This window comes from Sminthopsis crassicaudata, chromosome 2 (assembly GCF_048593235.1).
Source record: "Sminthopsis crassicaudata isolate SCR6 chromosome 2, ASM4859323v1, whole genome shotgun sequence".
Lineage (NCBI taxonomy): Eukaryota > Metazoa > Chordata > Mammalia > Dasyuromorphia > Dasyuridae > Sminthopsis > Sminthopsis crassicaudata.
This window is the reverse complement of record NC_133618.1, coordinates 593,525,201-593,597,289: the sequence shown is the minus strand read 5'-3', so window position 1 is coordinate 593,597,289 and position 72,089 is coordinate 593,525,201. Positions and strand designations below refer to the sequence as shown.

The window sequence follows — 72,089 nt, the reverse complement described above, 5'->3', positions numbered from 1 at the left end:
ATTTAGAGAAATTTCATTTATTTTTGGAGTTTAGAGCTGGAGCTACTAACATGTTGTTAAGAAAGGAGAAGTGTTTCTCAGGTTATAGTCAATGGGAGGAGATTGAAATTTTGAAATATGAACCAGCCTCTCCCCCTTTGGCCATTTGTGTTGGCAATAGTATTTATTTTTCTTGGAGAATTTCAAACACGGTAAGAGTTTATACTTCATGCAATCTTCTCCTGACAAAATCTAGGGGTCCATAAGAGAGACCAGGATGTTTGGGCTGAGAGAAAATATGTTACATAATTCTTTAGAGATAGAATTTTCATGTATCCAGTTAGCATTGAGTGTTAGGAGAAAATTTAAAAATTTGGTACCTTTAGGGAAAAATAAATCGTTTTCAAATTGTTAAAGTGAAGGAAAAAAAAAAAAAAAACTTTGGAAATGGGCTATCTAGCATATATACTTCATGTCTAGTAATTTAAGTATCTCTGAGACCTTGAACTTAGAGAATCCATTATCAAATGCATTGATGTCCCAGTGGTTCCTGAGGTATAAATTAAGGCTTGAATAGTTCCACTTAAAAAGCTAAAAGAAAATAAGTCCATTTGAAAGCAAATCATGGATGACATTGACCTATGGGCAAGTAGGTATAGATTGATTATCCAATAACACTGCACTTAGAGTGAGGAAATCTTGAGTTTGAATCCTGACTCAGATATATAATTTACCCTTGTGAAAGGGTAAACCACTTCTTACTTTACTCCTCTGTAAATGAAGGGATTGGACTCAATGGCTTTTGAGGTTCCTTACAAGTTTGAAATTACTCATTGGCAACTTAAACCAGAAGTCCTATTACCTACCACAATGCTTTGTAAATGAGGCAGGAGATTACATCTCAAACAAGTTCATTTTGACTTACTATCTATTATAACTAGGGAAGAGTTTGAAGATAATAGCAAAAGATATTTTTGGATTAATTGTTCATTTCAGTCATCTATGTTTTCCATGATCTCCAAAGACGTGCTCTGAATACAAATCTATATATTACTTAGCTGGGGAATGCAGGAAAACATTCTTCTTTGGATTACTAGTAATTATAATAAACTCATATTAAATAAAAATATCTCTAATAGGTGAAATTGTTTCTGATAGTATAACTTCTAGCCTATAAATACTATAGAATTTATGACAAAATAGTTTATTTTCTTAATCTGCAAAGGAGATGAAATATGAAAAATTCAGTCAATAAATAATAAATTAAAGCATCCATATCCAGACACTATTTAGTTCTGGGAATCCAAAGAAAGGTAAGACAAAGTCCCTGCTCTCAAGAGGGTCACAATCTAATGGAATGGAGATATTCAAATAGCTATGTACTCGCAAGCTGTCTACAGGATTCATTGAAAATAATCAATCAGAGGGAAAGGATTGGGATTAAGAGAGATCAAGGAAAGGCTTCCTATAGGATTTTTGCTGGGACTTAAGGAAGTCAGGGAAGCCAGGAGGTGCAAATGGAGGCAGTCAGTGAAAAAGCCTGAAGTTGGGAGATGGACCTTCTTGTTCAAGGCACAGCACTGAGTCCAGTGTCCCTGGAAACCAGAGAGCACGGAGAGAGGTGGGACATGAGGTATAAGACTGGCAAGATGGGGGTGGGGAAGGTGAAACAAAACTAGGGCCAATAAAGGACAAATCAACTTGAAAAAACCCTAAACAAATTCTTTTGGGAAAAGAGACTCAGAATAACAGGTGTTTTGTTGGCTGGTAGGTGGGTACTAGAAGACACAAGAGTGAGATGATAAGCTATTGGCAATGTGTTCCCTGGGGACAAACAAAGCCAGTGCTCCTTATATTTGAAAATATCATGGGAGAATGTCCCAGTCACTGGGACTTATATAACTGATCAGATTTAAGAGTTGTTACCTAGGTATAAGAAACAACTGTGCAAGGTCTTTGGAAGAATCACCAGCATAACCCAGAGGGGATTCATTATGCATAAGGGAAGTGAAGGCTTGGTGGGGACAGCAGGTCCGATTTATGCTTCAGGGAGATCTCTTCAAAACTCCTGATAAAAAGTCCTTTCTTTGCACTGCTCCACTATGGACACAGAACCACCCTCTCCCCACCCTCCTGAGAGGGAATCTAGAGCTCCCATGCTTTCTGACTATCAGGTCCACTCTTTCCCAAAGGTCGTGGACTATTTTCCTGCCAATGGGAAGGCATGAGACCTCACCACTTGGATGTAAAGAGAATCAATTGCAATTCTTTGGATAATATGAAAGAACCATACACATTTTTCTAGTGATCTTTAGGACCATTAGACCTTTCTATTCACTCTGCAGCTGACCCCTCCTATGCCTTTATCTCAACCAACTAGGTGAGGTCCTTGAGACAGGGACCTTTGCCCTTTTGTTTGTATTCTCAGGTTTTTGCAAGTACTGGGTCCATAGAAAGCGCTTTATTCATTTCATTCATTCAAATGGGATATTCAAAGAGCAGCAGAATCCATACATATATAATTTCAGGAGGCAAAGCAAGGACACATGGTCATATTGCCACTGAAAGCCTAAACTAACGGATAGAGGGCCAGGAATTGTGATATTCTTTGCTATATTTAATCTGTGCTTGCACCTTTTTCTTGAATTAATTTTCCCACTGACTCAATGGGACAATTGCTACCTCCCTTCTCTTATTGCCACCCTTTACCCCATGCCAGAATATTTACAAAAATTTAGATCTAACATATTTAGAAAACTCAGCATCCTGTTCCCACATGCTATTGTTCTCTCTTGTCTTAATAGCTACATGGTACAGTGGATAGAGTGATGGGCCTGAAATCTAGGAGACTAAGTTCAAATTGAACCTCAGACACATACTAGCTTTATGACACTGGACAAATTGCTTAATCTCTGTTTGCTTTAGTTTCTCATCTGTAAAATGAGGATAATAATAATAATACCTACCTTATAAGGTTATTGTAAGGACCAAGTGAGACACTAAAAGTGCTATGTAAATGTTAGCTATGATAATAATATTCTCCACTTACCACCTCATTTGAACTGTCCTCATTTGAACTTTTTTCCATTATGTCCCCAGCAAACATATCATCAATAACCTCATCATCCTGCAAAATCAAATTAGCCTTGGTCCCTAAAAGAAAAAGCAGGATCAGCAATTCTGATCTCACACAAAGCAAAAATAGAACAAATTAAAAGAGATAAGGAAGGAAACTTTATGTTGTTAAAAGACCATAAACAATGAGGAAATATCAATACTAAACACATGCACCAAGTGGTATAGCATCCAAATTCTTAAAGAAGTCAAGTTAGTTCATGACCAAACAAAAGGTAGAGAGCATTACAAAATGTAAAATAGATAATTTTGATTATATTTTAAAAGTTTTTGCACCAACAAAACCAATGCAACCAAGTTTAGAAGGAAAGCAGAAAGCTAGGAAACAATTTTTATAGCAAGTATCTCTGATAAAGGTCCATTTCTCAACTGCATAGTGAGAGCTGAATTAAATTTATAAGAATATAAGCCATTTCCTAATTGAAAACAATGAAAGGATATGAACAGGCAGTTTTCAATTAAAGAAATCAAAACTATCTATAGACATATGAAGAAGTACTTCAAATCACTTTTGATTAAAGAAATACAAATTAAAGCAGCAATGAGGTACTTTGTCACAACTATTTGGCTAATATGAAAAAAAATGAAAATGATACATGTTGGAGAAGATGTGGATAAATTAGAATACTAATGTACTGTTAACATCCTGGAGAACAATTCGGAACTATGCCCAAAGGGCAACCAAACTGTTTATATCCTTTGATCCAGCAATACCACTACTAGCTGATATTTCCAAAGAGATCATAAAAAAGGGGAAAGGACTTACATATGCAAAAATATTTATAGCATCTCTTTAAGTGTTGGAAAAATATTGGCAGCTGAGGAATTAGCCATTAATTGGGGATTGGCTGAGCAAGCTGTACTAAATGAATATAATGGAATACTACTGTGCAAGAAGAAATAATGAAGAGGTAGAATTCAGAAATACTTGGACTTACATGAATTGATGCTGAGTGAAATGAGCAGAACTGGAACAACATTGTTAATATCAGCAATGTTGTATGATGTTTAACTCAGCTATTCTCAACAACACAATGATCCAAGACAAAACAAGGATTTATAAAGGAATATGCTATCCACAACAAACAAAGAACTGATGGGTTCTGAATGCAGATTGAAGCACATTCTTTTTTACATGCTTTGTTCTCTTTTTGCATTTTTTTCCTTTTAATCTGTTTGTTCTTTCACAATTGTGACTAATAGGGAAATATGTTTTATATGCTTGCACATATATTACCTATATCAAATTGCCTATAATTTTAGGAAGATAGCAGAGGAAGGAAAAAAAGTTTGGAACTTAAAATCTTGTAAAAAGTAGTGCTAAACATGTGAAGAAAATGAAACATTGAAAATTAAGATGAATTAAGTTATAAAAAAGGAAAAATACCAGGTCTTATTGCGGGGAAAAGGGTAGGGACAAAAAAGTAATGATATCATGTTAAGCTTTCTAAACCCCATGGAAAAGTGCTCCTATCCACAGAAATAAGAATCAAGGAACTATGAGACTTAAGTTAAAATATAAAAGGAAAAGCCAATCTTTGTCCTCTAATATGGAAGCTGATAAAAATTCCTTAACAGCTGTGTACAAAGATAGATAGCTATTGTAGTCAGATGGATGGATGAGAAGATAGATGGGCACTTCAATATTATGGAGAAATGTGTATCCATTGCATTCAGACTTCCTTATCTAACTACCAAACCTTTTTCTTATTGCATCCCTACTTTTGATGGAAAGGGTTCAGTTGATGCTATTAAACATGTGAGAATTTATACAATATTGTATGTACTATATTTTCTCCAAGTCTAAACTATTACTTCATATATCTCCAGTATGACTTTCAGAGATTCCATCCACATGAAATGTAAGCTCCTTGAAGGATTGTTTTTTCTATCACATAGAGGGAACTTAAGTTTTAAGTTGATTTAATCCTACATGCAAAAATTATACTTCACACAATAGCCTATATTAAAATGGATAAGCAAGAAACCTTTATTTATAGACTCCAAGTAGGGCTCCTTGAAATAGCAGCCCAAGGTCCCTGAATACTTATAAGGGTTCTTTAATAGAGCATTTACTAGTTAGAAAAAAGAGTTAGAAAGGACATCAGGACCATTTATTCCAATCTTCTAATTTTGCAAATGAGACTAAGGCCCAAAAAAGAAAATTACTTACCCAACATCACAAAGTATCAGAACCAGGATGAGATTCTATGTCTGCTGGTACCTTGCCCAGGGCTCTTTCCACAGCGCCATGATTACTATGATGATTTTTGCTATTATAATATCACTATCACTTTGACATCAAAGAGAAACAATCTGTTTATTTCTATAAATTAATCTTACTTGGAAGTTGTTTGGATTTTCATTGGTGTAGAGAAGGAAACGGATATTGATCTCCTCAGGAGACCAGGGAAGTACTTTAAAAGGTCTCTGGAGTGTTCCAGCCCATGGTTTGTCATTTGAAAAACAGCCAAGTCTTCCAAAACATATCTCTTTCCCTGTGGCATGGGGATGAAAAGCAAGACATTACTAACTGACATTTATATAATGTCTTAAAGTTTGCACTCTACACTCTTTATGGAGAGCATTGCATTGGAGCTTCACAATAATACGATGAGATAGGTACTATAGATTTAAGATTTTCATTTTATACATAAGGAAAGGAGACTCATAGAAGATTAGTGTTTGCCTATTGTTACATAGCTAGTGAGAGTTCAAAGCAGACTTTAGATCTTATTGATTCCAAGACCAGCATGCTATATACTATGTGCTTTTTAATTTCTGGTATTCAGAAGGAATACATAATGTCATTTTAGTCATCATTTAGTGTCATTTTAGTGATAAATGGAATTTTTGAAAATAACTAAGACAACTTGGAAATAATCCAGGATTATGGCCTTGAATTTTTACAAACTATTTTTGTTAGATTGTTTAAACAGACCTTTCATTTAATGAGGTTCATTGAGAATTAGTGAAATTTTCTGTTGCCAATTTAAGCAAAAATTATTTTACAATTATAATAACAGCTTCAATTAAATAGTCAAATTAACAAGCATTTATTAAGCACCTACTATGTGCCAATCATTATGTGATGTTAGATTGTTATTATTTATAGTTTTTTCTGCACAACATCTCTGTGATGTTGGATGTGATATATTACAATTCCAGTTTTATAGATGAGAAATCAGGCTCAGAAAGGTAAATAAATTTGTTCACAATCACAACCAAATGCAATTATTGAATTCCTAATGTATACCAGGCATTATCAACTAATGAGATTATCTTCTTCACGCTTATAACAATGATTTTATATATGTGTGTATATGTGTGTGTGTACACACACACACAGAGCAATCATTTTTGCTTTGGCCAGAAACTCTGGGGGTCTTCCTCTATGGATTTATTTATGTTTTTTATTTATTTAGATTTTTTGGGCTATGTGAAAAAGTAGATTCTTTGCTTCAACTGCTACCTAGTCTTAATCACTGAATGAGTGCAGCCACGGTCAAACTGAAACCTGATGAAAACCTTAGCTTAAAAAGTCCAAGGGTTCTCTGGAGGAGAAAGAGAAGCAGGTGACCTTGCTTTAAATCCACTTCACTTGCATGTCATGACATCATGTTCCTGATGATGTCTCTTTCAAGAACAAAGGACAAACAACAACAAAAAACAACTCTCTTTCTCTCTGTCTCTGTCTCTCTGTCTCTCTTTCTCTCTGTCTCTGTTTCTGTGTCTCTGTCTCTCTCTCTCTCAGAGAAAAAGCTATTATTAATATTACTGTTTTACAGATGAGAAAACTCAGGTCAAGAGAGGTTAACAATTTGTCCAGGATCACATGGTTCTTAACTATCTGACACAGAATTTAAATTCAGATTATCCTTAATCCAAGTCCAGCACTCTTTCTAATTTATCACTCTACCTTATAAAGAAAGACATTTTAATTTAAAAATAATAATATAAATTTAAAAAAAAAACTGGTTCATAGACTTAGAGCTGGAATAGACCACAAAACCCCTCCTCCTCCAGGTAGCTTTCCATAATTAATTCTTTTAAAGAATATATTTTAAGGGCCTGTCGTATGTAAAGCACTGTTCTAGGCATTGGAGATTCAATTTTTTAAGAATGAGGGCCATTTTTTATTGATAAATGATGAAAGGATATGAAATGGTAATTCTCAAGGGAAAACACTCAGGCTACCTATAGCCATATGAAAAAAAATAACTCAAATCACCATTAATAGCAAAAAATATATAATTTTTATATTTTGCCTCATACCTATAAGATTGGAAAAAATGACAAAAAAGGAAAAGGAAAATGTTAGAGGGGTTAAGTGAAAAAAAAAAAAAAAGCACATTCATGTATCGGTAAACACAATAATTCTAGCAAAATATTTGATCCAGCTGTCCCATCACTAGGCCAATGCCCAAAAGAAACCAAACAAAACCATTAAAAAATGTGTAAATGAACAAAAACATTCATAATATCTCTCTTTGGTAGCAAAAAAAAAAAAAATTAGTAAACTAAAGAGATGCTCATCATGTAAAGAATGGTTGAATAAATTGCAGTATATCAATGTAATGGGCTATTCATGTAATGTGGGACATGGGTTTAAAGTTACAAAGACTCATCTTCCTTGGTTCAAATCTGGCCTCAGATATCTACCAGCTGTGTGATCCAAGTCATTTAACCCTATTTGTCTAAGTTTTCTCATATGCAAAATGAGCTGAAGAAGGAAATGGAAAGCCATTCCAATACCTTTGCCAATAAAACTCCAAATTGGGTTATAAAGAGTTGGACAATACTAAAACAACTGAACAACAAATTTTACTGTAAGAGATGAGGAAATAGGTGATTTCAAAGAAATTTAGAAAGATTTATTTGAACTGATGCAGAATGAAGGAAACAACATCAGAACAATTTATACAATAATATAAAAATGAATGATTTTGAATAATATTATAAGCTGACTGAGAATGAAATTAGCAGAACAATTAGCAGTAGAACAATTTTTACAATAATAACTCCAAAGACAAACAATTTTGAAAGTCATAAGAAGTAGGGTCAATACAATGATCATCTATGGTTTCTGGAGATCAATGATGAAACATACTATCTAACAGAGAGGTGATAGATGTAGGATGCAGAATAATTATATAGTGTATATATATATATATATATATATATATATATATATATACACACATACACATCTCCAAAGCAAAACATATCCAGAAAAAATGCAAGGGGGGAGGGTGAAGACAGAATCTTTGAGCATATTAACATTTAGGAGTCAGGTTTACATTTTGGGAGGGAAAGGTAGAGAAAGGAGGAACAGTCAAATAGGTAAGTGAAGAACTAGGAAAATCAGATATTATCTAATACCCTGAAAGAAGGCTTTCAATGAGTAGTCAATGAGAAAGTTGATTGAGAAAATGACATTTTATTAATTAATTATGTGTTTATTATTCAATATTTAATTATTCATGCTATGCTACATTGATGTTCACCTTTTCAAACTATGCTTCAGATTGTTTTTTTTTTTTCCTTTATCAAATGAAACTCTGAGGAAATCCTAGTTCTTTTTTTTTTTTTTTTTTTAGGTAAACAAGACATTGATCCAATATCCTGAATTTTTGTCTTCTTATTTGCACCTCTTTTAGCAAAACCTCAAAATTTAAATTTATCTTTATATGTCTACTAGATGGCCAGGATGATAAATGCACAAAATTCTTGCTGTAGCTCCAAGTGAAGGGAGACCTTTGCACTTAAAAAACTGTGTTAAGAATAACATTTTCTACCACATACTATAGATGTTCTTTTCTTTTGTCTGAGTATCTGACATATAAACATAAGTAATAATTCTAGTGATAGCCATGAGATCTTTGACTGAAGGTATTTTTCTGAAATGTACTATAGATCATCATCCTAAATAACTCAAACATTATTAAATTCTACTAAAAGAGATATAAACATTATACTCACCTCTTACTGTGGCCAGGAAGAAAAGTGTAATGGTCCAAAATTGCAACATCTAAATGAATTTTAAAAATTTTACACATATATATGAGTCTTATAAAAAGCAAGATTGCTTTTAAAGATCTTATTTATTCCATGTATTCTGAAGTAATGTTTCTGACATTTCAAAATTGTTAGAAATAATTGTAAAAAAAAGGAAAAAAAGAAATAATTGTGTTATAATATCACAATATGTTTATGAAATAGTGTATCAGACAATCATAAAATGTTAGATCTTGAAGGATCGTAGAGTTAAAAAGGACATAAGAAATAATTCAATCCAATTTTCTTACTTTACAAATGAAGGAATTAGGAAACAAAATTGGACAATCAACTAATGGCAGAACTGGAAAAATAATCCAGATCATTAGACTTCCGGTTTCCTTCCACCATACATTTCTTCCCTTCTATACCCCTCAGTTTTCCCTAGAAAACAGAATTCTAGTCTCTAAGCTTAAGCAAGATTCCTGGACACACTGCAAACTTCAACTTACTGTGCAGTTCCAACTGGTCCCACCCACAACTGTGCAGGTGGCTATGTCTTTTATAACCAAGCTTTTCTCCTTTGGACTTTCCAGGGAAACAACATGGAAAGATAGAAGGGGACACGTGTACACTTTAACCTTCAATTATCATAAACACATAAAAGTTGATTGCCACAGTAAGCAGAGCTGTTTATAGAATGAGGTTCTAAGAAAGGAAATCTGGAGGCCTGGATGAAAAAAGCAACTTAGTTAATCTGAATTGATTATCTCATTTTCGGAGAGGTTTGATTATCAAGGTGATATTTGCTTTAGAATCTTCATGCAAAGCCCAGCATAACTCATGAGCTCCAGTTAGAAAATAGGAGCCCTCCTTGTTCTCTCATTGCTACAATACTTTCAGGAATGGGAAGATAACCATAGTTTCTAGTTGTGCATGTGCTTGGAGAGTCATAGGATTACAGATCTAGAATGATAGGGGACTTCAGAGATCATCTAGTCTAATCGCCTCATTTTATAAAAAAAATAACTGAGTGACTACATGGAGGGGACTCAAGGGGTTAAACATCTCAGCAAGGATTTGAATCCAGGAAATCACTGACTATTCATTTCTTTATTACTTCACACATGAGTCAAGGCACTATTCCATGATGTCATTGGTTCTCTGCAAAAACAAAGGAAAAATGACAAAACCCAATGTATCATACTGCCTCCTAATGGACAAAATTGCATCAGCTTAATAATTTTAGACTTATCTCCTTAAAGAAGACATGCACTAAGAATAGTTAGTAGTGTCCGAACATTTTTTTTTATTTAGAGAAATTTCATTTATTTTTGGAGTTTAGAGTTGGAGCTACTAACATGTTGTTAAGAAAGGAGAAGTGTTTCTCAGGTTATAGTCAATGGGAGGAGATTGGAATTTTGAAATATGAACCAGCCTCTCCCCCTTTGGCCATTTGTGTTGGCAATAGTATTTATTTTTCTTGGAGAATTTCAAACACGGTAAGAGTTTATACTTCATGCAATCCTCTCCTGACAAAATCTAGGGGTCCATAAGAGAGACCAGGATGTTTGGGCTGAGAGAAAATGTTACATAATTCTTTAGAGATAGAATTTTCATGTATCCAGTTAGCATTGAGTGTTGGGAGAAAATTTAAAAATTTGGTACCTTTAGGGAAAAATAAATCGTTTTCAAATTGTTAAAGTGAAGGAAAAAAAAAAACAACTTTGGAAATGGGCTATCTAGCATATATACTTCATGTCTAGTAATTTAAGTATCTCTGAGACCTTGAACTTAGAGAATCCATTATCAAATGCATTGATGTCCCAGTGGTTCCTGAGGTATAAATTAAGGCTTGAATAGTTCCACTTAAAAAGCTAAAAGAAAATAAGTCCATTTGAAAGCAAATCATGGATGACATTGACCTATGGGCAAGTAGGTATAGATTGATTATCCAATGGATATAACATTGCACTTAGAGTGAGGAAATCTTGAGTTTGAATCCTGACTCAGATATATAATTTACCCATGTGAAAGGGTAAACCACTTCTTACTTTACTCCTCTGTAAATGAAGGGATTGGACTCAATGGCTTTTGAGATTCCTTACAAGTTTATATCTATGATTCTATGAAATTACTCATTGGCAACTTAAACCAGAAGTCCTATTACCTACCACAATGCTTTGTAAATGAGGCAGGAGATTACATCTCAAACAAGTTCATTTTGACTTACTATCTATTATAACTAGGGAAGAGTTTGAAGATAATAGCAAAAGATATTTTTGGATTAATTGTTCATTTCAGTCATCTATGTTTTCCATGATCTCCAAAGACGTGCTCTGAATACAAATCTATATATTACTTAGCTGGGGAATGCAGGAAAACATTCTTCTTTGGATTACTAGTAATTATAATAAACTCATATTAAATAAAAATATCTCTAATAGGTGAAATTGTTTCTGATAGTATAACTTCTAGCCTATAAATACTATAGAATTTATGGCAAAATAGTTTATTTTCTTAATCTGCAAAGGAGATGAAATATGAAAAATTCAGTCAATAAATAATAAATTAAAGCATCCATATCCAGACACTATTTAGTTCTGGGAATCCAAAGAAAGGTAAGACAAAGCCCTGCTCTCAAGAGGGTCACAGTCTAATGGAATGGAGATATTCAAATAGCTATGTACTCGCAAGCTGTCTACAGGATTCATTGAAAATAATCAATCAGAGGGAAAGGATTGGGATTAAGAGAGATCAAGGAAAGGCTTCCTATAGGATTTTTGCTGGGACTTAAGGAAATCAGGGAAGCCAGGAGGTGCAAATGGAGGCAGTCAGTGAAAAAGCCTGAAGTTGGGAGATGGACCCTCTTGTTCAAGGCACAGCACTGAGTCCAGTGTCCCTGGAAACCAGAGAGCACGGAGAGAGGTGGGACATGAGGTATAAGACTGGCAAGATGGGGGTGGGGAAGGTGAAACAAAACTAGGGCCAATAAAGGACAAATCAACTTGAAAAAACCCTAAACAAATTCTTTTGGGAAAAGAGACTCAGAATAACAGGTGTTTTGTTGGATGGTAGGTGGGTACTAGAAGACACAAGAGTGAGATGATAAGCTATTGGCAATGTGTTCCCTGGGGACAAACAAAGCCAGTGCTCCTTATATTTGAAAATATCATGGGAGAATGTCCCAGTCACTGGGACTTATATAACTGATCAGATTTAAGAGTTGTTACCTAGGTATAAGAAACAACTGTGCAAGGTCTTTAGGGAAGAATCACCAGCATAACCCAGAGGGGATTCATTATGCAGAAGGGAAGTGAAGGCTTGGTGGGGACAGCAGGTCCGATTTATGCTTCAGGGAGATCTCTTCAAAACTCCTGATAAAAATTCCTTTCTTTGCACTGCTCCACTATGGACACAGAACCACCCTCTCCCCACCCTCCTGAGAGGGAATCTAGAGCTCCCATGCTTTCTGACTATCAGGTCCACTCTTTCCCAAAGGTCGTGGACTATTTTCCTGCCAATGGGAAGGCATGAGACCTCACCACTTGGATGTAAAGAGAATCAATTGCAATTCTTTGGATAATATGAAAGAACCATACACATTTTTCTAGTGATCTTTAGGACCATTAGACCTTTCTATTCACTCTGCAGCTGACCCCTCCGATGCCTTTATCTCAACCAACTAGGTGAGGTCCTTGAGACAGGGACCTTTGCCCTTTTGTTTGTATTCTCAGGTTTTTGCAAGTACTGGGTCCATAGAAAGCGCTTTATTCATTTCATTCATTCAAATGGGATATTCAAAGAGCAGCAGAATCCATACATATATAATTTCAGGAGGCAAAGCAAGGACACATGGTCATATTGCCACTGAAAGCCTAAACTAACGGATAGAGGGCCAGGATTTGTGATATTCTTTGCTATATTTAATCTGTGCTTGCACCTTTTTCTTGAATTAATTTTCCCACTGACTCAATGGGACAATTGCTACCTCCCTTCTCTTATTGCCACCCTTTACCCCATGCCAGAATATTTACAAAAATTTATATCTAACATATTTAGAAAGCTCAGCATCCTGTTCCCACATGCTATTGTTCTCTCTTGTCTTAATAGCTACATGGTACAGTGGATAGTGATGGGCCTGAAATCTAGGAGACTAAGTTCAAATTGAACCTCAGACACATACTAGCTTTATGACACTGGACAAATTGCTTAATCTCTGTTTGCTTTAGTTTCTTCATCTGTAAAATGAGGATAATAATAATAATACCTACCTTGTAAGGTTATTGTAAGGACCAAGTGAGACACTAAAAGTGCTATGTAAATGTTAGCTATGATAATAATATTCTCCACTTACCACCTCATTTGAACTGTCCTCATTTGAACTTTTTTCCATTATGTCCCCCAGCAAACATATCATCAATAACCTCATCATCCTGCAAAATCAGATTAGCCTTGGTCCCTCACCTACACCAAAAAATTTAAGGACAGGTATCCATTTTCCACTTAGCTTCAAGTTTCTGACTTTTCTGTCATGCTACTTTTGCCTCCATTTCAATTTTTTCAGCTTCTTTTTGTGTATTGTTCCCCTCCTTCCATTAGATTGTAGACAACTTGAGGTTAGGGTCTTATCTTTCCTTTTCATGGAAAGCTTAGCATGGAATGTGGCACATAGGAGGCAATTAATAAACGTTTAACAATTGATTGACTCTATGCCTGAATCTCCTACAAATTTTAGTGTTATACATTGTGGGAAGCTTTGGTCCAACTGCCCCTAAACCCCAGGATCCATTCATAGCAATGGTCTGACTCCACTTTTCTACATGTCTTTTCCCCAAGATAGACCATAAGATTGGCAAGGACTAACATTTTTCCCTCTAATTTTTGTATTCTATGCACCTAATTCAGTGCTTTTAAAATCATAGATGCTTAATAAGTTGAAATTAATTCAGACTCAGCTGCAGTAAAGTCACAGTCCTATCTCCCCAAACACTCTATCAAAACACTGATCTTTTTTACCTACAATTTACTCAGGGTGATTTTGTATAGTAGCTAAATCAATGTTGACATAGTACAACATTCATTGTATTAGTGACTTTTTGTTGTGGTGATGTGAATTGTCATAGTAAAATGAATTACTTATATTTATATTGTACTTAGGGTTTACAGAACATTAGATATATTATTTCATTTGGAAGATAGGAGCTAAAAGAATATTTCATTTAGATTTCTCATTTGTAAAATTAGAGAGTAAAAGTAGATCACTTCTGAAGTCTCTTCTAGCTTTAAAGCATAAACATAAAGCATATGTCCAAGCATAAACAAGAACAAGGGTTCTAGCCCTACAGAGCACTTTCTTTCTTCCTTTTTGTCTTTCTTTCTTTGTTTCTTTCTTCCTTCCTTTACTCCCTCTCTCCTTCCCTTCTTCCTTCCTTCCTTCCTTTCTTTCTTCCCTTCCTTCCTTCCTTCCTTCCTTCCTTCCTTCCTTCCTTCCTTCCTTCCTTCCTTCCTTCCTTCCTTCCTTCCTTCCTTCCTTCCTTCCTTCCTTCCTTCCTTCCTTCCTTCCTTCCTTTCTTTCTTTCTTTCTTTCTTTCTTTCTTTCTTTCTTTCTTTCTTTCTTTCTTTCTTTCTTTCTTTCTTTCTTTCTTTCTTTCTTTCTTTCTTTCTTTCTTTCTTTCTTTCTTTCTTTCTTTCTTTCTTTCTTTCTTTCTTTCTTTCTTTCTATGTTATCCTGGGGAAACCACTCAATCTGAATGAATATTTGTTGGCATCTGCTTTGTACCCAAGGTGGAAGTGAGAACCAAGAAACACAATATGGGAAAACTTTAAGAAGGGAGAAGTGAGATGTATATAATGCAATCTTATTCAGTATCTGGGATAGTGCCAAAATTCTGGAGGACCCAGCTCTGTGTTTCCTACTTGTATGACTTGACAAGCCTCTTAGTCCTTCTGGGTCTCAATTATGATTTGATAATCTCAGAAGCCCCTTTCATATCTAAATCTTTAATATTTTCATCCCACTCAAGGGTACAAAAAATAATAGAGGATTTATGGTTTGGGACATGGTATTCCATTTAAAAGTTTAAATCTGACAATACATAACCTTTTAGCGGTGCTAGTCTTCCCTTAACACTCCTTAATACTCCATATATACCTGCTGCAAGGTTCTACACATAACAGTCACTTAATTAGATTTGGGACTCTCAAATACCCTTACCAGAACATTTTTATCAAAAATGCAACTTGTGTTGTATCTAAAATTGGAATGATACAAAAGTTTGCTTTCCTTCTTGTGGTGGAAATCACACCTATTATATAGCTGCTAGAAAAAAAAAATTCTATCCATCTTTAGAGACTCTCAAAGTCTTTCACATCCTCTGCCCCCAAGTCCACCCTGATTATTATGTTTACCTCTTTGCCAACCTCCTTTTATGCCATCCCACTGCATTTATTCCCCATATATCTCTCAGACAGGAAGAGAGCTTGAGGTCACTGAATGTAGTTCCTACAATCCTAACAACTAAATAAGTACTCTGAGAGAAAAAAACCACACAATTTATAGAATAATGAAGGTTCCTAGAAGACATGCATTCCAGAGTTCACTATTAATATATATATATATATATATATATATATGTGTGTGTGTGTGTGTGTGTGTGTGTGTGTGTGTGTGTGTGTGTGTGTGTGTGTTTAATTTTATATATATATAATTATACACACACATACACTATGCATAGGCCCTTCAAGACAACGGTGTAATAATGTAAGACAACCTTTTGTATCTTATTATTTGCCCACTACTATGATCCAATTTCAGAAAATGAACCAAAGCAGTAGATGAATTCAGTTCTAAAATTAAATATAGTTATACTTATCCTATTCTTTGGCACAGAGATTTATGAGATGCTCTGTATATCTTTGCTATTATCTTCCCTTTCCCCCAGTTCTTGTAACTTTTTAGGACTTAACTGCTATTGTTAATGCTGTTGTTTGTCCCTCATTTCTGAAGAGAATCTGTGTCATATTGACTTGTGCATGAATTGGATTTAAGTGATAGAGTTGCACAAAGTCATCAAAATCTTTCTTTCTTCCTCAGTTATCTACATCCATCCAAAAAAAAATCAGGAACATGATGATGGCCCGAGATGCAGTGGATAACCTTGGCATCTTTAATATTTGACCACTTCCTAAGTACTCTATGCCACTTTCCCCATGCCAGCTATTCCACAGCCTTTAGCCCCTACACTAGTGCTTTTATGCCATAGCTGTCTTTCTATGGCATGAGGCAGCTAGTTAGCATAGTAAAAAAGAAACTCCTTCAAAAGCACCCAGGAACAAGGACCAGAGGTAGCATTTGAATCAGGCTCTAAGATTCTGCTACCAGTGACCTTTCCACTTTACTGTCTTTTAGGGAACGAGATTGAATCAGTCAAGTGAGGTCACCAAGGAGTCTTAATGAGGGTCCAACCCAATCCATTACCAAGGACCTGTGGATAGATTTGGGGGGAAAAGGAGATTTCTGAACTTAGATGAGGGAATGCATCTTTATTTTCATTAACTTCTAGCTGAAATTTATAATTTCCTTCAATTATGGATGTGGAAAAGAAATGGCAATATTATTAGACGTTACTGTGCTACCAAAGAGATTGAAAACATTAAAAAAGCTAAGAACTTCTGGGTGAGACAGAACTTCTGAAGGAAGATATGCCCCAGGAATTGTGGGCTTATTCCACAGGCATTATTTCATTTATGGCAATTTCCATTTAATTTTAAAGTTTACAATTGCTTTTGTATTGTAGTCCGTTGATCAGAAAGTACAAGTGTTTTTCTTAAGTTACTATGACAGGGAGGAGAATGGCCTCTTAAAAATGTTTATCCATCCCTGCCTTTTTGTTTCTCCCAGAAACCATTAGTGTTGTCAATACCTTTTTTTAAAAAAAGAATTTCAATCACATTGGTTAATGATATAAATTGACATATAGTATTAAAAAGCATATAGTAAATCAGTGCAGTATATAGCTTAATTTTCATAATAGCTGTAACTAGTTCAAATTTCCTTTTGACATCATGTTGTGGGGGAAAAATTCCCTTTAAAGATAAACCAAGAACCACACTGTGTCTCAGATGTTTTATGCTGCATTTTGTATATATACTCTTCAGTTACTCCTAATTCTTTGAAGAATTTCCTTTATAATTTATCTTTTTTGTTTTTTTCCTGAGGCAATTGGGATTAAGTGACTTGCCCAGGGTCACACAGCTAGGAAGTGTTAAGTATCTGAGACCACATTTGAACTCAGGTCCTCCTGACTTCAGGGCTGGTGCTCTATCCACTGTGCCACTTAGCTCCCCCATCTTTATAATTTATCAATCCAAACTTAAGTTGACTGAAGTAACCTGACAAAATATCATTATATTCGGGCACTAAGAAAGTAACTTGTGAATCAAACTATTGTAATTGGAAGAAAACCATATTAATAGCCTATATTTTGTGAAACTTACTTCTGGCAAAGAGCAGCTTAAGCTAATTCTCAAATTGCTTTACTGAAAAAACATAAAAACAAAAAAGTCATTCTGAAAACAAATTATGGGTAACACTGACTGGGGAAATACAGGTGGAGCAAGGTTGCTAGTGAGATAGCCCAAGGTAGAGTCAGAAGTTTTGGCTTTGAATTCTTCCTCAGACACTAGTGTGTGAGATGGCACAACTCTCACCCAAATTGGCTACTCAGGGCTCTTTAGGTACAGACAGAAAGTTCTTTTATTTAGAATCTCAAGAAGCTGGACAGTCCAGTCTAAAGGGAAAAACTCAGTGCTTGGAGACCAGCCCACAGATATTGTCACCAGGCTTTTATCTTCAAAAACCACAGTTCTTCCTTAACCCACCCATTCCTCCTTGCCTGCAGGGAATAAGGAAGTTCTTGGCCTGTCTGCAAGGTACTTTCTCAAAGAATGGGATTGTCACAACAGCATTTTGGAAAGTCTGACATTAGCATTATAGTAAAAAGGTTTAGTAATCTTGTTTCTGAGAAATAGAAACTGAGGCTCTCAGACTTTAATTATTTTAATAAACTTTTTTCTGGGAGACTTTTATATATTTCACTCACAAGTTATAGAATTCTAGTCAAATTACAATATCTGCCTCATCCCTCATGTTGTTAATGTTGCCTCATCCACAGGTATTTCACTTCCATATTCAAGAAATGAATTTCCTTCATATGATCACTATTTTTTATCTTTCCACCTTTCCATATCACCTACTTACTCCTCCTAAACCTACTCCTTGTCTTTAGAGTGACTACCAATGCTCCCATCCATCAATACTATCCAGGCCAATATCCTAGCTCCTTCTTGATCACAACTTCTTGTTTAACCAGATAAATTTTTTTACTTTCCTGGACGGTGAAATTCCTTTGTTTTATTGATAATCACATTTTGCCAACTCCTCTGATCCTAGATTATTCCTCCCATCCAACTCTTTTACTCCTGCTCAAGTGCTGCTGAATGCAACAAAAGAAAATCATTAAATTATGCTGATTATGTACTCTACAAATTTATGCTAGCTAATATCAACTAGTCCCTCTGTAGCAAGGCAATTCAATTCCTGCTGTTTAACTGATATTTAATCCCACTCACCAACTGACCCTAGTCACCCAAGAAGGCCTGGCCTATGTCCTGTCCAGAGCACCCAAGAGTTCGCCTACTCACCAAGTAATGGATCCGGACTAGCCCGGAAAACTGTGTGGTACAGAAATGGTGAGGGGTCACCATTTAATAAAAAAAGCTGGAGAGATCTCTAGAAGCAAAGCAAGGTTTATTATATATTCTCTGAGAAGGGCGTCCCACCCCTCCAGCACACAATTGAAGGGAGGAGGCACCTTCTGGTTAATCCCTAATGCAAATACCCCCTCCCACCACTGACCCTCATCCTCATTGGCTAAGGGTCTTACATTCCAAACACAGGAACTACTCAAGAAATTGAACTTGATCAATAAGTACATAGTTGCTCATATTTGACTGAAATAGTGAGGAAATGATGTCATGGGAGAATAGCAGGAAGGGTCTTTCCTTTTCATGGGAAAGCTTAGCATGGAATGTGGCACATAGGAGGCAATTAATAAACGTTTAGCAATTGATTGACTCTATGCCTGAATCTCCTACAAATTTTAGTGTTATACATTGTGGGAAGCTTTGGTCCAACTGCCCCTAAACCCCAGGATCCATTCATAGCAATGGTCTGACTCCACTTTTCTACATGTCTTTTCCCCAAGATAGACCATAAGATTGGCAAGGACTAACATTTTTCCCTCTAATTTTTGTATTCTATGCACCTAATTCAGTGCTTTTAAAATCATAGATGCTTAATAAGTTGAAATTAATTCAGACTCAGCTGCAGTAAAGTCACAGTCCTATCTCCCCAAATACTCTATCAAAACACTGATCTTTTTTACCTGCAATTTACTCAGGGTGATTTTGTATAGTAGCTAAATCAATGTTGACATAGTACAACATTCATTGTATTAGTGACTTTTTGTTGTGGTGATGTGAATTGTCATAGTAAAATGAATTACTTATATTTATATTGTACTTAGGGTTTATAGAACATTAGATATATTATTTCATTTGGAAGATAGGAGCTAAAAGAATGACTATTTCATTTAGATTTCTCATTTGTAAAATTAGAGAAAAAGTAGATCACTTCTGAGGTCTCTTCTAGCTTTAAAGCATAAACATAAGCATATGTCCAAGCATAAACAAGAACAAGGGTTCTAGCCCTACAGAGCACTTTCTTTCTTCCTTTTTGTCTTTCTTTCTTTCTTTCTTTCTTCCTTCCTTCCTCTCTCCTTCCTTCTTCTTCCTTCCTTCTTCCTTCCTTCCTTCCTTCCTTCCTTCCTTTCCTTTCTTTCTTTCTTTCTTTCTTCTTTCTTTCTTTCTTTCTTTCTTTCTTTCTTCTTTCTTTCTTTCTTTCTTTCTTCTTTCTTTCTTTCTTTCTTTCTCCTTCCTTCCTTTACTCGCTCTCTCCTTCCCTTCCTTCCTTCCTTCCTTCCTTCCTTTCTTTCTTTCTTTCTTTCTTTTCTTTCTTTCTTTCTTTCTTTCTTTCTTTCTTTCTTCTTTCTTTCTTTCTTCCTTTCTTTCTTCCTTCCTTTCTTCTTCTTCTTTCTTTCTTTCTTTCTTTCTTTCTTTCTTTCTTTCTTTCTTTCTTTCTTTCTTTCTTCTTTCTTTCTTTCTTTCTTTCTTTCTTCCTTCCTTCCTTTACTCCCTCTCTCCTTCCCTTCCTTCCTTCCTTCCTTCCTTCCTTCCTTTCTTTCTTTCTTTCTTTCTTTCTTTCTTTCTTTCTTTCTTTCCTTCCTTCCTTCCTTCCTTCCTTCCCTTCCTTCCTTCCTTCCTTCCTTCCTTCCTTCCTTCCTTTCCCTTCCTTCCTTCCTTCCCTTCCTTCTTTCTTTCTTTCTTTCTTTCTTTCTTTCTTTCTTTCTTTCTTTCTTTCTTTCTTTCTTTCTTTCTTTCTTTCTTTCTTTCTTTCTTTCTTTCTTTCTTCCTTTCTTTTTATGTTATCCTGGGGAAACCACTCAATCTGAATGAATATTTGTTGGCAACTGCTTTGTACCCAAGGTAGAAGTGAGAACCAAGAAACACAATATGTGAAAACTTTAAGAAGGAAGAAGTGAGATGTATATAATGCAATCTTATTCAGTATCTGGGATAGTGCCAAAATTCTGGAGGACCCAGCTCTGTGTTTCCTACTTGTATGACTTGACAAGGCTCTTAGTCCTTCTGGGTCTCAATTATGATTTGATAATCTCAGAAGCCCCTTTCATATCTAAATCTTTAATATTTTCATCCCACTCAAGGGTACAAAAAATAATAGAGGATTTATGGTTTGGGACATGGTATTCCATTTAAAAGTTTAAATCTGACAATACATAACCTTTTAGAGGTGCTAGTCTTCCCTTAACACTCCTTAATACTCCATATATACCTGCTGCAAGGTTCTACACATAACAGTCACTTAATTAGATTTGGGACTCTCAAATACCCTCACCAGAACATTTTTATCAAAAATGCAACTTGTGTTGTATCTAAAATTGGAATGATACAAAAGTTTGCTTTCCTTCTTGTGGTGGAAATCACACCTATTATATAGCTGCTAGAAAAAAAAAATTCTATCCATCTTTAGAGACTCTCAAAGTCTTTCACATCCTCTGCCCCCAAGTCCACCCTGATTATTATGTTTACCTCTTTGCCAACCTCCTTTTATGCCATCCCACTGCATTTATTCCCCACATATCTCTCAGACAGGAAGAGAGCTTGAGGTCACTGAATGTAGTTCCTACAATCCTAACAACTAAATAAGTACTCTGAGAGAAAAAAACCACACCATTTATAGAATAATGAAGGTTCCTAGAAGACATGCATGCCAGAGTTCACTATTAATATATATATATATATGTGTGTGTGTGTGTGTGTGTGTGTTTAATTTTATATATATATAATTATACACACACATACACTATGCATAGGCCCTTCAAGACAACAGTGTAATAATGTAAGACAACCTTTTGTATCTTATTATTTGCCCACTACTATGATCCAATTTCAGAAAATGAACCAAAGCAGTAGATGAATTCAGTTCTAAAATTAAATATAGTTATACTTATCCTATTCTTTGGCACAGAGAGTTATGAGATGCTCTGTATATCTTTGCTATTATCTTCCCTTTCCCCCAGTTCTTGTAACTTTTTAGGACTTAACTGCTATTGTTAATGCTGTTGTTTGTCCCTCATTTCTGAAGAGAATCTGTGTCATATTGACTTGTGCATGAATTGGATTTAAGTGATAGAGTTGCACAAAGTCATCAAAATCTTTCTTTCTTCCTCAGTTATCTACATCCATCCAAAACAAAAATCAGAACACATGATGATGGCCCGAGATGCAGTGGATAACCTTGGCATCTTTAATATTTGACCACTTCCTAAGTACTCTATGCCACTTTCCCCATGCCAGCTGTTCCACAGCCTTTAGTCCCTACACTAGTGCTTTTATGCCATAGCTGTCTTTCTATGGCATGAGGCAGCTAGTTAGCATAGTAAAAAGAAACTCCTTCAAAAGCACCCAGGAACAAGGACCAGAGGTAGCATTTGAATCAGGGTCTATGATTCTGCTACCAGTGACCTTTCCACTTTACTGTCTTTTAGGGAACGAGATTGAATCAGTCAAGTGAGGTCACCAAGAAGTCTTAATGAGGGTCCAACCCAATCCATTACCAAGGACCTGTGGATAGATTTGGGGGGAAAAGGAGATTTCTGAACTTGGATGAGGGAATGCATCTTTATTTTCATTAACTTCTAGCTGAAATTTATAATTTCCTTCAATTATGGATATGGAAAAGAAATGGCAATATTATTAGACGTTACTGTGCTACCAAAGAGATTGAAAACATTAAAAAAGCTAAGAACTTCTGGGTGAGACAGAACTTCTGAAGGAAGATATGCCCCAGGAATTGTGGGCTTATTCCACAGGCATTATTTCATTTATGGCAATTTCCATTTAATTTTAAAGTTTACAATTGCTTTTGTATTGTAGTCCGTTGATCAGAAAGTACAAGTGTTTTTCTTAAGTTACTATGACAGGGAGGAGAATGGCCTCTTAAAAATGTTTATCCGTCCCTGCCTTTTTGTTTCTCCCAGAAACCATTAGTGTTGTCAATACCTTTTTTTAAAAAAAGAATTTCAATCACATTGGTTAATGATATAAATTGACATATAGTATTAAAAAGCATATAGTAAATCAGTGCAGTATATAGCTTAATTTTCATAATAGCTGTAACTAGTTCAAATTTCCTTTTGACATCATGTTGTGGGGGAGAAATTCCCTTTAAAGATAAACCAAGAACCACACTGTGTCTCAGATGTTTTATGCTGCATTTTGTATATATACTCTTCAGTTACTCCTAATTCTTTGAAGAATTTCCTTTATAATTTATCTTTTTTGTTTTTTTCCTGAGGCAATTGGGATTAAGTGACTTGCCCAGGGTCACACAGCTAGGAAGTGTTAAGTATCTGACACTACATTTGAACTCAGGTCCTCCTGACTTCAGGGCTGGTGCTCTATCCACTGTGCCACTTAGCTCCCCCATCTTTATAATTTATCAATCCAAACTTAAGTTGACTGAAGTAACCTGACAAAATATCATTATATTCGGGCACTAAGAAAGTAACTTGTGAATCAAACTATTGTAATTGGAAAAAAACCATATTAATAGCCTATATTTTGTGAAACTTACTTCTGGCAAAGAGCAGCTTAAGCTAATTCTCAAATTGCTTTACTGAAAAAACATAAAAACAAAAAAGTCATTCTGAAAACAAATTATGGGTAACACTGACTGGGGAAATACAGGTGGAGCAAGGTTGCTAGTAAGATAGCCCAAGGTAGAGTCAGAAGTTTTGGCTTTGAATTCTTCCTCACACTAGTGTGTATGATGGCACAACTCTCACCTAAATTGGCTACTCAGGGCTCTTTAGGTACAGACAGAAAGTTCTTTTATTTAGAATCTCAAGAAGCTGGACAGTCCAGTCTAAAGGGAAAAACTCAGTGCTTGGAGACCAGCCCACAGATATTGTCACCAGGCTTTTATCTTCAAAAACCACAGTTCTTCCTTAACCCACCCATTCCTCCTTGCCTGCAGGGAATAAGGAAGTTCTTGGCCTGTCTGCAAGGTACTTTCTCAAAGAAAGGGATTGTCACAACAGCATTTTGGAAAGTCTGACATTAGCATTATAGTAAAAAGGCTTAGTAATCTTGTTTCTGAGAAATAGAAACTGAGGCTCTCAGACTTTAATTATTTTAATAAACTTTTTTTTTCTGGGAGACTTCATATATATGTATATATATATTTTTTTTCACTCACAAGTTATAGAATTCTAGTCAAATTACATTATCTGCCTCATCCCTCATGTTGTTAATGTTGCCTCATCCACAGGTATTTCACTTCCATATTCAAGAAATGAATTTCCTTCATATGATCACTATTTTTTATCTTTCCACCTTTCCATATCACCTACTTACTCCTCCTAAACCTACTCCTTATCTTTAGAGTGACTACCAATGCTCCCATCCATCAATACTATCCAGGCCAATATCCTAGCTCCTTCTTGATCACAACTTCTTGTTTAACCAGATAAATTTTTTTACTTTCCTGGACGGTGAAATTCCTTTGTTTTATTGATAATCACATTTTGCCAACTCCTCTGATCCTAGATTATTCCTCCCATCCAACTCTTTTACTCCTGCTCAAGTGCTGCTGAATGCAACAGAAGAAAATCATTAAATTATGCTGATTATGTACTCTACAAATTTATGCTAGCTAATATCAACTAGTCCCTCTGTAGCAAGGCAATTCAATTCCTGCTGTTTAACTGATATTTAATCCCACTCACCAACTGACCCTAGTCACCCAAGAAGGCCTGGCCTATGTCCTGTCCAGAGCACCCAAGAGTTCGCCTACTCACCAAGTAATGGATCCGGACTAGCCCGGAAAACTGTGTGGTACAGAAATGGTGAGGGGTCACCATTTAATAAAAAAAGCTGGAGAGATCTCTAGAAGCAAAGCAAGGTTTATTATATATTCTCTGAGAAGGGCGTCCCACCCCTCCAGCACACAATTGAAGGGAGGAGGCACCTTCTGGTTAATCCCTAATGCAAATACCCCCTCCCACCACTGACCCTCATCCTCATTGGCTAAGGGTCTTACATTCCAAACACAGGAACTACTCAAGAAATTGAACTTGATCAATAAGTACATAGTTGCTCATATTTGACAGAAATAGTGAGGAAATGATGTCATGGGAGAATAGCAGGAAGGGGAGTCAAGGAGCCCTTGACTCAATCTTCAAAGTCCTTCAGGCCTACTCAAATTCTGAAGTAGATGAAGCCTTACTTGATTTTCACAACTGTCTTGAGAGATCTCACCTCATCTCATTCAATAGCAACTGTTCCAAACCTCTTCTCTGCTCAAGCTATTCATGCCCTTGATGAGGACATCTAGTTTTTGGAGTTCCCTGTGAGGGAGGTTTAGATTTTGGGGCTCCCTTTAGTAGGGAACCAAATGATAAGGTCTAGTTTTAGGGAACCAAAATGAAATTAGGGTTTCTGGTGGTCACAGAGTTAAATGATAAGGCCTAGTGGCAGATTCGGGGCTCAGGGAACCAAATGGAGAGGTTTGGCTCCCCTGCACCCCCTTGGGATTCGGTGCAAGGGTAAGGAGTTTTGGGGAACCCCCTTCTGGTGGTGTAGGTATTGAGGGAGGTAGCCCCTTGATATTCCTTGTTTGATCTCCAACTTCCTTTGGGACTTGGACTTTTGATACAAGATTTGGTCAAACTAGTTTGGGCTATCTGAGCTGGCTGGGGTTTTACAGCCCCCATTCTAATCTGCTCAGATAGACCAAATGCCATCAGGAAATTCCTTTTTGGGAAGAGACTTCTGTCTGTCCCCAAAAGATAACAAGAGGATCCTTATCTTATTTACATCACTCTCTGGAACCTCCTTACATCACTGCATCTGAATGATTGTGCTCTTGTATAAAACAGAGTCCTCTAAAATCTATTCTTTGCAAAATTGACCTTGTACCATGCAGCCATTTTGCCCACCGGCTCTCTGGTGTTTCCATTCTAATCAATAAAGACTATGTTTCCATACAGCATTAAGTAGCAAATTCCTTTGCTGCTGACCCCACCCTTGGTTACTTTGGGGAAGGAAGGAGAGAGAGAAAGGAACTGACCCATCCTGGTTTAGACCTCAGTTTACTCCTCATCAAAGGGATTCTCTGTAAAGGAGTTTACAAACCCAAAAACCTAGATTGATAAAAGAGGTTTATTATAAGCTTTGGGAAGTAAAGTTAGAAATCCTGACAGAAGATTTCTCATTATCCCTGTCATGCCTTCTCATTAGGGAAATAGATAAGGGTAAAGAGAGGGTAGCACTGGAAAAGAATATTATCCAGTGGGCAGAGGCCTCCTTGGCGTAGCAAGCACGTAGCAAGCAGGGCATAGGCCGCAAGTCTAGAACCTTTGCAGAATGATTTTTTTTCCCCCCCTAAAATCCAATTGTTCTCCTGGAACTTCCTATTACTATCAAGGAGACTTCCTCCACCAAACTTGGTATCATCTTTAACTCCTCTCTCATTCATACTATGTATCCAACCAGATGCCAATCTTGTCATTTCTTTTTCTAGAATGTTTCTCAAATAAGTCTGTCAGTGATTCTAAAGCCCCCCTCCCCACTCAATCTAAGAATACTATTGTTCTAACAATCTATTTGATTCTAAAGTCTTGTGGCCTCAGGATAGTCCTACAAATCAAACTCCTAAAACAATAGTGAATAGACTACTCCTCAGTTCATTGCAGACAGTCAGATGATCTGTTAGTGATAACCAAATTCTTGAGACCACTCCTTGGTTCTACCCCTAGGGCATAAAATTAGCTTATCTATAACTTGAAGAACTAGATGAATGTGTCTCCTTGCTAAATTCTCCTGGAATTTAGACTTCTTCAATTGGCATAATAATTATAATAAACTTTCCCCCTTGACTTGGAAATGGGTTCAAACCTCCAAGCTTGTCTTTTGAGATACCTCTTGAAACAGGTCTGTGATCCCAACCTTTTAGAGTCCCTTTCCAACCTCAGCATCTTGGTATTGCCTCTAAGTTCAATTAAATTTTTTTTAAAATTTTTATTCTTAATTTAACACTTTTTGTGACTTGATTTTTTCTTATCTTCCCAGTCTTTCAAGTAATTCCCACTCATCCTATGTTCTCTATGTTCTAGCCATACTGACCACTTGAAGTTTCTCATATAGGAAGCTCTGTCTCCCATTTCCATGCCATTGTATTTGTTCCTTCTCTTAACTTCAGCCTCTTAGATAGGCTATCATCCTCCAAGCCGATCCACAAATGGTTCTGTTTTTAGTATAGTTTCCCCAATCTCAAGTCTTCCTCTTCTTCCAGTCTACTGTGAGTTTATTCAGTTACATGGTCTCAAAATTAAGTCCAGCAGTCAAAAGATGCCCTGCTAAGGTCCTTTAAATGCTTGTTTAATCCCTCTCAAAATCCTTCCATTAATATCCTTTTCTCCTTTCTTTGGTTATCAGAATGCATCAATATAGTCTTATTTCTTGTCAGTATCACAGCATTATTGAACCCCATTGTTGTTATTCCTTGTCCTTCATTCTCAAAATGGACCATGACAACAGGGAGGGGATGCCATGACATGCCAGTGAATTGGATTTAAGTGAGGGAAGGCTGAGAAAAGTCACTTGCCTCACTTTCCCCTCCAGAGCCATCTGGGTCCAGTGGCGAGACATAGATTAGGACAACTAGAGATGTACACCATTTATGATGGGAATATTTGGAATTAAGCAGAAACCTTTGTCTTTCTTTGTTCATAATTTTCCAGCAGGGGGCCCTCCTCCTCTGTCAGAGGAATTGGTCATTCTAAAATAGTCCCTCGTAATTTCTCTTGTCAAAAAAACCCACCTGTTTATAATATAGTACAAAAATTCATGTTTATGTGTTAAATTCTAGCTCACAGTGTGGTCCAGAAAGTCCAGTAGCATCTGACTATTACCCTTTAAAGATGGATAGTGATGCTATATTGTGATGGTTCTCAAAGTGTGGTCCAGAGAATTCTGGGGGTCTCAGAAACCCTTTCAGAGAGTCTACAAATCCAAATTTAGTTTTTATTCCTAATATAGTAAATACCCACAAATATAACCCACATAAACTCTTTGGACAGATCCTTAACAATTTTAAATAGTATAAAGATATTGAGAATAAAAGTTTGCAAATCAGTTTTATTGGGCTTGGGCAGGGGAGGAGCTACTTTAGCTAGTAATATTAATACTAACAGGTTATCATTTTGAAAGTGTGATGTGATGACCACAGTTTGTAATTCTTGGACTCGATCCTTCAACTTCTAAACTTTTGCTCTAAATCCTTCTGAATTACAGGCAGAAGTATATTGGGAAATGTTAAATAATTCACAATCTGAAGAATAAAAAGGGAAGGGCAGATGACACAACTTTAAGTTTAATTTACATTACTAACATTTTCTCCGTCACCTCCTGATTTATAGCATTTGCCCATCTCTGAAGTGTCAAAAGCTCACTCTGATAATTCAATAAGCAGCTTTCTTGAAGTTTGGTACAAACTGGTTTGAACTTATCACTGGTTACAAGTACTGAGAAGCTGGTTTTCATTGTATAAGTAGAGATGTTATGTCTGGGCATTTGAAACAATTCTCATCGTGATGAGGCAGCTCAGAACTGCAGTTCTGTTAAAAATGCAGACTGCATCTAATTGGTCTTATCATCACAGACTCATTCCCTAAAAGAAAATTGATCCTTTTCCATTGGGAAAAGTCCCCTGCAAGACACAACACAAGAAGGAAAACAGAGAGGTAATGCATGGTCCCCTCTGCCTTTCCAAATTATACTAACAAAAACATGCAGATTTGTGCTCCCATCAGGCAGGAAAAGCTCCTACGAAGGTTGTTATTGTTGTTATTATTGTTCTAGACAATGCTACAATTTCTTTTATGAGTCTAAAAGACTCATCTAGGTCTGACCACCCAAGAGCAACAAAGTTGTGACCAACCTAATTATCTATCAACAAACAGTAAATGCCCTTTATTATGTATATGTCACAAATTGTTGTTGTAATCTTCAGTTGTGCTGAATTCTCCGGGATCCCATTAGGGTTTTCTTCACAAAGATACTGAAGTGATTTGCCATTTTCTTCTCCAGCCCATTTTACAGATGAGGAAACTGAGGCAAATAATGCTAGTTGGCCCAGGATCACCCACTTAAGAAGTATCTTAGAGACCAGATTTTGAATTCAGATGTCCTGATTCCAAAACCAGAACTCTATATACTGTGCTACCTAGCTGCCCATATGGTACAAATACATTGGTATAATTGCTTGCAAATAGGATCATAGATTTCAGGCTGAAAGAGACCTTTAAGGTCATCTAATTTAGCCCCTTCATTTTACAAATTTTACATTTTATTAGAAATAAAAACTGAATTTGAATTTGTAGACTCTCTGTGGAAGGATTTCTGAGACCCAGAATAACTTTTACAACTATTTCACCTATTATTTATTATAACACAGGGGTTCTCTAATTTCAGTACTAATACTTAATAAGTGATTTATTGGAATGACTGAACAAGTGTCAGTTCCTATTGTACTTTACATGTAAAGAAGGAGTGATTTAAGAGGGAATTTGCATAATTAGGTAAAGTAGCTGCTTCAGGCTTCATCCTTACAACATCACTACCTTCCCTTTCCCATCTAGTCTCTAATTTGTCTATAGTTCTTTAGACTGAATAGTCAAGGACCTCTGGGTCCCACATGGCCACATAGTGATAGTTCTCTGGACCTAGAGTCAGGAAGATGTGAGTTCAAATGTTAACTTTATGGGCAATTCATTTAACCTCTTTTTGCCTCTAGTCTTTTTTTTTTCTTTCTTTTTTTTTTTTTTTAATTCCTGAAGCTGGGTTTAAGTGACTTGCCCAGGGTCACACAGCTAGGAAGTGTTAAGTGTCTGAGACCAGATTTGAACTCGGGTCCTTCTAAATTCAGGGCTGGTGCTCTATCCACTGTGCCACCTAGCTGCCCCCTGCCTCTATTTCTTCATCTGTAAATTCTCCCAGTAATTGTTAGGATCAAATGAAATAACTGTAAAATACTTAGCACAGTGTCTGGTCAATAGTTAGTGCCATATACATTTTGTATATTAAATTATTATTATTAATATGACCACAAATTTCAGGAAAGGGGAACACAGGGAGAGGGAAAAATAAAGAAAATTCCAAATTTCTGCCTTAGCTTCTCTAAGGATCCTACCTCCCCAAATTAAGGGAGACTACACACCTGAACTTGGTAACTAATCTATCTGCTATCAAGAAGTAGTACCAGATAAGCCTGGAATGGCAGAATAAACTATTCCCCTCACTATTGGTTTAGCTATCACATAACCTTGGGTGTCAGAAGGTCCTTGCATCTTTTGGCAGTTTCCTATGTGTGAAGAAAAAAAAGGTCAACACCTGTGGGAATAGTCCTCTATTAATCTAAAAGGCTTATCCTAATCTTGTGTAAAACTTTTTTTTTCTAAAATAATCAAAAATAATAATGTTAGGAGAAACCCATTACATAAAAGAAAAAGCTTATTTCCTTCCCTCCAAAACAAACAAACAATTGTTTGAATATATTTCATAGATGTTGGATGGGATCTCCTGTAGGGTTCAGTCTGACTATTGCATAAATCAGGAATTTACTTCACATCACTCTTGAGAGCCTTTACTTGGAAATCTCCAAATATAAGGCAGTCATTGCCTCTCCAAGCAGTTCATTTCTCTCATTCCAAGGAAGTTTTTGCTTGTTTGTCCTTATATGCTTTTCCCTTCTTCCACCCCATATTTTTATCTATTCACCCCTCATGCCTGTAAATGCTCTCCCTTCTCAATTCCATCTCCTGACATTCCTGGTTTTTTTCGAGGACTCATTCCAAATCTTGCCTTTTGCAGAAGGCCTTTCCTACTTCCCCACTCTCTTTTCCTATCTTACCCCCAATGCTTTTTTTCAAGAGATTGTCTTTCATTTTCATTCTAAATATATTGTACCTGCATAGTCATTTGCATGTTGTCTTTTTTATTAGAATGTAAGTTGCCTCCATACACAGTCTGCTTGACCATTTCACCTCCTGAGAGTACTTAGAAAACCATGTCTATCCCTACACTGATTTGGGAAACTAGGGAATGTGTAGCTAATATCCCAGTCACTAATATAGATAGAGAATGTGTGAGAAGTATTAGTATCAGGCCTCCTGATACACACTCCTGAAATATAATTTGATGATATTCACCCAAATTTTGACTCCCAGCGACAGAATCCAGGAATATTCTGGACTGCAGCTGTTATAGCTGACTGTCCTGTGCTTACTACCTATGTAAATGGTATACCTTTGGAAGGGTTAAGACACGGTTGCAGATTGTACAGTCAATAGAGGTGACAATTGGCCAAGTCATTGGAGGGTATGAAGAGATTTGCCTTTTCAGTGCCCAGTGTTAACTTAGCTGAGCCTTATAAAAGATTTGAATAGACAGTTTTGCCACAGGATATTAAAAATTAGCCATACTATGTGTCAAATGTATGTGGCTGCTGCTCTTATTCCAGTAAGAAAAGCATTTCCAAAAGTTATGCTGTTAAAGTTATGCTGTTACATTACATGGAAGAGAAGCATGTCTACAAAAGACAATAGAAATACTAAGGAACTACAAATTGCATATAGCTCCAGAAAAAATTCAAAGACATGCTCCTTTTCAATATTTAGGATATGAAGCATCCTAAGGTGCTTACAGTACAAAAACTCTCCTTAAGAACAGAGAAGCTAAACACTTTAAATGACTTCCAGAAATTGATAGGAGATATCCAATGGGTGCATACAATGTTAGGTTTAACTACCTATCAATTACAACCATTATATGACATTTTAAGGGGAGACAGTGCTTTAGACTCACCATGCCAGCTTACAAAAGAATCTCATGAAGATTTGAAAGAGGTTGAATTGACTTTATCCAATATGGTTAAAAGAGTCACTCAAAAATCCTTGGAAATATCAGTTTTTGCTACAAAAGAGGCACCCACAGCAGTCCTTCATCAAGGAGACTGTGATAGAGTGGGTGAACCTCCCAGCACAACCAGAACAACGCCTACTCATTAACACAACTCTGAGATACCACTACACACCTGTCAGATTAGCTAAAATGATAGGAAACGATAATGACCAATGTTGGAGGGAATGTGGGAAAACTGTGACACTGATACATTGTTGGTGAAATTGTGAATGGATTCAACCATTCTCAATAGTTTGGAACTATGCTCAAAAAGTTATCAAACTGTGCATACCCTTTAACCCAGCAGTGTTTCTACTGGGATTATATCCCAAAGAGATCTTTAAGGAGGGAAAGGGACCCACATATGCAAAAATGTTTGAAGCAGCCCTTTTATAGTGGCAAGAAACTGGAAACTGAGTGGATGCCCATCAGTTAGAGAATGGCTGAATAAATTATGGTCTATGAATGCTATGGAATATTATTGTTCTGCAAGAAATGACCAGCAGGATGATTTCAGAGAAGCCTGGAGATTCTTACATGAACTGATGCTGAGTGAAATGAGCAAAACCAGGAGATCATTGTACACAGCAACAAGAAGACTATATGACGATCAATTCTGATGGACATGGCTCTCTTCAACAAGATGATTCAAACCAGTTCCACTTATTCGGTGATGAAGAGAATCATCTATACCCAGAGAGAGAAATGTAGGAACCTAGTGTGGACCACAACATAGCATTCTCTCTCTGTTGTTATTTACTTGCATTTTATTTTCTTTCTCAGTTTTTCTTTTTCTTCCTTCTTGATCTGATTTTTCTTGAGCAACAAGATAACTATATAAAAATATATACATATATTGGATTTAACATGTATTTTAAGATATTTAGCATGTACTGGAGTACCTGCTAGCTAGGGGAGGGAGTGGATAGAAGGAGGGGAAGATTTGCAACAAAAGGTTTTGCAAGAGTCAATGTGGAAAAAAAAATCCATGCATATGTTTTTGTAAATTAAAAGCTTTAATAAATAAACAAACAAACAAAAAACAAACATATTGATCTTTTACCATTAGATCTGGCCCCTCTCTCTCTCTCCTCTCTCTCTCTCTCTCTCTCTCTCTCTCTCTCTCTCTGTCTCTCTCTCTCTGTCTCTCTCTCTCTTTTTTCCCCAGAGCAGCACTTCTGATAAATGAAATATGTACACACAAAGGGATGCAAGGACTTGAATTTGGCATCCTGGCCCAATTCCAACTCAGGTAATTGCAATCTGTCTCTGTTCCTGCTCTTCAATTTCAGTAACATATGGCCACTCCATCATACTTCAAAACTCAAAAGATAATGGGTCTGTTCTATAATGCCTCATTTGAATGTTTATGGTGCTTGCTAATAGATTCTAGTTTTTTGTTGCCTTTTTTTTTATGACTGACTTCCTTCTTTTCTTGCTACTAGCTCCTCTCTCTCCCCTCCCTAACTTACCCAGACCTCTATCTGCTTTAAAGTACTTTTTAATTTCTTGTCATCCCAGATTTCTGCTGGCCTTGGACACAAATGGTTTTGAATACCAGATACATGAGTTGGAGTACTGCACATAGTTGGAATGGATGCAAAATTTCTGCCCTTGCATATCCCTTTCCTCATCCTTGCTGCCCTTCCTCTTCAAGTACTCAGTATTGCCATGTTCTCTTCCTAGCAAAACCTGTTTTCAAGAAAGGGGATTTCTAAAGCTTCTTCCAGTTTCAAGTTTTATGATCAGAAACTAATTCATAATAAAGTGTAAATAACTACTAATGGTATAAAATATTACTTATCAGATGACTATACATTAACAGACATCTATTTTGTAAATCAGAGTAGCCAAGCTTCAGTAATACAATTTCAGGTATTGGGAAACACATGAGAAAAATATTTTCTTCCTTGGAGGATTCTTTTAATGACAAATAATACAGAACTAGCCCACTCCCAAGAATGTGACATGACATGTATGTATAAGTAACATAACTCTTAAGGCTTTTGCTTTTATGCTACAGTGAATTCACTTCCACTAATTTCCTAACATGAATTGCTGTCTGTTTGGGGTCCAGATATGATATGAGGGCCTGTGTGGGACAGTAGCAACTTAAAAAACAATCAGAGACTCTCAGAGTAAGAAAAGCAGAAAGGAATTTATTAGGGTCTCAGGAGAAAGGGCAACTCCTAACCAACAAGGTGTCAGTTAAAGGAGTATAAAACTGGAACTACAAAACACAAGATTAAATAACAGGAGAAGCCCCCCTTCTTTTGATCTTTTCTCCCATTGTTTGGGGCTGTCCAGACTTATACTCTTAACAGGAAATCTATCTCAGAAACAAAAGAATAAATTGCCTTTAAAAGATGTACTTAAATGCTAATTAAGAGTTGGTAGGAAATAGGAAGGAAATGTTCATTCAAGACAATGGAGCAGTTGCAGCTTTTTAGCTATAGCTTAACTTGTTATTGCAAAGTCTCAAGTCATACTTAGGGCATAGGTCGAAGCCATGTCCTTATGAGAGAGCTTTCACTCAGTTTATCCCATACAGGGCCTATATACTGACCCAGCTGAGTGAGAAAAATATTGATTTAGCAGATTTTTAGCTATGAGTTGCTTCTGTGCTATTAGCCCTCCTATGGAAGTGATACCCTTTAAAATAGGAAAGAACCTTAGATATATAATCTAGAATTCACATTTTAAAAGAAAGATATTGATATCCATGCCAATAGATAAATCATTTATCTTCTCTAAGTCTCAGTCTTTGTCTGTAAAATGAGGGAGTTGGATCCCCTCATCTTTCCCTTTCAGATTTAAATCATCACTATAATCCTGTAATTCTGTGGAGTCCAGATCATACAGGAAAATAGTGACAGAACAACATCCCACTGACTGCTAGGTCAATGATTTTTCCTCTTTTTTCTAGTTTTTGCCTCATCTTTCATCCTCTGGAATATTTCCTGGAGAGAGCAACTAGAACATTTCTACTCAATCTCCAGGGTTTAAAGAAAGTTGGGGATTTCGAAAATGCCTAGAACACTGGGTCTTATTCAGGGATGTAGAGAACTGACTGAGACAGAGGGGAAAGACCTAAAGAGAAATACATGCTCAAAAGCCAGGATGCCCAAAGGGAAGCAGTAGGGTTAAGAAAAAACTTTGCTTAACTTATACTTCTGCCTAGAGTTGGTCCTATAGGCTCTTTTAAAGGGAACATTGAGACCACTCATTGCCCCATGGCTACTGAAATACAATAGAACAATATGTCACTGTTGTTAGGAGAAAATTATAGCTTCTATATTATTCTGTGTAATACAGAAAAATATACATCAAACACTCTCAACATGGGGGGCACAGTTGAATTGTCAATACAATCTAGTCGATAATATATTGAGGTAATATTATGTTGGGTTTTATTGTATTTATAATATCATTAGAAACTGATTAGTCATGTAATAAGAGTAAGAGAAATATTATGCAAATACCCATAAAAAAGATTAAGAGAAATATAGAAAGGCTTCTATTATACTGAATATGGAGAGTTTCTAGATTTAAGACAATAAGAATTGCTTAGAATGAGAGGATATGAAAAAGGTGCAATTTGTACCAGTGGAAAGACTACATATACTGATGAGATCATGGAGCCATTGAAATATTAAAATTGATGATGATGATAATGAAGAGGAAAAGGAAGAGGAGGAGGAGAAGAAGGAGGAAGAAAAGGAAGAGGGGGAGGAGAAGAAGGAGAAGGAGAAAGAAGAGGAGTGGTCTTGGAAACTAATTGATCTCTCTGGGTCTCAGTTCTTCCATTTGTAAAATGGTAGGATTGGACTAGATCATCTTTAAAGACCTTCCCACATTTGAAAAAATTAATGATATTAAAGTACTTTGGGAAATTAGTGTTGTGGGCCAGAATGTTGTACTTGAAACAAGGATTCTTACAAGCTGTTAAATCAATGGAATTGATAAGACAATGGTTATCTAGTTTAACATAGTGCTTAATAGTTCTTTAGTTCAGTATGATTGAATTACTCTTATAAAAAATAATGGTTTCCTAGTGATATAATGATTGCTTTATACTCAGTATACTGTATATAAACTGGGACAAACTCAGCCAAAGACAGACTCAGAAGGGCCAGGGTCAGACTTGGAGGATTCTTGGAGACAGATTGGAAGAAGACAGAGGGCTGAAGGCTGGAGCACAGGACCTTGGACTGAGACAGACTTCAAGACAGAGATTGTTGTGGTGGTCCTGCAGCCTCCCCCACAGAAACCAAGACACATTCCAGAGAACCTCCAAAAAGCTGTCTGGGGCCCCAGGCAAGGAAACTATACTGTGAAGGAGATAATAAAGAATTTGGATTTTATCCCTGGCTATTCTCCTGGTGATTACTCAGCTGAAACGAAGGCTGGTCCAGAGACCTCCAGAAAACCAACCAGAACACTACAAATTAGTATTTGAATTTAAGAGATCACTGATAAATCTTACTATACTTATAACAGGGATATTTGAACCAGCTTATGAGAGTTAATTATTAAATTTTAAGTATGAATATTCACATCTTTGATATAAGTTAATGCTACAAATCAAGGTTTGATTTATTATTTTGATCGCCTAGACCAAAGCTTCTTAAACTGAATTGTTGACCTTACTATGGGGTCATGTATCTGAATATGAAGATCTCAAAAAGTTTAGCTACAGTAAAAGATGTCAAATATTCTGCCAAGATTTAATTCTTTTTGTTTGTTTTGTTGGGCATTTTTGGTGATAATAAAAAATCAGTGTCTTTATTAAACACTGAATACGTTCAATGGTATTTTCTAGTGATTTGGATTTGTATCAGTCATTTCATTACTAGTCAGTAAACTCCATGATAGTAAGGACTACATAAGATTTAATTCTTGGGGAAGCTAGTGGTGCAGTGGATAAAACACCAGCCCTGAAGTCAGGAAGACCTGAGTTCAAATTTGGCCTCAGCTTCCTAGGTCACATTTCCTAGCTGTGTGACCCTGGGCATTAACCCCAATTGCCTCAGGAGGGAAAAAAAAATTAATTCTTTATGTAAAAATAAGCAAGAATATCCATCTCATTAGTATGCAAGTTTTGTCTTTAATAAATGGTAAAATTATATATGAACAAAATAATTGTTTTAAAATAAATTTATTTATGATTTACTATCAGTAAATGTTTGATTTCTACATAAGTACATTTTATACACTTCTATATCCAGGTCATGTAAAAATTTCTCCTGAAAAAAGGGTTTGCCAGTAGAAAAAAAATTTTAAGAACCCGTGGTCTAGACAATACAGTGAATAAAAATTGTGTATACATTTCCACCCCAGAAAAGTAGTTGTTAAACAGATGTTTAACTGCATATACATATTCTTCAAGAAGACAGAAATTCAGTCATGTGAGACTTCTCAATCAATGCAGCTCAAAACTGTTGTATGCCTTAGTAGACATATTTCATGCTTAGTTATAGTTTAAAGAATCCTCACCCAGCTTCTCTGAACTTAATTAAGCTGACCCTTGGACCACACAATTTCATAAAATCTGAAAATATTCAGGTGTTGATTTCCTTATTGTCTTAGTTTGTTCCATATTTCAAGGTCTTAAGTTTCCCCATAGAAAGGCTCTGACATCCAGGAAATAGATTGATGCAAAATAAAATTTTATTAAGGTCAATGTAGTGAAAACACTTGGTCACATTTAACAGGGAGTAAGAGTGAGATAAACATCTTCTTTCACAGTCTCCATACTACAGAAATTATACCTGTGAAGAAAAATATGGATGTTAGTATACACGTCTACTTTAACAATACTTTGTAGATTTGTTAGGATTAAATACAATTTCTGTGCTGTTCTATTGTCTATTGTATTAATGGAGGAGACAAAAATAATTTTTTGGAAATGAGTTTTTGATTTCAAATCATTTCACTTAATAAATGGCCTTGCAATGTACTTAGATTCAGGAACAGGGATCTTCTTTTGCCAGCAAAAATTAAAAAAAAAAAAAAAACTGCTTAAGGAACATAATTTATGCTTCTTCTCTATTCTCTAAAGCCCATTTTTTCAAACTCTGGTTCCTGACTCCATATAGGATCTTGTAATTGAATATGGGATTATGAAATTTGATTTGTTATTAGTAAGTACCTATTTCATATACCTATATACTTAGGGTCATGTAAAAAACTTCTCCATGGAAAAGTGAAAAGTAAAAAAAGTTTAAGAAACCCTGCTCTGCAGTACCTAGAGCAATGCTGACCATATGGTAGGTCTCAGCAAATGAAAGTGGCTTATTTACTGAATGATATTATATATAAATCTTCTCTTGTTCCTGTTCTTTCTTTCCTTTTTCTCTATTTACAGTACACTGTGAATAGCTTTGTCTTCAAGGATTTTATCATGGATATAAAGCTCATCTTCCTAGCTAGAGGTCAAGAATCATAATTCCCCAGAGAACATAACACATTATTGCTCTAACAAGAGTGGGTACCTATTAAGTGCTTGATTGATACATTTTAAGGTATCTATCAGTCATTCTTTGCTTGGAGACAGGGTATAATAAGGACAAGTATTTTTAAAAATCTTTTTGCCTTAATCATTATAGGTTTTCTGTGGGCAAATTGTCATTGTAAATGTTCATCTTTCCCAGTATTCTTAAGTTCATATTAATAAGCATACATACTCTTGGCCATCAACAGTTTCCACTATGATCTTTGAGGCTCCTACTTTGGGGAAGGTTGGATTGATCACATTATTATTCCACAGAAATTTAACTTTCTCCAGTTTTCCAACATTGACCTCTACATCGATCTCATTGGAATGAGTAGTCTGTGGTGTGAGTACTCCCCTGGAAAAATAAGAAGAGAGATATTCATAGTTATAGACTAATACTCTAAAGACCTTGGAATGAAATTATATTCTTTATTACACAGGGTTATCAGTTCATTTTTCAACTGAATTACCAAGTAAATATAGAAAATGGAAAGCTAGTTGTAGTTTGATAATATTAAGATGTGTGAAGAGATTTGATTTCTTAAAATCCAATCTATGTCTAATCCGAAGTAGTCTGGTGAGATGTAATAATAATAATAATAATAATAATAATAATAATAATAATAATAATAATAATAATTGCTTGCATTTATATAGTACCTACTATGTACCAAGCATTGTGCTAAGCATCTTACAGATGTTGATCTCCTTTGTCCCTCTAGCCCCCCAAAACAATCCTGGGATGTAAGTGGTATCATTATCTCCATTTTACAGATGTGTAAATTGAGGCAAACATGGGTTAATGATTCGCTCAAGGTTGGTCATACAGCTAGGCAAGTATCTAAGATTGGATTTGAATTCAGGTCTTCTTGCCTTCAGGTCCAGGAAATCTATTCACTGTGCCACCTAGTTGCTTCTAAATCAAAATTTTGAAATGTGAATTATAAAAATTCAAATTTCCACTTTGCTTTAAAGTTCATATAACAGTTTCTTCAGAATAAGCACTGTTGTAAAATAAATGTAAATCTACATTTTATAGATGAAGAAACTGAAGTTCATAGAATTATACAAAGTCAGACATTTATTAAGCACAAGATGATCTGAACCCCAGTTTCCTGAATATCTGTATTCAATATAATTACCCCAATATCACTTTGACTTTCATTTATTACTTTAAATTCACATTAAAGATTCATAAATAATGACTTTCTTATTGTCCTTTTTACAAGAAGAATAACTATAGAGTTGATAAATTGGCCCCCTCATTAGAAAAAAAAAATCTGTTCTACTAAAACATACAAAACCAAACAGTGGCATTGGAAACAAGACCAAAAAATCCGGCATATATCCACATTAATTTTAGTATTTCATTCATTTTGTGGAGGAATTTTAAAATCTATTTAAATATTAATAGTCTAAATGTCTATAACACTATATGTTTTGGGAAGGATCTTCCTTACAATAATTTGGTGATCAGAGTTCATTTTATTTTTTCCACTTAATAAAAAAAGGAAACTGAGTCTCAAAGAGTGTAAGTGGCTTGTTTAAGGTCATATAATAAATGTCAGAATAGGATCTCAAGACTAGGTTTTGTAATTTAAAGTTCAATGCTTTTTCTCACATCTAGCTTCATCATTCTAGTCACCTAGTTATCTTTTATTTGTGATACAAATCTTATAGTAGATGGACATAAAATTTTGGAGCTGTAATTGACCTGACTGGCCATCTACCTGAGTGATGCAATTCTTCTACAATACACCTGACGTGATCAGCCAGTCTTTCCTTGAAGTTTCAGTTGATTAACCCAATTAATCCAAACCATACCTGATACTTCCTCCACATTCCAAGCATCTTCCCATTTAAGAACTCAACACAGTGCCAAGCCTAGAACAGGCACTTACTAAATGCAAGTTCTTGGTTGTTAGTTAATTTTTCCATGTAGAAATTCTAAATTTCTTTCATTGTACTGTGAATTGTTGTTTGTCTTTCTACTTTTTCTTTTTACTAATTTTTTTATTTTCAAAACATAACCATAATTTTCAACATTCACCCTTGCAAAATCTTTTGTTACAAAATTTTCCCCTCTCTTCCCCATTAGGGATTAACCCTAATCCAATATAGGTTAAACATGTGCAATTCTTCTATACCTATTTCCACAATTATCATGCTACACAAGAAAAAACAGATCAAGAAAGGAAAAAAATGAGAAAGAAAGCAAAATGCAAGCAAATAACAAAAAGGTGAAAATGCTATGTTGTGATCCACACTGAGTTCCCACAGTATTTTCTCTGGACGCAGATGGCTCTCTCCACAAAACTATTAGAACTGGCCTGAAATATCTCATTGTTGAAAAGAGCCATATCTGTCAGAATGGATCATCATATAATCTTGTTGTGTAAATTGTTCTCCTGGTTCTACTCATTTAACTTAGCATCAGTTCATGTAAGGCTTTCTGGGTGTTTCTGAAATAATCCTTTTTATAGAACAATAATATTTTATAACATTCGTATAACTTAATTTATTCAGCCATTCCCCAAATGATGAGCATCCCTCAGTTTCCAGTTTCTTGCCACTACAAAAAGGGCTGCTATAAACATATTTGCACATGTGGGTACTTTTCCCTTTTTCAAGATCTCTTTGGGATATAAGCCCAGTTGAGACACTGCTGGATGTCAGGGTATGCACAGTTTTATAGCCCTTTGGGCACAGTTCCAAATTGCTCTCCAGAATGATTGGATCAGTTCACAACTCCAGCAACAATGCATTAGTGTCCCAATTTTCCCACATCCCCTCCAACATTTATTATGATCTTTTCCTGTTATCTTAACCAATCTGAGAAGTGTGTAGTGGTATCTCAGAGTTGTCTTAATTTGCATTTCTCTGATCAATACTGATTTAAAGCATTTTTTCATATGACTAGAAATGGTTTTAATTTCTTCATCTGTTCATATCCTTTGATCATTTATCAATTGGAGAATGGCTTGTATTCTTATAAATTTGAGTTAATTATCTATATATTTTAGAAAGGAGAGCTTTATCAAAACCCCTGGATAAAAAGATTTCAACCTCCCCACCCCACCCCACTCCCCACCATATTCTGCTTTCCTTCTAATTTTGTCTGCACTGGTTTTGTTTGTACAAAATCTTTTTAACTTAATATAATTAAAATTATCCATTTTATATTTTGATGACTGCTGCTTTATAATATAGTTTTAAATTTGGCATAGCTAAACTACCTTCATTTGCATTTTTTCATTGATTGCCTTGAAATTCTTGACCTTTTGTTCTTCCAGATGAACTTTGCTATTATTTTTTTCTAGCTCTGTAAAATAATTTCTTGGGAATTTGATGGGTATGGCACTAAATAAGATTAATTTAGGCAGAATTCTTATTTTTATTATATTAACTCAGCACACCCATGAGCACTTGATATTTTTCCAATTGTGTCCTTCATTCTTGAAGAAAACCATGACATCAAGGAAGGGATGCCATGACAAGCAAGGAAATTGGATTTAAGTGAGGGAGGGCTGTGCAAAGTGACTTGCCTCACTTTCCCTTCCAGAGCCATTTATATTATATGTGTGTGTGTGTATAATCCGGATAGTCCTAGATGCAATGAGAGACTTGCATTGTGAGTAAGAATTGTTTTAATCTATGTACTTGCAACTAATAAGTAATTAGGTTAGAACATCATGCTTTAAAAAACTTGTTTGATTGATTCTATCCATTGTTTCTAAATCTCACCATCAAGACAAAGCAGGATAAGTATAATTTCTTTTCCATGTGATAATCTTTCAAATGCCTGGAGATAACTGTATCCTCCTTACCTTTCTCACCCTGAATCTTTCTTTGGCTTTTAACTATCCTGGTCTCCTTGTGGATACTTTCTATCTAATCATTATACCCATGATATGATGCCCAGAACTGAACATCAGATAGTCCAAATATTTTCTGCCCAGCACTAAGCATTGCAGGACTATTATCTTATTCCTAATATTCAAGAACACTTGTATTAGTATTGAATAATAATATGTATCATAATATGTGAAACTTACTTAAAGATGCTGTATTGTCTGGTGTTTCCTTTGTTTCCATACAGAGCAACTTTTACCCCACCAGTCACCATTCTTCCAGACAGAGTGATAGTCACCTTGTATCTCCATCCTCAAGAGAAACAGGAAGATATCTTAATAGATAGACATGGAAGCTAAATAGACCAAAACTTTGTTTCCATGACATATATGTATATTTTTATAGAAATGTAGATCTCTATTTGTATATACTCAGATCAAAACGCACAAGAAGACAATAAGAAATACTTCTTACTTTATTCTGAGAGACTGTTGAATAAAATAAATATATTGACTTCTGAGAAATTATTTAAAAAGAAAATTCTAACAAGAAAAAGAAATCAGTTTTCCTATCTTGAAATAACTTTAGATAAATACATTCATTGTAAAATGGTCAGGTTTTTCATGTATCAGTGCATAAACGCATGGAAAAACTGAATAATCAGTTTCCTTTAAAAAATAAATCTATTACATGGAGATCTCAATTGTACAATGCAATGAATTATAGAAACTTCATTGTTGGATTGAGCCAGTCGTTGTAATTCAGTTTGTATTCTTGTTCCTCTTTTTAAATTTGCTTCATGTAAATGTATGTAGTTACCTTGGTTTTACATTGAGAATTTATTCTCCTACCTTCATAAAAGAAAATATTGATCGGACTATAAGAAATATATTTTGGAACCCTAATAAATTTATTTGTTGTGAGTAAGAAATAATAAATGGATGAAGCTGTTTATAAATTAAACTATTTTGTTAGAAGTCTTGTGTCTCAACATCTGTATATTAGAATACACCTTATCTCACCCTCCTGTACCTTATATAGGCTCTTTAATATAACAGTAAATAAAAATTTTTTGAATGAATAAATGGGTAGCTTGAAATAACTCAAATAATGGAAGGTTCTATGGCTTCTGCAGTGTAGAGAACTCTGTATGAGAATTCCTTCCACCAATGGCAATTGGCCTATTATTTAGAGGATAAGACATAGGGAGCTGCATGAGTCATTAAAAAAAAAAAAAAAATTAGGCGACTTTTCAGGATTACATAGTCAGTTAGTGTTCCAACTTGGGATTTGAACTCAGATCTTCCTGACTCCAGATCCAGTTTCCTACTAAACAGGTCATGCTATCTCTGAAATAAGCAAAGTGATGAAATAAGAAGTTGTGGAAAGCTGGATCAGCCTATGTAAGATACTTAAATTTGCATTGCTAGTATTGACATAATCTCAAAGACAGACAGGCTTCCATCGCTATTATCTGTTGTTTAATACAAATTAAATGAACTAGAAAAAAGGCAATATTTCTGGAGTTAATTAGCTATAGATATCAGTTAGTCAAATTGGGTCACATCGTTCAATGACCTTAATGGACTGGCTCTTTTTTCTAGAAGCATTTCTATCCAGATTATAAAGGATATATTATTGGAGGGATATCAAACTGATTTTTGGAAAATTTTCAGTCACTCAAATGCTCAAGAGCAGCTGTGACATCTCAAGTGATAGGTGAACTATTGATATTCAGTAGAATTTAGACTTTATATAGGTTTTAAAAATTGGGAGAAGCCAAATATCAACTTACTAGCAAAGTCACTTGCATCTCCAGTGTTCAAAAAGAATTTTTGTTCCCCTTGACTTATTTTCCCAGCATATTTATCAGCATAATGACCCATCTGGGGGCATCCTTCTTCTGGACAGGGGAAGCACTTTTGCTAAAGAGAAAAAATGATTTATCAGAAGAGTTTGTCTCTTTGTGGTTCACTTTTGTGGTTGGACATCTAGAACTTCCAAACATCCCATTTTGATGAGGAAAATTATTTTTTAAAATAAAACCTGACATGAAAAGTTGACCTATTAAAACATTAAAATCATCTGTTTCTTTGAAAATTCTAAAGAGAAAAAAATGGGTTGGTTTGTCAGAAGAGTTTGTCTCTTTGTGTTTGGACATCTATAACTTTCAAATATCCTATTTTGATGAGGAAAGTTATTTTTAAAAATAAAACCTGACATGAAAATTTAATGCATTAAAACATTAAAATTACCTATTTCTTTGAACTAAAAGTAGGTATATAGAATCAGACTAATTCCTTATATGTAACTATGTAACCATAATCCTATGTCATAATTTTTGGTACCAAAAAAAAAATCAGATTCCATATTTAAGAAATCACATAACATAATGGACATTACTCATGAGATGTGATTCTGAGTCTTTTTACTAACTGTGCAGCCTTATAATAACACATGTCCCCACTCTAAAGTGATTTCCTCATTTTTAAAAATGAAGAGGCTGGTTTAGAGATTCCTTTCTTAAAATATCCCTTCCAAGGAATTGTGGTAAATACAATGTTAGGTTCTTGAAAGCAGGAACTGTTTCATTTTTGTCTACTATCTATAGTAATTTTAGAAGTTTAGTTAATTGAATTTGTTGTTGAATTGAATTGAATTAAGAAGTAAGAAGTAAGAATTTTTACATCAATCTTTAATTCAGAGCCAATAGTACTATTGACTGACATGGACACTTTGATCTTCTCTGTTTATAATCAGGTTTGTTTCATTTTTCCTTACTGCTTGCTTGGTATCACTACCACAATTCCTGGCTCCTATGGATTCTCTACATTGATGCTGGACTTTTTATCCCCAAATCTCTTTGGCTAAACCCATTGCAACTCAGAATTCCTGAGTTCAACTAATCTATCATCTTCAACCTACTTAATAGCAGATATTACAGGCATGCTCTTAATATATCTCACAATTTGGTTTAGACTCTTCAAACCAGTATTACTCTTACAAAAGCATTTCTTGGAATACTATTGTTAGATTAGTTAAAAACAAAATAAAAAGTTGAGCAATATCATGGCTGTTTAGATGAACAATTGAGATGATTTGAGGTCCCATGTTGGGATGCACTATGAATTTTCCTACAATATGGTTGTTATAATTTTCTCATTCCTACAATTTTTGGGATTAAACATCATCTTTATTTCCATCGTATTCCTCTCTAGCTCAAAAATTTTTGATGGCTCCTCATCATAAGAAAGTTAAGGTAGGGACAGCAGTGGATAGAGCACCAGCCCTTAAGTTAGAAGGACCTCAGCTCAAATCTGGTCTCAGGCACTTAACACTTCCTGTCTGTGTGATCCTAGGCAACTCACTTAACCCCAAATGCCAAAAAAAAAAAAAAAAAAAAAAAAAAAAAAAAAAAAAGTTAAGGTACAAAATTTTCTGCTGAGCATACATACTTTTATTTATCTATTCAATCTTATCTCCTATTTCTCAATCTTGCTTCTCTTCTTCAATTGAGTTCCTCATTATTTCTCAAATGTATTTTAACATTCCAATTACTAAACTTTTTTTTTCAATGTGATCCCTCACCTAGTGTATTTTGTCCTGTCCTTTCCTCTTAACTAAATCCCACTCATTCTTCAACTAATCCATTTTCAAGCCATCCTCCATGAAGCTTTCTTTAGTTACTATGAGTCCCATTAATTGTTCCCTTATCTGAAATCTTATCAGCTGTATCACTCATTTTCACACCTACATTATTACTATCCCATTATCTGTATGTCTGTCTCCCCATCTAAGCCTTAGATAGATAGTCTATTCATATATTTTGAAGTGAGTCAAAATTAATAAATCATGGACTTGTGATTGTGGGATTCCATGACATCCATTGACCTAGACAGAAGAATAACTTACAGTTGTAAAAGCCTTATAGTTAACACAGGGGAATGCAGTGAAACCATCAGGCTCCAGGATGCTATCAGCATAGTATTTGTAGCTCCTCAAGTGATTACAAGCCACAAAGTCTCGAGTTCCTGGGAACAAAAGTTCTGGTTATACTTAACAGAATCATATAAAAGAAATTAAATGTGTACATTCTTCAAAGAAAATATCCCAACCAGAATAAAACTAATGAGGACTCTAGAATCAGCCCCAGATTTTATAGTCATCATTCTTGGACATAAATTATAAATTGGACTTCATGATAAAATTTATGCCTTGTGTTTACTATAGTAAAATCTACAGAGACTGAAACTCAAGTAATCACCCCAAGGGATTTGTTTTAACAATATATTTATAATTGCAAATAATTTTATTTTTTGAAATTTTAAAATAGTGTAGCACCAAAAACAATATAAAATATGAATAAAATCAACTAAACTTGCTTAACATTTAATTTAATAAATTATGTCAGTACATAAAATACCATAGCAACTTCTCAGGCATTTTCTTTGAGTCTCTCTCAGAACTCATTTCTTATTCATGTTTCCTCATATATAATCTTGGTAGCGGCTATGCCATTTTTATAATGCTGCTTTTCTTTTTGCATAATTTAATAAAGATCTTCCCAGATTTCTTTGTCTTCTTCATACCTACACACTGGTCATAATGGCATTATAGAATTTCATTTTTTACTGAATGAACAATGTAGTTAACCATTTCCTAATTACTGAACATTTATATTGTTCTTTGAACAGATAGCTTTTTTGTTTTTGTTTTTGAGATTGTTTTCAGGCTATGAGTAGTAGTTTAGCATACTAGTTTGAGAAAAAGACTTTAAACACAGGAGCATTTAGGATCAAGTTTTACCTTTGATACATATTGGTTTTGTTACCCTGGGCAAGCCATTGAAACTCTCATTGCTCTAGGGGGTAACTCTCTATGACTATATATTGCAGAGTAGATGTGATGATCTGCATCTGGTAGAGAAAGTTTGCTCACTCAGGAATTCTCTATATAAATGAAATCATGTCCCTATTCTTTGTAGGATATATTTGTAGTTCTCGATTATATATTGATTATAATGATTATGAGATTTTACAAGTCATTTAGATGCAACTTGGCAAAATTTTGAAATACTTATAATTTAATATGGTTAGATTTTTTGGTAAAACTGTAAAATTTTAATTATGATCACAATTTTATGTATATGTTTTTAATTAAGAAAATTATTAAATAATACTTCGACACAGAGAAATTAACATATTCATGATTTTTTTCTCTGCCACTTTAAACCATAATGAAAAAAAAAAATAAGAAGTTTAGCTTTGGCAATTTATGTTCTCTTATGCAAATAACAATAAAAAAAATCTAATGCAAAGTTCTGTATTAGAAGGTAAAATAAAGCACATAGTATTTTTGTTTTTTTACCCTCAGCCAAAGATATTGAATAATTTTTCTTCAGTGGTTATTATTTCCCAAATGGGCTTACCGGACCAGATGCCATCTATGTCCACAATCTGTGAGAGGATGTTCTTCTTACATCCAGGCATTTCCTTTCCTCCGTTTGGAAAGAAATCGAGATGACCAACTAGTTCAGTTGTTCCAAAACCTGAAGCAATCAGGGAAGGACAAGAAAATCAAAGCTTATGGCTTATGATTAACAATCACTCTGGTAACAAAATGTGCCAAAATTGACTATGGGAAAATACTGGAACATAGTGAATGAAGCCTCACCCAAATTAGGGATCAAAGGAGCTGAATCCGTGTGAATCACATCAACAAACAGAGCATCACTAGCATCCAGCCTAACTTCTTCTGGGGCACCTTCAAAACAAGACTCTGTAGGATCCAATCCTAAAAGAAATATTTATATGTACATCTAGTTAATTCAACCCATCTCAATAAAACAAACACATTTAGTGCCTACTATGTCAGATTCAAACATTAACACAAACATTTCTGCTTTCAAGGAGTTTTATTTTAGCTATATATAAATTTATGAGTTTGTGAGTGAGACAGGTATAAGAAAGGGTAAATATCTATAATCATATTACCATACTTGATGGTCCCAAAGGAAAGGAAATCAAATATATATTTATATTTAACTTTGTGTTTCATTGCTAGATTTTGTCTATCCATCAAATTTAACCTGATGAATAAATATTGTGAATTTCTAAAATAAAATATTAAAATAAATTTTATATTTTCCTCTTCGTGTTATTATCATCTTTTTTGGAGGAAGAAATGAATGATTGTTTTGTCTTTCAGATTCCTTTTCTTCTCAGCAAGAGCCTTAATGAGATGCAATCTGAAAATTATCTCAGAGTAGTTGAGGAGTTTTACAAATGATCCCTTTTAATGAAGATGCAATTCTTATTTAATGAAGATGCATCATGTAATGTGCCTTTATACCAGGTGGAAAAGAATATAATATGAAGTTGTTTCTCTAAGCTACAGTTGATATGATAATGCTTTACATCTTAAAATGCTTGCTTTATAGAATTTATTAGTTAGTTTTTCCTTCCTTTCGGTTTATATTTCATAGTAAACTCCAATTCAATAAGCATTTATTCAGCATCTATTATATTTAAGGCACTATTCTAAGCGCTGAGGATGCAAAGGTAAACTGAAAATTCATAAAAGGAAGTTAAAAGTGGATGGATTACATTCCAAGATGTACATCCAAGTACATGGAATACATTTCACCAAGCCTTCATAGCCTAGACTGAAATTCATGGAAGAAGAGTTTCTAAACTAAAAAGAAACATAGTGATTATTAACCTGTTTCCCTCATTTGACAGCTGAAGAAACTGAGGCACAGTAAAGAAAAGATGTGTGTGTTATTATAGGAAACATGCCAGTTAGGAGTCAGAAGAGCTAGGTTTGGACCCCTGGAATATGGCAAAAACTAATTAATTTTACCAAGGGTCAGGTACTTTACTTATGTAATAGAAGTAATAACAACAAATACTACCTACCTCACACAATTATTTTGAGTAATGCATTTTGTAAACCTTAAGGTGTCATAGAAGTTTGAGTTATTATTATTGTCCACAATAGATCACTATAAAAAGCAAAGCCAAGATTTGAATCCAGCTCTTTTGATTCTTACTTAGTGTTGTTTTGTGGTCACAATATCTTGGCTTGTGTGCTCACTATGTTAGCAGTGCTATCAGGGAGCAAAATTTCTTTGCTTTATACCCTTCTTCAGAGGCTACCAGCAATTTTGAAACAGGAAGCCTGAAATAAACTTTAGAAGACTAATTCAGTTAAGAAGGAAAAGGACAAAAAATGAGACTGTTGGTTACTGCAAAGATACTCTTCATACTACTCTAGGTCTTGGAAGGAGATTAGATTGGAATAGTTACTCGTATGGGAAAATGGGAAGAAGTAGTCTCTGATAAATTTCTATGTCCTGAGATGAAGTACTCCCACTCTGCTTTTTTACCCCCCATCTCATTAAAAAATACATTATTTCTTTTAAATATTCTTTTCAAATTTTGAGTTCCAAATTCTCTCCATCCTTCTTACCTTCTCCCTCATCCACTGAGAAAACAAGCAATGTGATATTAATCATACATGTGAAATCATGCAAAATAAGTTTCCATATTAGCCATATTTCCTGAAGAAAACCCAAATAGGAAAGCAAGAACATTATACTTTAATTTATACTTAAAGTTCAGTGGCTCTCTCTCTGGAAGTGGATAATTTTGATCATGAGCCCTTTGTCCTTGTTTTGGATCATTTTAGCCAAATCTTTCACATTGATCATGATTATAATATTGCTATTACTGTGCACATTAATCTCCTAGTTCTTCTCACTTCATTTTGCATTAGTTCATAGAGGTCTTTTTTTTTTTCTGAAACCTTCCCCCTTGTCATTTCTCACAACATACTAATACTCCATCATAATCATATACCACAACTTATTTAGTCGTATCCCAATTTATGAGAATCCTCTTAATTTCCAATTCTCTGCCACCACAAAAGATCTCCTATAGATATTTTTGTACATTTATGAACTTTTTATTTTCCTTTGATCTTTTGGGATACAGATCTAGTAAAAGCATTGTTGGCTCAAAGGGTAGGTACAGTTTTATAGCCCTTTGGTTATATTTCCAAGTTGTTCTCAAAAATGGTTGGACCAGTCCACTACTCCATGCCTATTTTTCTCATCTCTTCTAGCATTTGTTAATTCTAATAGATGTGAGATAGAATCTCAGAGTTGTTTTAATTTTATTTTCTTCGATCAATAATGATTTAGGACATTTTTTCATATTACTATAGTCTTGATTTCTTTTATAGAAAACTATCTGTTTATATCTTTTGACCATTTATCAATTTGGGAAAGGATCTTATTTTTATAAATTTGACTCAGTTCTATACCCTGTATATATTTGAAAAATGAAAACTTTTATCAGAAAAAATTTTCTATGTAATTTTTTGATATTACTTTGTTATCTGTGTACTTTTTAGCAAAATGTATCTTCCCTGATTAGCTCTTTAATTAGGCCTATTTTTACTTATGCTTTGCCTGAGATCATGATTGCTACCACTGCCTTTTTTTTAGTTTAGCTGAAGCATTTTACATTCTCCTCTAACTCTGTATTCTAATTCTGTGTATCTTTCTGTTCTCTGTGTTTCTCTGGTAAATAACATATTTTGAAATCTGATTTCTAATCCATTCTGCTATCTGCTTCCTTTTTATGGTAAGCCCATTCATATTCACAGTTATGATTAATGTTTTTCCCACCATTTTCTTATATTTCGTCTGTTTCTTTTGATCTTCTTCTTCCTCAAAAATCTATTTTGCTTCTACACCCTACCTTAATCTGCCCTGAATTTTATTATCCATAGTCCCACTTTCTTTCACCCCTTTCCCCTCCTATTTTTCCCTGTTGTCTAAGTTACAGTTTTATACACAACTTAATGTGTGCATGCATGTATATAAATTATGTGTGTAATATATTATGTATACATATGTGTGCATATATCATTATTACTCCCTCTTTGGATCAATTCCAATAAGATTGAGATTCATGCATTGCTTGCCACCACACCTCTCCATTTCCCCTTTCTCATAAAAGATCTTCCTTGTGTACCTTTTTTATGTGGGGGAAATGTCCCCATGCTATCTCTCCCTTTCCTTTTCTCTCAGTTCCTCTCTCTTTCTCACAGCCTCATTTTTGGGGGGAGATTATTCTACAAAATCATTTCACATTCATGATCTCTGTCTTTGTAAACTCCTTTTAATTGCTCTAATAATGATAGAATTCTTGAGTTAAATATATCATCTTCCCATATATGAATGCAAACAATTTAACTTAGTTGAGACCCTTATTATTATTCTTTCATCTTTACTTTTTATATTTTCCTTGAGTCTTGTGTTGAACATTAGATTTTCTATTCAGTTCTGGTATTTTCATCAGGACTGCTTGAAGGTCCTCCATTTTTTTCTCTTGAAAGATTATACTCAATTTTGCTAGATAGGGTATTCTTGATCATCATCCTAGTTCCTTGGCCTTCAGGAACATCATATTGAAAGTCCTCTCTTTTTTTTTTTTTTTTTTAAATACAGAAGCTATTAAATATCATGTAATTCTGACTGTGATCCAACAATACCTAAATTGTTTCTTTCTGGCTGCTTCAAGTATTTTCTTTTTGACATAAAAGCTCTAGAATTTATCTGTAATATTCCTGGGAGTTTTCATTTGAGGATCTCTTTTAGGAAGTTGTTGGTGGACTCTTTCAGTCTCTGTTTTGTTCTCTGTACCTTAAGATATTGAGGCAGTTTTCCTTGATAATATCTTAAAATATCATAAATAGACTTTTTTTTTCTTATCATGACTTTCAGATAGCCCAATAATTTTAAAATTATATCTCCTCAGTCTATTTTCTATATCAGTTGTTTTTCCAATGAGATATTTCACATTTTCTTCTATTTTTTCATTCTTTTGATTTGATTTTATTGTTTCTCGATGTCTTGTGGAATTATAAGCTTCCACCTGTCTAATTCTAATTTTTAAGTAGTTATTTTCTTCAGTGAATTTTTTGTACCTCTTTTATCATTAGAATAATTTGATTTTTTTAAGGTATTATGTTCTATCATAATTTTTTTCCTCTTTAACCAAGCTGTTAATTCTCTTTTCATAATTATCTTGCATCATTCTCATGTCCTTTCCCAATTTTTCCTCCCCTACTTTTCTCTTTTTTTAAAAACTCTTCCAAGAATTCTTATTGGGCTCATGTCCAATTAGCATTTTCAGGTTTTTTTGAGGCTTTGATTATTGTTACATTATTTTTTAATGAGTTTATATCTTTTTCTTCCCTGCTACTGTAGTAGCTTTTGACGGTCAAATTATTTTTTTGTTGTTTGCTAATTTTTATACTCTCTTTATTGACTTTGAATTTTATGTTAAAGTTTGGCTCTACTCACCTTAGGTAAGCAGGTACTGTTTCAAGCTACTGACTTTATTGTGGTGCTGTTTTCAGAGTTAGGTCTTGTGATCTGCAAGTTTTTAGTCCTTCCAAGGTGGAGTTATTCTGAGAGCACTGCTCTCCCAATCTACACTCCACACAGGAGGGACTCCTGGTAGCCTATAGCAATAAGCACTAGAATTCTCTTTTTCTTAGTTTTGCTAAACTAAAAAAAAATGCAGTAGTAGCCATCATGATCTCAGGCAAAGCATAAGAAAAGAGGGTCCCTTCTCCCTTCTAACTGATCCCCAGAACTCCTCTCTGCTCTGCCCCAGAAATGTGTATAGATAATAAAATTTCCAATTAGTGCTTGCTGTAGCCAGTGCCAATAAAGCAATAAAGCCAATAAAAATTGCCCTGCAATTTCTTTCAAACCACTTAACTGATCCCCTTACCATTTCTGAGCCTAAAATTCCCAATGCTGCTGGTGTCCCAAAAGTTTTCTACTGACCTCCTAAGATTTTTTAGGCTGGAAAAATGTCTCACTTTGACTATTTTCTTGGCTCTGCTGCTCCAGAATTTGATTTGAGGTGTGATTTTAAAATTGTTTGAAGGGGAACTTTGAGAGAGTTCAGCTGAATTGCTGCTAATCTCCCATTTTTGCTCTATCTCCCTCTCTCTACTATCTCACTTTTCTAAAATATCTCCTATAACAGTAGGGACTTGATCCATTCCAACCACAATGGTATTAATTTAAGTTTGTTTTGCTTATTCTTTTATAAAAATCAGCTCCTGAAAGCATGACAAATTATGGGGAAAAGAGATATAGCAGCACAGAGGAAAATCTGAGACTTTCATGTACTCCCAGGAGACAATACAAAATTTATATTGGAATGAGAAAAGAGACAGTAAAGAAGAAAGAGTAAATAAAAAAAGTTATGAAAGCCACACATATTTATAGGGATAAAACATTTTTAAATTTGTGGTTCACTAAAATATTTGTTCTTTACATAATCTACTTTGGCAAAAGTAAAAGAAACAATTCTCCTTGAAAAATAAAGTGGCATTTAAGTTGTCCAGTGGCCTTGCAGTGCTTTGTGAGCAACCAGAGCAATATCACCAGTCCCACCTACCTGTAAGTCTGCTCAGACCAGGTATCCTTCGCCCAGCCTCTCCAGCTGCATGAGCTCCTAAACTGTGGCCAATGATGTGGATTTTAGAAGGTGGATACTGATAGTTGGTCTAATGGAAAAACACATTTTCAAAAAATGGACTCATTAGGTTCCTGCCCATGTTGATTACAGAAATATTCCCCACCTTTGACAATGAGAAACATTTATCAGGGATGCTATGATTTTATGGCTATATGTCCTTGGACTTCTGCAAAGTCCCCCTGATACAAACTATGACTTTGACTTGCTCTGGGGCTGTTTGGCCATTGACCAGAGCTGGTTAAGATTTCTCCTTATGGTCTCATTTCCCTGTTCATTTTTGTAATAAAACATAATGAATCTTGGGCATTTGTGTGCCCTTTTGCTGTGAAAGAGAGCATTTGGTATCTAGACTTCATAGTTAGATTGTGGTCAATTAAATCACAAAAATAAGAGCCTTGAGGTAGAAAGAAGTCACTGAAATTATTCTGATATGATATGGCAGGGACAAAAGAAATTCTCAACCCCACTAAGTAAAGGGCACAATGCTATTCATCTCTGATTATTCCTTTATAGAATTCTCTGGCAAAGTCTATTTGGAATGGCAACAATAGAGTTGTTGTTATTTAGATGTTTTCAGTTTTATCTGACTTTTCATGATCCCTTTAGGGGTTTTCTTGACAAAGACACGAGAGTGATTTATAATTTCCTTCTCCAGCTCATTTTGCACCTGAGGAAACTAAGGCTAACAGGTTCAGTGACTGGACCAGGGTAATACAACTTGTGTCTAATGCCAAATTTGAACTCGGATCTTCTTGACAACAGACTCAGCATGCTGAGCCATCTAGCTATCTAGCTACATAATCAGTATAATACTATGTTTATTAAACACCTCCTGTGGGCAAGGAATGGTTCTGTCAACTGGGATTATAAAACCTAAAAGCAAAACAATCTCTTCCCTCAAGGAGTTTATATTCTGTTGTAGAGACACAACAGCTAAGATCTGGTTTAAACAAAATAATGACTGCTGCACACTGAATGCCTTTCTACTTACCGAAAGAACTTTAATCAATTGAGCAACTTCAGCCCCAACAACACGGATGTTGTTTGCAGCCTGGGTATAAGTAGTCTGAGAACCCCCTTTCCAGTCTACACAAATGCAGTTCACCTCTTCCACTTGAAACATATTCTAGGGTGGGATATAAAATGAAAAATCCTTAAGAAGAACATTAGTGCAAAGTTCATTCCGTTTTCTTACTGAAACCCAAAGCCAGAGCAGAGACATTAAATGTTGATAGACAACATCCCAGTGCAATTCCTATATACAGGGAATGGGAATCTTCTATCTGGCTTGAAGGGCATTTCCTTTGTAAATTTTTAAATGAACAGGTTTTTATCATTGCAGTTATAGTAACTAATAAGTAGCAATATCTTATGTGGAAATATAGTCTGTGAAAGTTTTTATATCTAGTAGAATTAAATAGGTCCAGCACAGAATACATTATTTCACAAGAAATACTTCTCCAGAGATATCCAAGGAATTGATGGGTCCTCAGAAGCCCTACCTCATAAGACATCCAACCTCCCAAAGTTAAAATGGGGCGTATTTCCCCCCAAAATCAATTTAGCATCATTCTTTGCAAATATATATATGATACTCATAGGTGCTGTTCTATCATACCAGGGAAATAAAAGCATTGATGTAGGTGGAAGAGCTGGAAAATCTCATCTATCACACCATATAAATAGCACACCTGTTTCACTGGGATGGGAACAGGTATAAAAAAAGATGAATCATTGAAAAAAAAAACTATATTCTTAGATTTAAGATCTTTGATTTTATGCTCATGTAACTTTCCTGCTTCCACTAACCATTTCAGGGATGGATAGAGTTATTAATGGATTTGAGGAAGGTAGCATTGTTCAACTGGCTGTTTAAAAAGCAGAAAAAGGTCCTGAATCAAGGTACTGCATTACAAAAAAAAAAAAAAAAAAAAGAAAGAAAGTTATTTATCTTAGAGATACTCTTCTCTCTCTCTCAACTAACATGTTTGTTATGCTTGTGCGATGGTTTATGCCATAGAACCAGATTGTATCGTCTTTCTTTTAGCCCCTCATCACTCATAAAATCAACAGTTTTTGGTTTCTTCTCATTCAAATAACAGTGTAAAGTATCCCCTTTATGGTAACAAAAACTAACCCAAATGGGGAAAAATAATGATTGTATTATTCTTCAACATAAATAGAAGACAGAAATTAAAATTCTTTATAAAGAAAATGACTTCCTTGAATAAAAATTATTTTCACTGATGTTAGACACAGAAAACACAGAGATTATGCTACTTTGCATTTCAAGATTCTGAAGGAAGATCAATAAAATGAGAAAATAATCACCATAATAACAAAACATATTAATATAACATTTTAAGGTGGAAAAGCTTGCATGGGCAAAAAAAAAATCACTTTTTATTTGCCTTATGTGATCCTGAAATAATATCAGCAAACTTATTTTGGATAAAGTAAATAATTTTAAATGCAAGAAGAAACTTACTATTTTAAGAAGATTTGAGCTACATAATCTTGTCAAGTAAATGCTCTCCTCCCAAAGTATGTTTTTGTTACCATTTCCTATTTGCCTGTGTTTGCATAGTCAATAAGGAGCAGAGGCAGTATTTGAACCCAAGTCTTCCTGACTGTTTTTTCCCTGACATACCTCTAATATACACATATACATACATATATATATATATATATATACACACACACACACATATATATACAAATATTGTAAATATTTCTGAATATCATTCAGTTATATATACAATACAAATTCTTAACATTCTAAAATTCCTAACCTCCTCCCAAAACCAATCTCTTTTGTAAATTTGAATTGTCATTTGAGTCATTTAAAAGGAGAATTGCCTATTTAAAGATTCTCTTTCTCTCTCTCTCTCTCTCTCTCTCTCTCTCTCTCTCTCTCTCTCTATATATATATATATATATATATATATATATATATATATATATATATATATATATATAAGAGTTCATTTTCAAATATTATACTATATTATATATATATATATATATATATAAATATTTGATACAAATCAGATATATGTGTATATATACACACACACACATACACACATATATGTAGAATTTCGTTGGAAACTAACTAGAGTGACTTGAACATATAGGTTAAGAGAATACAGAAAAGGATCTGCCTTATACCTTTGCACATATCTAACAGCCAGTTTTCTTCCCTTTGTCCTATGTAGCCATGGATAATGAAACGAGTCTTCCGGTCTGTTTTGAAATTTGAATCCTCAATGGTGGATGGTTCTGATGATTTCAGTGTCTGTGATTAAAAAAAAAAAAGTACCAGATATTATTTTTGGTCTTAAACAACTTCTGACATTTACTTCATTTCCCTTTAAGAAGAAAGAACTATTTTATAAGTAGAAAGAAACATCAACTTTTTAGTGGTAGTCCTCAGTGTGAGTAAATTCAGTTCAATTATATAAGTACTTATGGGAAAAGAAATAAATAATAAATGCCTACTTTGTGCTGGGCACTGTGATAATTTTTTTATAAATATTATCTCATTGCATCCTCACAACAACCTTGAGAGATATTATTATCCTCATTTTATGGTTGAGAAAATTGAGGCAGACAGGAGTTAATGATTCATCCAGGTTCTCACAGCTACTAAGTGTCTGAGGCTGGATTTGAATTCACATCTCCCAGACTTTAGATCTGCCATTTATCCACTGTGCCACCTATCTAACTATATTGTTCCTCTTATCAAAGAGTTTATTGTCTGGGGATGACATAATACAGAAAATTAGAATATACAATAATAGTGTATTTGGAAGCAGCAAAACAGTATTATCAGAGGTCTGGGGCAGAATGTAAGTAACCAAGAAGACAGGAGAGAGATAAGATCATATAGTGAAGACTACAATGGACTTCAGATTCAACTTGTTCATTTTGCAGATGAGAAAAATCAGAGATTACATAATTTGCCCAAGTCATATAAGTGGTAATGGTGGGCAATAATATTCCATATAGTCAAATCAAGGGACTACACCCCATAAAGCCTCTCTCAGTCCTTCACTCTTTCTGCCAGGCCACATTGTATTTATGTGAGACTGGTCTCCCCCTTTTAGAGTAGGGAAATGTCAATCAATGTGTCAGCAAAACGTTACATAGGCTATGATCAATGGCATCCCTTTGTCATTTCAGTGAAGGGAAGAAAGCAGTTGGTGAAAGAAGATTGAATTTAAATTTATATCTGGGGAAGCAAGCTGCTATCAATGTTGAAGGAAAGATGGGAAAAATGGACATCATTTCCTGTCTTCTAGGCTACAATTTGTGGGTGCTATCATAACCCTGGAACCTGGATTCTCTAATTTCTCACCCACAAGTCTGAAGATATGTTCTAGAATTTCTATGCACAAGGTTCTCAGACTATTCATTTCCTAATTTTTCTCCTAACCTCATCTTTCATGACCTCTTGGGTATCTCAAAATAGAAGTCCCATGGATATCTTAAATTTGGAAATGTCCAAAACTAAACTTGCCATATTCTCCCCCAAACTCTTCATTTTCAACTCATATTCCTATCACTGTCAAAGGCAAAACTATTTTTCTGGTCAGCCAGTCTCACAACTTAGGTATCTTCTCCAGTACTTCAATCTCCCTCACTCCCTCATATCCAATCTGTTGCCAAGAACTATTGATTCTACCTTAGCAACATCTCTTGTACATATCCCTCTCTGTCCCCTGACATTTCCACTTCCCTGGTGCTGCCCCTTCTCACCTCACACCTGTCCTATTGCAATAGCCTTCAATTAGTCTTCCAGGGTCACATCTCTCCTCACTTCAGGGTTTCTTCCATTCAGCTATCAAATCGATTTCTCTAAAGCAAAAGTCTGACTATATTACTCTACTATTCAATAAACTCTAGTAACTCCCTAATACTTCTAGAATCAAATTTAAAATTGTATTTGTCTTTTAAAATCCTATTTAAATTAGCTACTTTCATCCTTTCTAGTCTTCTTCTATCTTATTCCATTGTTCTCTGCAATCCAGTGACATTGCTTTTTCTATAATAAAAGTGATAACAAAATGAAAATAACAACCAGTATCCACGGAGTAACTGTCAATGCTTTATGAATATAAATGAAAGTGCTATTATGATCTCCCTTTTTACAGAAGAGGGAAACTGAGGTAGATTTGTTCAGTTAAGTGAATTACCTGGGGTTATAAATTCTTTAAACATCAAAGTTTAACTTAGAGTTTCCTGATTTCAGGTCCAACAGTTTTTCCATTGATTCCCCTTGACTTAACTAGCTACTCCTTCTATAAAACACTCCATAGCATAAAGTCTATGAATTTTCACTGAATGTTCTTCACACCCCAAAAACTCTCTTTCTTGGCTTTTCTTAAAGTCTCAGTTAGAATCCTGCCTTTTGTAATAAGTCTTTCCTGACTTCCCTTAATGCTAATATATTTTCCCTATAATTATCTCAAATTATCACGCATATGCTTTGTTTGTACATAGCTTCTTTATTTATTGTCTCCCCATTATACTAGTTTCTTGAGGGACTGTTTCTGACTTTATATTTCCAATGGTTTGAACAGTGCCTGGCATACAGTAGGTGCTATTTATTGAGTGATTCACTGACTGATCCTTGGACAGATGTAAAGACAGAAAAATCTATGGTGCTGGACTAATATCATTTAATGAATGTTTATTGGATTGTATTGAGTTTTGCCTTTCATTATATTCCCAGCACTTAGCACAGTGCCTAGGACACAGAGCTTGTGCTGTATTGACATACCCTTTGAGGACCTCAATTTACTCCACAGCACATTGAAGCATCAAAGAAGCACTTTGATGGTAGAAAAGAATGATAATTATAATATGAAAATTTTCCTTATTTTATTATAGTTTTATATTTTCATTGTTTGCCCAAAGGACAGTTTCCAGGAAATTCAAATTAAGTGATTAACTCTATTGGATGAAGCACATGTAAAATTAAAATAACCATAGCTCTTACTTGAAAGAAGTTTGGATTTTCATTTGTGTAGAGCAGAAAGCGGGTGTTGATCTTTTCTGGACTCCAGGGTAAAACTTTAAGTGGTCTTGCTGCTGTTCCACCCCAAGGTCCATCATCCGGAAAGCATCCAAGATCACCATAGCAGACTTCCTTTCCTATAATAAGTGAATTTAAAGTTGTCTTAAGTATTTAAAGAGAAAAATTTTTTGTGTGTCTATGTGACTGCTGGATGGGATTGGACTCTGGAGTCAATTTCTACCAAAATGATGAAAAACACTCCTCTCCTTCCTTTTGTCTTCAAAACCATAGCCCAAGACATCATCTAATTATGGAAATGTCAAATCTAGTAAGCATTGAGAGAGGCAGGGTGATTAAAAATAGTAAAGTCTCTTAGATTTCCTGAAATCACTTCTTATAGTGCTGTCTACCCTATCCAGCATAGAGTCAGCCAGTATAATACAATTCTGCTCTGGTGTCAGTAAGACATATGGTATTGAAGCTGAGGCTATTCTGGTCAAAACTTGCTTGGGTGTGAGGTCTAAAACTTATTATTTCTTACCTCTGACTGTGCCCAGGAGGAGAAGAGTGACAATCCAAAGCCCCAGCATCTAAACCAATCAAGAAATATTCAATTGAGTTTCACTAAAAAGGTTATCATAAAAATGAATTCATAATAATTTCAATATCTTCATAATAATAATCTGCACATGACAAGACAAAGATTCTCGAATTTTTTTCCCCAAAAGCTATATTAAAAAAACAAAAACAAAAACAAAGACAAACAAAAAAAAAAGAAACTTACCATGGTAGAATATTCAGGGCCTTTGTACCAATAGGATCAAATGCCAAAGTCCTTTTATACCTGTATTTTATCATTTGGACACAATTTCATGGGAAAAAAAACACCATGGAGATAGACTATAATGTGTGTATTTCACATTTTAATCTCTACAAATAAACAAAACAAGGTTAATAATAATGGCCAAAGTTTTCCATTAAGTTCAACTGTGGGAAAGCAAAGGGTGTTTTATTAATATGGGAAAGAGTGGAACTTTGAGTAAAGGTATTGTTGATAAAATGTACCCTGCTTTCAGTCTAAGCATGATAATAGTCCTAATTGTTTAGTAATTGCTATGGGTGTTATTTATAGAAATTCCCTTAAATCCTGATATGAAAGAAAAATTATCAATGAAATAGTACATTTAAATAGGTGTGCTATGGGAATTCTAAAATTCAGGTGGCTAAATCAAATTTCTCTTTTATGGATCACTCTATGGTACTTTGCAATTCAGGAAAACTGAGAATCTTCCCATTTCAGAACTTCAATGGCATCATGCCCAAATTATACCTGAAAGTGAATTCCTTTTATAACATACTTGACATGTCAACTTTGGTTTCATAATGTCCAAGAGGAGATGTATATAGCCTATGATATTTCAAAGTAGCCCCATTCTATTCTTAGATAATTCTAATTCTATAGTCCCTCTACATTAAGCCCCTACATCTTTTCTACTCATTAATTTTAGATTTGTTTTCTGGGCACATGCTGCACTAATCCAATTCTTTTATTCAGATACTTAAAGACAGATATCATACATAATCTTCTCCTCCCCAAGCCTTCTCTTCTCCTTAACTTAATGCCTCCCAGTTCCTTCAACCAGTTAGTCAGTAATAAGCATTTGTTAATGTGTTTGGGTCACTGTACTAAGTCCTGGAGTAACAAAAAAAGGCAAAATTCAATTCAATAAACATTTATTAAGTGTCTTCTATGTGCCATGTACTGCATTAAGTGCTGGAGATAGAGAAGTAAAAGATAATCTGCTGAAGATCTTATTTTTCCTTAGATATTTTCAAGTTTGCAATTTCATGTGCAATAAATTTTTAAATTATGCTATGTTATGGAAATGCTTGTTTTATTCCATGAATTAAAAATTAAAAAGACAGAACCTGCTATCAGAGAACTCATAGTATAATGGGAGAGATGACATGAAAACAGCTATATATAAGATAATCAGTAGAAACCATAACTAGATTGCCAAATTCACATAACACAATTTTCCTTAAATTTTTGTATATTTTTGATCATCCATAACAAACAGTATTTTATACACTCAAACTCTTTCAAATAATCAAAACACTCCATTAATTTCCTGAGGCACATTTCAGTTTCAAGAAAAATGGATGAGTTGTCATAAGATTATTCTGAAGCACAAATACGGTAACTAATGATGCCGAACAACCAATGTTCGTTTAATTAGTGAAACCTCTTGCATAAAGGAGAAAAGATGATTTGAACTCACATTAGCCACTAGAATCTGGAATTTTTCACTCTTTTCTTGATTCAAGGAAATAGTGTTTGATTTAGTATGGGAGAAGGGAGACTAAAAGGGGAACTCATAGCAAAGAGAGAACTTACCTAAAAGACAGATGGAATCAGCACTTACCCAGTGGACCAGGAAAGAGGAGAAGAAAAGGTTTCTGAAGGCTAGAAGAGCAGGAACTGTTGCAGCCAAAGATGTAATTTTTTCCCTTCCTAGAAGGAATGAAAAATGAATGGGTATGGCTAAATCAGTACAGAGTGCCAAGGTGGAGGATGGCTAATAAACAACAGAACTGCTTCTATTTCCCACATTTTCATCTATTTACAAGAAGAGGTTGTTCCTAAAAATGTTCCATTATTCTGTTATGAACTGTGCTAAATGTGGTTGACCTAGACATGGTCATATTTATTTATGTTCATTGGATCTCAACATGTGAAGCAGTTCTAGAGACCACAGAGGATATAATGATCTTTCCTAATATAGATCTGGAATCCCAACTCCAGCCTTTTTTAGAATTTCTCCCTTTCTAAGTTAGGGTGTAGGGATGAATCATTCATATGTTGTATAACTCCACTCACTGAGATCAATGGGGTTCTCGTATTCAATAATGCTATCTAGTGTTACATGTGCCAAATCAGCATATACATTAAATTACATAATATTTTTTACTCCCAATAAATCACATGAATGATCATGTTTATCTTTTAATAGTTGTAGATACTTATATTAAGACATTGGTTTAAAAAATTCCCTTTTTGCTCTCTACAGTTGCTAGGATGCCCAATGAATGGTTTGAATACTTTTCCACCAAACTATCATAGCTTTGTTTAACTCATATAGATTAGATCTCAGCTTAAACTGTGGGTTGTGATCCCATATGGTGGGTAACATAACTAAATGTGGGGGTTGCAAAGTTATAATTTATTATAAGTAAACATTTGATTTGTACACCTATTTTATATATCTATAAACCTGGGATCACATAAAGCATTTTTTGGGTGAAAAGGGGTTGCAAGTGGCAAAATTAAGAAGCCTTCAATGAAGATGAAATCACCAAATACACATTTCACGGCATAAAGAAGGAGCATAAGAATATGTCAGAAATTTGACAGTGCCACTCTTTGCCCCATTTTCCCATTTCTTTTAATGTATTTGGTATAATTACATAAGATTGTCAGTGAAATCTGAATAGTTTTTTTAAATGATAGCATTTGATATATTCTTGAATAACAATAATCTTCTAGAAAATAGAATTAACACCTCATACTTTTGTGATATAATTACTATCATTAGTATTTTGGATTATAGACACTAATCTTACTTGAACATATCAAAAAATGATTAACAGGAAGTATAGTATGATGGAATACATCCCAGTCTAGAAGTAAGAATAGATCTAGATTTATATCTCATTTCCAACTGTGACTATGAGTCATTTTTGTCTCTGAACCTGAGCTTCTTGATTCACAAAATGGGAATAAAAATATTTTCATTTTCTACTTTATAGAATTATTGTGAATCAGGGACTTTATAAGCCTTGCAATTTTATGTGGGTTTTTTTTTGTTTTTGTATTATAGAGAATAAGGGAGAATTGGTATTATATAAGGAGTCCAGAATTTGAGTCAGAGAAATTCAATGTGAATCCTAAATCTACAACTTAATATTTGTGTGATCCCTGGCAAGTCACTTCTCCCTATTTGCCTCAATTCCCTCATCTGTAAAATGATCTGGAAAAGGAAATGAGAAATCACTCCAGTATCTCTGCCAAGAAAACCCCAATTGGGGTCATGAAGTGTTAAATACCACTGCAATGACACAACAGCAACAAAAAATGTCAAAATGCATGACCATTCCCATCTCCTAGTACAAAATCTCAATTTTCCCTAATAGCTGCTCTTCTCATTTAGCCAGCCTCCAGGACTTAGCTCCTGAAACAGGGAAGACCATTTCAGCACAAACTAGATTATTATGGGAAACCTTCAGAAATTTGGGACTTCCACCTCCTTGCAAGTTTTTAGATTTCTTTTTATGTATTTTGTATAAGCATATGAGATTGTCATTGAAATCTAAAAAAAAAAAAAAAAATGCTAATGATAGTATTTGACATATCTTTGGATAATAATTATTTCTGTAAAGAAAACAGTAGCATCTATTTTTGTATTATTACAATCACTATCGTTATTAGTGTTTAAAGCCCCCAACATTACTTGGATAGATCCAAAAAAGTTTTGACTGTGGTAAAAAGTGTTAGGAAACAAAAGTAAGAAGAAATCTGGGCTTATACTAAAGCTCTGAATAACTCTGCAACCTTGAACTTCACTTTACATTTCAGTTACTTTTTCTATAAAATAAATATAAACATATTTGCATTACCAACTGTGAATCAAAAGCTTAGTAAATATTAAAATCATGGATTTTTTAAGGGGTGATATTACAGTGAATAAGGAAAGAAACATGGGGCCATTTAAAGAGATCTGGATTTTGAGTCAGATGTGAATCCCACTCTACTATTTAATACCTGTGTAATTTTGGGCAAATTACTTCAGAGAATTTCAAATTTGAAAGTGACCTCAGAAGCCATCTAGTCCAAGACATGCTTAAATAAAAAATCCATCTGTATTAATCAAAATGTTCAAATTTAACAATTCTGGAAAAGACTGGACCTAAAACTAATTCCTTCTCACTGGGAATGCATTTTCTTTTTCTTTTCTAAATATGTTATAATATAATTAATATTATTTACATATATACACATACATACATACATACTTTTACACACACATTTGTACAAATAAATCTTAGAAGTTTTACTGGGATCCCTAAGGCTCATTGTTTCAGTGCTCATAAAGATAAATGATCTGTTTCCCTAAAAACTACTGGTAGATTTGGAAGCTTTTAAAAAAAATTCCCTAGCTGGTGCTCAACAATAGTGAAAGATCTAAATAGCAAGGGAGTGATTGGCCAATATTTCAACTCGGTGAATAGAGCCTCCTCTTTTTCTCTTGTGGTTGCCAACCATAAGAGTGAATATTGAGGCACAGTCTAAATAAGCTAGAATTCAGCTACTATGTAGTAATACTTCAGTGCTGAACCCCATATACTTAGACCTAGACAAATTCCTTATGGACAGGCTAAATCCTGACTGACCAAAAAAGATCTGCTAAAATTTTGTACTAGGAGAAACCTTGATAGTACAGGATCTAAACTTTGACCATGAATACATTTAATAAGTGTGATCCAGATAATTAGGAATTAAAAGAATGCCAGGGTAAAACGAACTCAGGTTTTAAACCAAACAAAACAAAACAAAAAAAACAACAACCCATATACAAAAAAGAGAAACTACTATCAAGAGAATAAGATCATTGCTTTGCCTCTTAAAATGGCTTATTAAATATTTAGTCAAATACAATTCAAAGAATTGGAAATATGATTGTAAAGGGCTGAAACTGAGTTTCACTGAGTCCAAGTGCTAATTACCAATTGGACAATACTCTATTAGCATATGCTTGGAGATGACCAGGCCCACCATCCAGTGCAGATTCGATCTGTGGGTGTAGATAGTGAATGAAAGGAGGGTGGAGTAGGACAAACAGGATCATTCTTTGGTGGTGGAGAGAGAGAAAAAAGGTGTGGAGATTCCTGTATTTATTCCCCTGACAGCTACACCAAAAGACCAAGAATAAAGACTTTTACTTATCCTGACTCCGACTGATTCTAAGGTATCCAGCGTATTAACACAGTTATTACATATGATCCCTACAGTGATTCAAAACTGCTTTGATGCTACCCATGTGCTCCTCCCTAACTTTTTCAAAAACTTTTGAGAGAGAGAGAAAGAGAGAGAGATATTCCGGATAAATTAAATTAAATCAAAAAGGAAACAGTTAAATAGATGCTTAGAAAAAGAGGAGAATAGGTTAGAAGAAGGCTTTTCACTTTTCAAATGAAATATCTCATTAGAAACACCAAAGGGAATACCCTGTGGAGTTAAAAAACAACAACAACAACTCACCAATATGTGAATAGATAAAATAAATACCCTCATATTATAATAACTCTTCTAAATGAACTATTTCCTTTATATATGGAATAGCTACTCTTACTATTAACCTGGTACCAGAATCAATTCCCATCCATGTAAAACTGCTACAGCAAACTGAAAACCTGGATATGAAGCTGGGTAGTACAATGGATATAATGTTGGACTTGAAATCAGGAAATTTACTTGCTCTTTTGGTCATAAGTTTCTCCCTTCTCCAAAGATCTGATAGGTAAGTTATCCTTTGCTCTCCTAATTTGTTTATGGTATCATCCTTTATACCCAAATCTTGTACCCATTTTGATCTTATTTTGGCATGGGGTATGAGGTATAAGTGAATGTTGAGTTTCTGACATATTATTTTCTAGTTTTCCCAGCAATTTTTGTCATATAGTGAGTTCTTATCCCAGAAGCTGGAGTTTGGGAGTTTATCAAATACTAAATTATGAAAAGTCTTGATTATTATGTGGTATGTATCTACCAAATGTTTTTGATGATTGCAGCTTCATAATATAGTTTTAGGTCTGGCACTATCCTGTGTATTTTTTTTTTTTTTTAATTCCCTTTATATTCCTGACTTTTTGTTCTTCCAGGTGAATTTTGCTATTATTTTTCTAGTTTTCTAAAATAATTTTTTGGCAGTTTGATTAGTATGGCACTGAACAAGTAGACTAATTTAAGCAAAATTGTCATTTTTATTATATTACCTGAGCCTATCCATGAACAAATTATATTTTCCCAATTGTTTTGATCTGACTTTATTTGTGTGAGAAATGTTTTGTAATTGTGTTCATATAGTTCCTGGGTTTGTCTTGGCAGGTAGACCTCCAAATGTTTTATTTTGTCTACAGTTATTTTAAATGGAATTTCTCTTTCTATCTCTTGCTGCTGGTCTTTGTTAGTAATATATAGAAATGCTGATGATTTGTGTGGATTTATTTTATATCTTGCAACTTTATTAAACTTGTAAATTGTTTCAAATAAAGTTTTGGATGATTTTCTAGAATTCTCTAAGTATGTCATCATATCATCTGCAAAGAATGATAGTTTTATTTCCTCATTGCCTGTTAGGTTCTTACTAAGTGCTAAGTTGGTACTTAACAATTGTCTCTCAATTATAATTGTTCTCTGGGAGGAGGTTTCTTTTCTGTATAATCTTTTCCTCTGTGAGCAGGGTTCTTGGGAGGCTTCTGGAGCCTCCAGCCAGAGTGAAGGTAGAATCGCAAATCCTCTTCTTCCCCTCCAAAAGCGCAGGATTGCTGGACTTGTGAATCCACAGGACGTCTTCTCCCAGACCCAATCCAGAACGCCTTCTCAGACTCAATGTTCCTCTTTTTATTCTCCCAGAGATGGGCTTACTGACCAATGAACTTGCTCCTTTTTAAAGGTGTGTAATTTCCTTTTAAAGGTTTGAACTAAAGGTGTGAATTCTGAGCTAGAGAATTGTTAAGTATCAACTTAGCATTTAGTAAGAACCTAACAATTGCCTATTCCAATTCCTTTCATTTCTTTTTCTTTTCTTATTGCTGAAGCCTATGTTTCTAATACAATGTTGAATAATAGTGATGATAATGGGCATTTCATCTCTGATTTTATTGGAAATGCATCCAGCTTCTTTCCATTACAAATAATGCTTGTTATTGGTTTTAGATAAATACTGCTTATTTTAAGGAAAGTTCCCTCTATCCCTATGCTCTTGAATGTTTTTAAATAGGAATGGGTTTTTATTTTGTAAAAACTTTTTTCTGCATCTATTGAGATTATCATTTGATCTATGTGGGTTTTGTTATTGATGGGTCAATTATGGTAATAGTTTTCCTGACATTGAATCAGTCTGGCATTCTTGGTATGAATCACACTTGCTTGTAGTGTCTTATCCTGCTGATAAGTTGCTGTAATTTTTTAGCTAATACTCTATTTACTTACATCAATATTCATTAGGGAGATTGGTCTGTAATTTCCTTTTTCTGTTTTGGCTCTTCCTGGTTTGGGTATTAGTACTATCTTCGTGTCATAGAAGGAATTTGGCAGGACTCTTTACCTATTTTTCCAAATAGTTTACATGGTATTGAAATTAATTGTTCTTTAAATGTTTGGTAGAATTAACTTATAAATCCATCTTGCCCAGGAGATTTTTTTTCTTAGGGAGTTCATTAATGGCTTGTTCAATTTCTTTTTCTAAAATGGAACTTTTGTGCATTTGTGAGGTTTTTATTACTTAAATGATCAGTTTTTGTATAGGTGCCACATATTGCTGAGGGAAGGGTACGTTATTTTCTGTCTCTATTCAGTTTTCTTCAGAGGTCTACCACATCTAGGTTTCTAGGATCCTAATAACTTTCCTAGTTTCCTTCTTATTTATTTTGTAATTAGATTTGTCTGACTCTGAGAGAGGAAGGTTGAGATTCCCCACTAATATAGTTTTGCTATCTATGTCCTCCTGTAACTGGCTTAATATCTTCTCTAGGAATTTGTATGCTCTACCACTTGATGCACATACATTTAATATCATTATTTATGGTATCTTTTATCAAGATGAGCTTTCCTTCTCTCTCTAATTAAAAGAGATTTTTATCTTTAACTGAGATCAGAATTGCTACCTCTGCTTTTTTTACTTCAACTGAAGCACAATAAACTCTGTTCCTAACTTCTACCTTTATTCTATATGTATCTCTCTGTGTCAAATGTAGTTTTTGTAAACAATATATTATAGGATTCTGTTTTTTATTCCATTCTGCTATTTGCTTCCATTTTATGGGAGAAGATATCTCATTCACATTTGCATTTATGATTATCAGCTCTGCATTTCCCTTCATTCTATTTCCTCCACTGTATATGCTTTTATTCTCTCTTTCTACCTTGTCCTTATCAGTGTTTTGGATTTTTTTGACCCATCCCTCACACTACTTTATTTTCTATCACCCTCTCCCCCTTCTCTCATCTTTTTTTCCTATAGTGTTTCTGCCCTGCCTTTTCTTTCCTCTTTCTCCTCCTACTTCTTTATAGTGTTAGATAAATTTCTCTATCCAACAGAATGATCAAGTTATTCCCTCTTTGAGCTAAAACTGATGGGGTGAAGCTTCAAACAATGCTCATCGCCCTCCCTTCTTTCCCTTGATTGTAATAGGTCTTTTGTGCCTCTTCATGTGATTTAATCTTTCTCATTATGCCTCCCCTTTCCTCTTCTCCCAGTTTTTTTCCACCCTTTAATGTCTTTTTCTTTGATATCATAACATCAGAGTCCATTCACAAGCACATCCTCTATCTATGTGATGCCTCCCTTTGTCTGCCCCAGTGACAGATACAATTCTCAAGAGTTACAGATATTGTTTTCCCATCCAGGGATATAAATAACTTAATCTTTAAATAATATATATTTTCCCTGTTTATCTTTCTAAGCTTCTCTTGAGTTCCTGTGTTTGAAGACTGAATTTTTTGTTTATTTCTGGTTTTGTTCTTTTTTCAATAGAAATGATTGAAAGTCTTTTAACTTCATTGAAGATCCATCACTTCTCCTGAATAGTGATGCTTAGTCTCAATGGGTAAGTTAATTCTTGTTTGTAACCCCAAGTCTTTTGCCTGTCAGAATATGATATTCCTGACCCTCTGTGATGCTTTATTGTAGAAATTGACATATTCTCGGTAATCCTTCCTGTTGCTCCTAGATATTTGAATAGTTTTTGTCTGGCAGCTTGCATTACTTTTTCCTTGAGATTGTAGTTCTGGTGCTTTGCAAAAATGTTCTTTGGGATTTTCCTCATGGGATCTCTTTCTGAAAGTGCTCAATGCATTCTTTCAATGAATATTTCCCCCTCTGCTTCCTTGATGTTTTCCCTGATGATCTCTTGAAGAATACTATCCAGGCAGGCTATTTTTTGGGTCAAGACCTTCAGGTAGACCAATAATTTTTAAATTGTCTCTTCTGGATCTATTTTCCAGGTCAACTGTTTTTCCAATGACATATTTTACATATTCTTCTATCTTTTCATTCTTTTTTTAGTTTGACTAATTCTTACTATCTCCTAGAGTCATTAGCTTTCACTTGCTCCATTCTAGTTTTTAACATGTGATTTTCTTTAGTTAGCTTTTGTATTCCTTTTCCATTTGGTTACTTCTACTTATGAAGGTGTTGTTTAATTCAGTGGGTTTTTTTGCTTTTTTTTGCATTTGTCCAATTGCATTTTTTAAGAAATTGCCTTCCTTTTCCAAGCTGCTAACTCTTTCTTACATATCTCTTATTTCTTTTCTCATTTTTTCTTTTACCTCTATTATTTTCCTTTTTTTTTTTTTTTTTTTTTTTTTTTTTTTTTTCTTTTTCTGAGGCTGGGGTTAAGTGACTTGCCTAGGGTCACATAGCTAGGAAGTGTTAAGTGTCTGAGACCAGATCTGAACTCAGGTTTTCCTGAATTCAGGGCTGGTGCTCTATCCACTGCGCCACCTAGCTGCCCTTGTTATTTTCCTTTTAAAGTCTTTTATGAGAACTTTAAGAAGCCTCTTCGGCCTGAGACCAATTTATATCACTCTTTGATATTTTCTCAGTGGATATTTTGTCCTTATCTGAGTTGGTGTTTATATCTTCCCTATCACCATAGTAGCTTTCTATGGTTAAGATTCTCTACTGAGACAGAACCGAGGGTCTCAGTTGCTGATGTGCTGTGATTAAGATACTTTCACTGGCTTTCCCAGATTTTGTCTGAGCTGGGCTACAGCCCTTTCACCTCAATGAGACTCTTCTTTACTAAAGTTTTTCTAGTCTATCTTGGACTGGCGAATGGTTTCATTCCATCAAATCTTTTCAAACACTTTGGTTTCATGTAATTTTTGAGAGAAACTGGGAGAGCTGGAGCAGCTTCCTGGATCCACTCTGTCATCTGGATTCCATTCCTGGAAGTATGAATAATGGTCTCTCTTAAGCTTAGTTGTGTGTTCAACATATATGCCAGGTCTGTTCCTTCCCCTTATTTTCTTATAAGACAAATGTCACAGGACCTTTTGGTCTTATATGTAAGCCAATGGAATATTCAATAGCCCCTCTAAATAAAAAGGACCATTGGTTTTTATCAAAGATCTCTGAAGGATCTAATTCCACCCTTCCCTATTATCTTGTTTTAAAATTTCATTATTTTAGATTATACATGTACATTTATTTTTTATATTTTTTCCATATGAGTTTTGTTAGAGACAAAAATTAGAATAAAAGGGGGAAATGATGAGAAAGGGGGGGAAAGGGGGGAAAAAATGAAAATAGTATTCTTCAATTCACATTTGGTCTCCACAGTTTTCACTCAGTGAATGACATTTTCTGTCCAAAGTTTATTGGAATTGCCTTGGATCACCAAATTGCTAAGAAGAGCCAAGTTATCATCATTGATTATCTCACAATCTTGCAATTTCTATGTAGAATGTTTTTCTGGTTCTGCTTACTTCATTCAGCATTGTTCATATAGGTCTTTCCACTTCCAAGTTATCTTTAATCCTTCCACCATCTTGTTCTGCAAGCCATATATTTCATAATGGTTGACTCTTGGAGTGCTTTTTAAAACATCTGAGTTTACTCAATAGATAATTCACATCTTTAGAATTTATACCTTTTACCTATATATAGGCCTATACATTCTCTGCAACTTATTATTCCACAGAAGTACCTGTAGGCACTGTAAGCATTGTAGACACTGGAGGCACTGGAGGTACTGGGGCACTGTAGTTACTAGAGGCATTGAAGACAGTGGAGGTTTTGAAGGCAACGTAGATTCTGGAGGCACTGGATGTTAAGTTCTTTGTTCAGGATTACAAAGTCAGTATTTGTTAAAAGTGGGTCTTGAACTCAAGACATTCAGATTCTGAAGCTAGTTTTCTCTGCACTACAGCATAGGATCTATAAGATATCCAATTTCACATCCCCTATTATCCTCAAATATATGAGATTGATATGAAAATTTATTTTCCCCTTATCTGGTAACATTAGCTGATAATAAAATCAATCTATTATATTAGAACAAGTCTATGAGCTGCGGAAGCAATTATCTT

The 72,089-nt window shown here is 34.7% G+C and overlaps 1 protein-coding gene across 1 annotated transcript; it reads right to left on the bottom strand.

Moving 5' to 3' along the window:
* Positions 1–37,426: 37,426 nt before the first annotated feature.
* On the bottom strand, positions 37,427–60,306 carry LOC141553750 (inactive pancreatic lipase-related protein 1-like). The gene is made up of 12 exons (XM_074285237.1): positions 60,258–60,306; positions 59,699–59,853; positions 56,869–56,992; positions 54,686–54,822; positions 53,614–53,722; positions 47,798–47,917; positions 47,553–47,672; positions 46,037–46,155; positions 43,920–44,049; positions 42,328–42,436; positions 38,463–38,627; positions 37,427–37,547 (listed from the first exon to the last, which is right to left on the bottom strand). The coding sequence occupies exons 1-12, from the start codon at positions 60,304–60,306 to the stop codon at positions 37,484–37,486; spliced, it is 1,401 nt and encodes a 466-aa protein (XP_074141338.1). The 3' UTR covers positions 37,427–37,483.
* Between the last annotated feature and the right edge of the window lie 11,783 nt (positions 60,307–72,089).

Coding starts and splice junctions, on each gene's coding strand:
- LOC141553750 (XM_074285237.1), bottom strand. CDS start 60,306: ATGCTGGGGCTTTGGATTGTCACTCTTCTCCTCCTGGGCACAGTCAGA. Junction 53,723..54,685: donor AATTGATTAAAGTTCTTTCG/GTAAGTAGAAAG, acceptor TTTTTCCATTAG/ACCAACTATCAGTATCCACC. Junction 47,918..53,613: donor TGGTCTGAGCAGACTTACAG/GTAGGTGGGACT, acceptor TATTTCTTTTAG/GATTGGATCCTACAGAGTCT.